This window comes from Zingiber officinale, chromosome 3B (assembly GCF_018446385.1).
Source record: "Zingiber officinale cultivar Zhangliang chromosome 3B, Zo_v1.1, whole genome shotgun sequence".
NCBI lineage: Eukaryota > Viridiplantae > Streptophyta > Magnoliopsida > Zingiberales > Zingiberaceae > Zingiber > Zingiber officinale.
In genome coordinates, this window is record NC_055991.1 from 18,931,877 (window position 1) to 19,003,965 (window position 72,089).

General features: G+C 36.9%; 3 protein-coding genes, 1 long non-coding RNA gene and 1 other non-coding gene across 7 annotated transcripts; 4 read left to right on the forward strand and 1 right to left on the reverse strand.

The window, feature by feature from the left end:
* The first annotated feature begins 14,675 nt into the window (after positions 1-14,675).
* LOC121968113 lies at positions 14,676-16,688 on the forward strand. 2 transcript variants are annotated; one of them, XR_006107940.1, is made up of 3 exons: positions 14,676-15,219; positions 15,914-15,992; positions 16,519-16,688. It is a non-coding gene; the product is annotated as an uncharacterized LOC121968113 (long non-coding RNA). The 2 variants fall into 2 exon arrangements; XR_006107941.1 differs by having other exon boundaries at positions 14,676-15,215.
* A 21,808-nt stretch (positions 16,689-38,496) lies between these two features.
* Positions 38,497-43,361, forward strand: LOC122056057. The gene is made up of 8 exons (XM_042617824.1): positions 38,497-38,821; positions 39,467-39,578; positions 39,692-39,820; positions 39,891-40,697; positions 41,624-41,975; positions 42,490-42,571; positions 42,716-42,920; positions 43,031-43,361. The coding sequence occupies exons 1-8, from the start codon at positions 38,618-38,620 to the stop codon at positions 43,039-43,041; spliced, it is 1,902 nt and encodes a 633-aa protein (XP_042473758.1). The 5' UTR covers positions 38,497-38,617; the 3' UTR covers positions 43,042-43,361.
* A 951-nt stretch (positions 43,362-44,312) lies between these two features.
* Positions 44,313-45,953, forward strand: LOC122056059 (alpha carbonic anhydrase 7-like). The gene is made up of 7 exons (XM_042617827.1): positions 44,313-44,532; positions 44,637-44,854; positions 44,940-45,046; positions 45,119-45,221; positions 45,311-45,478; positions 45,563-45,616; positions 45,768-45,953. The coding sequence occupies exons 1-7, from the start codon at positions 44,448-44,450 to the stop codon at positions 45,852-45,854; spliced, it is 822 nt and encodes a 273-aa protein (XP_042473761.1). The 5' UTR covers positions 44,313-44,447; the 3' UTR covers positions 45,855-45,953.
* A 352-nt stretch (positions 45,954-46,305) lies between these two features.
* TRNAK-CUU lies at positions 46,306-46,378 on the reverse strand. The gene has a single exon. It is a non-coding gene; the product is annotated as a tRNA-Lys (tRNA).
* Positions 46,379-46,413: 35 nt separating this feature from the next.
* Positions 46,414-56,188, forward strand: LOC122056058 (vacuolar protein sorting-associated protein 26A-like). Of its 2 annotated transcripts, none has more exons than XM_042617826.1 (12): positions 46,414-46,551; positions 47,609-47,651; positions 48,879-48,953; positions 49,087-49,177; positions 49,285-49,357; positions 50,150-50,194; positions 51,664-51,775; positions 52,609-52,675; positions 53,544-53,588; positions 54,259-54,314; positions 54,395-54,570; positions 55,718-56,188. In XM_042617826.1, exons 3-12 carry the CDS (start codon positions 48,934-48,936, stop codon positions 55,894-55,896), a joined length of 864 nt encoding a protein of 287 aa, XP_042473760.1. In that variant the 5' UTR covers positions 46,414-46,551; positions 47,609-47,651; positions 48,879-48,933; the 3' UTR covers positions 55,897-56,188. The 2 variants fall into 2 exon arrangements, with proteins under 2 accessions (XP_042473760.1, XP_042473759.1); XM_042617825.1 differs by having other exon boundaries at positions 46,415-46,551; positions 49,103-49,177.
* The last annotated feature ends 15,901 nt before the right edge of the window (positions 56,189-72,089 follow it).

Below are 72,089 nucleotides of genomic sequence, written 5' to 3' on the forward strand. Positions count from 1 at the left end.
TATTGTTGGAGTGTATACTGAAAGCCTAAGCTTTTGTAAACATTTGTTTTGAATAAAGAATCACATTTGGTCAAATTATCTACATTTGTTTGTAGTTGTTCAATTAATTTATATTGTAGATAACATAGCATGTGGTGTCACATGCAGAAGATAATGTTATCAGTACCTTATAAATTATAAATAGTAGCTCACAACCAAAATGGAAAGGAACAAATCATTAGAAGGTCGTAGTGTAATTAGGTATCAGTTTATCTTGACTGTATAATTACACTAGTACACTTAGAGTGTATTGAGTAGGACCATTTGAGGTCGTTTCTTTTATACTGACTTTATAAAGGAACAAAAACCTCAGTTATTATGGAAGTGTGTGCTCTTAATCCTAATATAATAACAAGCATATATATTTGATATTTATTTCTTTAATTTATCAATGGGTGAGATTTAGTTCGATGAATCAATAAGCCCGATAAGTTGGGAAATGATATCACTTATAGTTTGTGTTGTTGATTATAGAAGGAAACTGTGTCCTAGAGATACTAGGTTGATAATGTCCCCAAGAGGAGCTTATAAGGATTGTCATGTTAAACCCTGCAGGTGGACATGACGATAAGGTTGAGTGGTACTACTCTTGGACTTAGATATTAATTAAATGAGTTGTCAGTAACTCACTTAATTAGTGGACATTCGATATCTTAAACACAGGGAGACTAACATGCTCATAATAAGAAGGAGCCCAAAAATGTAATTTGGGATTGGTGCGGTAGTTCAATAATAGTTCTCTAGTGGAATGAATTATTATTGATAAAATTAAGTTGTGTGTTCGGGGCGAACACGGGATGCTTAATTTTATCGGGAGACCAAAACCAATTCCTCCTCTCGGTCCCTATCGTAGCCTCTTATTTATAGAGTTCTATACCCACCTATACCCACCTTCTATACCCACCAATAAGGGGCCGGCCAAGCTAGCTTGGGAACCAAGCTAGGGCCGGCCTAGGTATAAAATTGGGTGGCCGGCCCTAGCTTGAACCCAAGCTAGTGGGGGCCGGCCAAATTAAATTAAAAAGAGATTTTAATTTTAATTTTTATTATGTGGAAGAAATAATTTATTAAAGAGAATTAAAATTAAAATATCTCTCTTGTAAAACATCTACAAAAGATTAAAGAAAGAGATTAAATCTCTTTCCTTATTTGTAGATTGGTGATATATTTTATTTTCTCTTTAAAATTATCCACATGTTGATAAAATTAAAATTATAGAAATTTCCTTTTATCAACCATGAAGAGATTTTTAAAGAGAAATTTTATTTTTAAAATTTCCGGAAACAAATTAGGAAGTTTTAATTTGTTGATTAAAACTTGTCTAATTTATTTCCTCTTGATGTGGCCGGCCATTAGAGATTAATTGGGGAAATATTATTTTATTTTTCTCAATTAAATCATGTCAAGGGAATTAAGGAAATTTTATTGTAATTAAATTTCCTAATTTGCCTAGGCCAAGGAATATAAAAGAAGGGGTGAGGGTGCCTTCACAAGAAAAAACCTCTATTATTTTCTCTCCCTCTTTTGTTCCTTGGTGTGGCCGGCCATCCTTTCCCTCTCTTCCTCTTGTGGTGGCCGAACCCCTCTATTCCCTTGGAGCTCTTGTGGTGGCCGGATACTACTTGGCGAAGAAGAAGAAGAAGGAGAGTAAGCTAGCATCTCTTGGAGCTTGGTTGTGTAGGACCGTTAGATTCGATAGAGGGGGGGGGTGAATATCGATTCGAAAAACAAGAGTATAAATACGCAGCGGAAAAGTAAAATAGACACAGTTGTTTTTTACTTCGTTCGGAGCCTGTGACGACTCCTACTCGAAGGCCCGTGGTCCTTGACCACTTTCGTTGGGCAATCACTAGCAATTCGGAATAATGATTACAAAAGAACCGTACAGGGAATGCTAATGAAACTGAAAAACAAATACCGACAAAAAGGGAAAAGAACGGAGCGTAGTGTCGGAGCTTTGTTGGCGTCGCAGTCGAGCAGCAAGACCAACAGTAGAAGAGTTCTCGGCTTGATTGATCGAAGCTCCTGGGCTTCTTTTATATTATTCGGCGCTGGATTCCTTGGCGCACGGAATGTCTTCTTGAAATCGAGATGCTCGCGTGGCGGCGACTTGGTGGATAGAATTCGCCCGGCGCCGGATCCTTAGGGAGCCGGACTACCTGTTCGAAAACTCCCTTTTCTGCGAAACAAAGTTAGTCCGAGGCAAATGTATATCTGTAAAACAGATTGTCACGGTTAAAGTTCAGCGGATAAATAAAAGAGTATGACTTAGATTCCGTCTTTCCGGGACCGGAATCTAGTCACGATCTCGACTTAGACATCCGAAATGGATCTAAGCCGGATCGGCGCCTAATGTCCCTTCCGGGAAGCGTCCTCACACTCCCCTCCGGTGACTTACCTCACTTACGCCGGGGCGTCCGGTCGGCCGGCACTCGTCTTCCGTCCGGCGTCCGGTCAGCCCGTCGACCGCTTGGACTTCTCGCCACTATCCGGTCAGCCGTTGACCTTGGACTTCTCGCCAAGCGTCCGGTCAGCCCGTTGACCCGCTTGGACTTCTTTCCGGACATCCGGTCGACCTGTCTGGACTTCTCCTGCACACTCGATCAAAGTGTCAGACAACAACAAGACTAACTTAACCTATTTGTCATTCATCAAAACCTGGGTTAAATCGTTAGTGCTAACCGCACCAACAATCTCCCCCTTTTTGATGGAATGACAACCTGGTTAAGTTAGTGAAAACATATGCAAGAAACAACAAGCATTTATGTGGTTTTAAAGTTAGTTTGTGTTTTCAAATTGGTTTAGCTAACTTAACCACCTAACCCTCCTCCCCCTTTGGCATTCATCAAAAATAAGCAAAGGTAAACAATCATAGTGTTGAGTTACTGCAAAAAGTAATCAGATTTTGCAATATACTTTGTTTTAATTTTTAACACCAAAAAATAGTCAAATTGACTTGGGGGAGACAAGTTAAATTTTGAAAAGTATAAAGTTAATCAAGTTTCATAAGTGTGTAAAGATTTTCAAATCAGGTTTTCAAATTTACTTTGCATGTTTAAATAACATTTACGTTTCAACAAGGTAAATTTTCAATTTTTCAAAAAAATTGAGCAAGTAAGAATAATTTTTCAAGAAGTAAAATTTTTGCCAAACTAAAAGTTTTAAGGCTAATTTGATAAAAGCTAAGTTTGAAAGTTGAATTTTCAAGCATATGTTACAAAACTGAATAAGTTTAAATTTGCAATATTCAACTTTTAAAATCAGGTTTAAAAATTAGGTGGGATTTAAACTTAGTTAAATTTAACTTTTTGAAAACTGGTGTTTTAAAATAAGTTAGTTTTAACATAGATGTAAAAAAACATTTTTCAAACATACATTAATTTCTCCCCCTGAACTTGACACTTATCTTTAATTAGCTGTCTAACCAATTAGGTATTAACTAACTATCAGAAGATAGTAGCTTTCACTTGGTTAGTCAGATTAAGTTAATTATAACCAGTCAGTGTTTGACTTGACTGATGAACTTTAATCTGATTAATATCTGACTTGTATTTAACGTCCAGACTTATGCTGATGCACTGAAATAAGCATCTTAAGTCCAGACAGTTGGCCTATGCATTTCACCCCTTTCTATGTTTGTCAAACACAAGCAAAGTAAACCTAAGGTGTTGGTGAGATGCTCAAAAACTAGTCCTATGGGTACATGCTTTCTAAGGATTAAAAAACTAGTCTAAGGTCAAAACTGTTTTTGAAAATCTAAAAATGGAAAGTTTTGAAAACAAACAAGTTTAACCTATAATTTGATAAAACCTATTTTGAAAGTATTTTTGAAAGATCCTAGTCTATTTAGCACATCCCTAATTTTCGTCGTAAGTTGCTAAATTCACTTTCAGGGAGTGGTTTTGTGAAAATGTCAGCTAAATTTGATTTGGACTCAATGTACTTGAGTTCAATATCGCCTTTAGTAACATGATCCCTGATGAAGTGGTGTCTAATTTCAATATGTTTGGTTCTTGAATGATGCACAGGATTCTTGGTTAAGTTAATTGAACTTATATTATCAATTAATACTTTTACATTTATGATATTTAAGTTGAAATCTTTTAGAGTATGCATCATCCATAATAATTGTGCAACACATTCGCCTATAGCTATGTATTCTGACTCAGTTGTAGACAGAGCAACATAATGTTGCTTTCTACTAAACCAGCTAACAAGTGATGAACCTAATAATTGGCATCCACCACCTGTGCTTTTGCGGTCTAGTTTGCATCCAGCATAATCTGAGTCAGAATATCCTATTAGTTCAAAATTATTTGTCCTAGGATACCAGATTCCTACATTTGTTGTTCCTTTAAGATATCTTAAAATTCTTTTAACCTGTGTCAAATGGGATTCCTTAGCACAAGTTTGGTATCTAGCACACATACTAACTGCAAATAAAATATCAGGTCAGCTCGCAGTTAAGTACAGTAGGCTACCTATTGCACTTCTATAATGTTGTAAATCAATTGGTTTTCCATTTGGGTCACTATCTAAGATTGTGTTTACTGCCATCGGGGTTTTTATTTCTTTTGTATTTTCCATTCCGAATTTTTTAAGTAATTCTTTGGTGTATTTATGTTGAGAAATATAGTTTCCTTCATTTGTCTGTTTGATTTGTAATCCTAAGAAATAGGTTAGTTTTCCCACTAAGCTCATTTCAAATTCTTTTTCCATTAGATTAATAAATTCTTCTAAAAATTTTGAATTTGTTGAGCCAAATATTATGTCATCCACGTATATTTGTGCAATAAATATGTTTGTATTTAATGATTTAACAAACAAGGTTGGGTCAATTTGACCTTGTTTGAATCCTTTAGATGTTAGGTAAGATGTTAGTCTCTCATACCACGCCCTGGGTGCTTGTTTAAGTCCATATAGGGCTTTCTTTAATTTAAACACATAATCAGGGTGTTCTAGACTTTCAAACCCAGGAGGCTGACCTACATAAACTTCTTCTTTGATTAGTCCATTAAGAAAGGCAGACTTAACTTCCATTTGGTATAGTTTGAATCCCTTATGGGCTGCATAACTTAGTAACATTCTAATGGATTCTAATCTGGCTACTGGGGCATATGTTTCATCATAGTCAAGTCCTTCAACTTGACTAAATCCTTTGGCAACCAGCCTAGCCTTATTTCTAGTAATTTCCCCAGTTTCACTTAGTTTGTTTCTGAATACCCATTTTGTTTCTATTATTTTCTTATTCTTAGGTGGTGGGACTAGGTCCCAGACCTCATTACGCTCAAATTGGGCTAGTTCTTCTTGCATAGCTATAATCCAATCTGGGTCTAGTAGGGATTCTTCCACAGTTTTGGGTTCAATTTTTGAAATTAATGAAATTTGACTTAGGTTTCTAAAAGATGATCTGGTTTGAACTCTTAAGTCTGGGTCACCAATTATTTGATCAGTTGGATGGTTTGGGTTTACCCTTATTATTTTAGGAGGTTGATTCTCTTGATGTTGTTCCTTGTCTTCATGACTTAGAGTTTGGTTGGTTTCTGGAACAAACTCAGTTGGTTGTGTAGGTTCTATGTCTTGTGTAGTTTCTTTAAATTTTACATTAGTAGTTTCTTCAATTTTTAAGGTAACCTTATTATAAATTCTGTAGCCTCTACTATTTAAGGAATATCCTAAAAAAATTCCATTTTCAATTTTAGAGGTGAATTTTCCTAAGTGTTCTCTTGTATTTAAGATAAAAACTGGGCACCCAAATACCTTAAAGTATTTTATGTTTGGTTGTTTATTATAGAACATTTCGAAGAAGGTTTTGTTATGAGTTTTGTTTATTGTTGTTCTGTTCTGTACATAGCAGGCTGTACTAACGGCTTCTGCCCAAAAGTATTTAGGTAGGTTATACTCATTTAACATTGTCCTAGAAGCTTCAAGTAAGGTTCTATTTTTTCTTTCTACAATTCCATTTTGTTGGGGGGTTTTAGGACATGAGAACTCATGATGGTAACCATTTTCTAGACAAAAACTGTTAAAGTTGTGATTTTTAAACTCTCCCCCATTGTCACTCCTAATTCTTTTAATTTTAATATCTTTTTCGTTTTCAATCTGTTTGCAAAAATTTGTAAAAATTTCAAAAGTTTCATCTTTATGTTTTAAGAATTTTACCCAAGTAAACCTAGAATAATCGTCTATAATTACTAAACAATATAAGTTTCCATTTATGGATTTGACTCCATGGGAGTCAAACAGGTCTAAATGTAGAAGTTCTAAGATTGAGTTAGTTTGTGGTTGATTTGTTTGTTTGTGGGTTGATTTAGTTTGTTTGCCTTGTTGACAAGCATTACATATGGTTGAATCTAAGTTAGGTAACTTTGGTAAACCTTTTACAAGTTCATTTAGTTTACTTATATTTCTAAAGTTGGTGTGAGACATCCTCCTATGCCATAACCAAGTTTCTTCTTTTTGTGTTAAATAACACTTAATGGAAGAAATGGTTAAGTTGATGACATAGATGTTGTCTTTTCTAAAACCTTTTAGGCTTATGGTAGGATTATCTAGATGTTTGATTAAACATTCTGTAGATAGAAATTTGACCTTATACCTAGTATCACACAATTGACTTATACTTAGAAGATTATATTTAAAGTTTTCAACAAGTAAGACATTTGTAATTATAAAGTCTAATTTTAACTCAATATTACCTATACCAATTACCTTGAGTTTGCCGTTGTTTCCAAAGGCAACTGTTCCTAGGCTTTTGTAAGTGAGTTGAGTGAACTTAGTGTGATCTCCAGTCATATGTTTGGAGCAACCACTGTCCAAAATTCACTTGGTTTCCTACAGTAAGAAGGATTTAAAGTTAGTCTTTTGAGCATGCATTATTTAAGTTTAAAATTAGCTTTAAGTTTAAAGTTTTGAAAAATAATTTTTAAGTTTAAAAATCTTGAAAATAATTTTTAAGTTAAAAATTTTGAAATTAATTTTTAAGTTAAAATTAAAATTTTGAAATTAATTTTTAAGTTTAAAATTAAAATTTTGAAATTAATTTTTAAGTTTAAAATTAGAATTTTGAAAATAATTTTTAAGTTTTAAGATTAAAATTTTGAAAATAATTTTTAAGTTTAAAATTGAAATTTTGAAAATATTTTTTAAGTTTAAAATTAAAATTTTGAAAATAATTTTTTTTAAGTTTAAAATTAAAATTTTGAAAATAATTTTTAAGTTTAAAATTAAAATTTTGAAAATAATTTTTAAGTTTAAAATTAAAATTTTGAAATTAATTTTTAAGTTTAAAATTAAAATTTTGAAATTAATTTTTAAGTTTAAAATTAAAATTTTGAAAATAAATTTTTTTTAAGTTTAAAATTAAAATTTTGAAATTAATTTTTAAGTTTAAAATTAAAATTTTGAAATTAATTTTTAAGTTTAAAATTAAAATTTTGAAATTAATTTTTAAGTTTAAAATTAAAATTTTGAAATTAATTTTTTAAGTTTAAAATTAAAATTTTGAAATTAATTTTTAAGTTTAAAATTAAAATTTTGAAATTAATTTTTAAGTTTAAAATTAAAATTTTGAAATTAATTTTTAAGTTTTAAAATTAAAATTTTGAAATTAATTTTTAAGTTTAAAATTAAAATTTTGAAATTAATTTTTAAGTTTTAAAATTAAAATTTTGAAAATAATTTTTAAGTTTAAAATTAAAATTTTGAAATTAATTAATTTTTTTTTTAAGTTTAAAATTAAAATTTTGAAAATAATTTTTAAGTTTAAAATTAAAATTTTGAAATTAATTTTTAAGTTTAAAATTAAAATTTTGAAACCTTATTCATCTCACCCGATTTATATTTTCAATCAGGGAATCCTATGATTTCGTGAGATGAAATTGGAATTTTAATTATGGAGTTTTGGTTTAACGTGTGTTAGATTCAGATTTAGTTTTGGTTTCCACAAATAGGCATTTTTCGGATAAACTTCTAAGCTTGGTGAGTCACATGGACATCATTAGAAGTAACCAACCTTTCGAAGTTTTCCGAATAGTCCTATCCACGGAACTTAGAACTAAGTCTTGGTCTAACTGGTTAGGATTCATTTAAGGGTAGCTTCGGTCAGTTTCACTTGGCCAAATGCACCAGATCGAAGCCATATCTTTCTAGACATGCGATGCCCAAGCTTCCCTAACGTACTATCATCCAAAAATTTCACCAGTACCATGATTCAAGTTAAACTTGGTCTCTTTTTAACTAATCCTAATTACCCTGCCGGGTTAATTTGTTTTGGGTTACCCTGTCGGGTAGGTTAGTTTTGGAGGTGCCAGCTATTCTGGAGCCTCCCCCTGAATTATTGACCATTAATTTAGATTTTGGTTTTAGGCTTGTGTCGATTCTTTTTATAGTTATAGTTAACTTGGTGATAATTTTGTTGATTTTTAAACTGTTTAGATTTTGAATTTGATTTAGGTTTGTATTTTGGATTTTGGTTTGGTTTATACACTTTTATATAATGTATTTTTCCTTTAGGTATATAATATTGATTAAGTCCTACTTGCGTGGTCAAACACGCTTTCGGAACCCAAGCTAAATTGGTTGACTTGTATTGGGTTATTAATGATTTGAAGGTTTTATTTGAATTTGACTTATATCCTAGTCCGGTTTTATTATAACATGCTTTTTGATTATTTAGGATTAGGTCTAAATTTTTTGATCTTGTTGTGAATTTTTCTAACATCTCCTTTAAATTGTTTATTTCATTTTTTAATGATAAATTCTCCTCCTCAAGTGTTAGATCTTGAGTTGGATTCGAATTTTTAATTGTTCCTTGAGGTTCTGATTTTCCTCAAGAAGTAATTTGTTCTCATTTTCTACTTTGGTTAATTTACTATTTAAACAAGAAATGATTCTAAAAATTTTTTTGTTTAAATTAAAATATACCTCATTCGAGCCTTCGGAAACGAGTACGGACTCGTGGCTTGTTTCGGGTTCGGACCCGTCTTCATCTTCCGACTCATTTTCAGTTTCGGCTTCGCGGGCCATCAGTGCGAGGTGGCTCTGATATTTCTGCTCTTCTTCCTCCGATTCGTCCGAGGAGTCGTCCCACGTTGCTTTGAGTGCTTTCTTTTTGGTTGGCTTTGGTTTGTCGAACTTCAGTTTTGGACATTCGTTTGTAATGTCCCTTTTTGTTGCAGCCGTAGCAAGTCACGTTCTTTTGTTCTGAGGGAGAGCTGATCTTTTGAAGGTCCTTTTTGCTGAAGCTCCTCTTTCTCCTGGTGAACATTTTTCTTACCAAGTTCACCAGGTGTTCTTCGTCTTCGGAGTCTTGGTCAGATTCTTCTTCAAATTCAGGCTTGCTTTTCTTTTCTTTGGAGGAACCTGCAAATAGAGCTATACCTTTCTCGACTCCAGCATTAGTTTGTTCGTGTAATTCTAATTCACAGAAAAGCTCATCTAATTTTAAGTTAGAAAGATCCTTAGAAATTTTGTTGGCATCCACTATTGATGCCCACAAACTATTACGTGGAAAGGCGTTTAATGCGCACCTTATTAAGTCTCTGTTCTCCATTTGGTGGCCTATCGCATGAAGCCCGTTGAGGATGTCCTTGATCCTCGCGTGTAGTTGATTCGCTGTTTCTCCTTCCTGCATTTTTATATTAAAAATCTTATTTAGAAGCAGGTCTCGTTTTGTTACCTTAGCGTCGCTCGTTCCCTCGTGCAGTTCGATCAGCTTGTCCCATAGCTCTTTAGCGTTTTTGTGTAGACCGACTCTGTTCAGTTCTTCTCTTGTTAATCTGCACTGTAGAGTGTTGATCGCTTTATTTTCTGTTGATGCTTTTTTCTTGAGATCTGCTGTCCAGTCTTCAGGATCCACTAGATTCCCGGCATTGTCCACTGGAATTTTGTAGGGTCTCGTAATGCTCATCCACTGGTCAAAGTCGGTTTTGAGGTAGACCTCCATGCGCTTCTTCCAGTATGGAAAGTCGTCCCCGTTGAAGAGTGGAGGTCGTACTGTGCTGAATCCTTCTTGTTGAGACATTCTGTGCACAGGTAAATAACCAAAAAAATATCCCAAGACTTGGTCTTGGATTAGTAGTGCGGGAAGAGAAAAATAGGAAAAATAAATCTAGATTCGTGTTGCACTAATATAAATTGATTAAGTTAACGAAACACCAGTTTTAAAATTAGTAAAAAAAATAAAAGAAAATTCACCCCCTGTCTGATTGGTGGTTGCACCAAATCAGAGCGGTACCTGCTCTGATACCACTTGTAGGACCGTTAGATTCGATAGAGGGGGGGGTGAATATCGATTCGAAAAACAAGAGTATAAATACGCAGCGGAAAAGTAAAATAGACACAGTTGTTTTTTACTTCGTTCGGAGCCTGTGACGACTCCTACTCGAAGGCCCGTGGTCCTTGACCACTTTCGTTGGGCAATCACTAGCAATTCGGAATAATGATTACAAAAGAACCGTACAGGGAATGCTAATGAAACTGAAAAACAAATACCGACAAAAAGGGAAAAGAACGGAGCGTAGTGTCGGAGCTTTGTTGGCGTCGCACTGAGCGTCGAGCAGCAAGACCAGCAGTAGAAGAGTTCTGAAGCTCCTGTCTGGGGCTTCTTTTATATGCTGTTCCGGGCGCCTGGATTCCTTCCGGGCGCCTGGAATGTGACGTAACTGCTCAAATCGAGATGCTCCGCGTGGCGACGACTTGGCTGGATAGAATTCGCCTTCCGGGCGCCCGGACCTCCGGGCGCCCGGATCCCCTCCGGGCGCCCGGACTACCTTGTTCCAGAAAACTCCCTTTTCCTGCAAAACAAAGTTAGTCCGAGGCAAATGTATATCCTGTAAAACAGATTGTCAGCACAATTAAAGTTCAACATATAAATAAAAAGAGTATGACTTAGATTCCATCTTTCCGAGACCGGAATCTAGTCACGATCTCGACTTAGACATCCGAAATGGATCTAAGCCGGATCGACGCCTAATGTCCCCTTCCCGGGAACGCGTCCTCACAGTCACTTCCCTCTAGTGACTTACCTCACTTACCTGCCAGACGTCCGGTCAGCCCGTCGACCCGTCTGGACTTCTTGCCAAGCGTCCAGTCAGCCCGTCGACCCGCTTGGACTTCTCGCCAGCTATCCGGTCAGCCCGTCGACCTAGCTGGACTTCTCGCCAAGCGTCCGGTCAGCCTGTCGACCCGCTTGGACTTCTTGCCAGACATCCGGTCAGCCCGTCGACCTGTCTGGACTTCTCCTGCACACTCGATCAAAGTGTCAGACAACAACAAGACTAACTTAACCTATTTGTCATTCATCAAAACCTGGGTTAAATCGTTAGTGCTAACCGCACCAACAGGTTGGTGTTTTGGTTTTCTTCCTTGGTGAAGCTTCTTTCTTTGTGGCCGAACCTAGCTAGGAGGAGAAGAAGGTGGTTGGTGGTTTCTCATCTCGGAAGATCGTTGCCCACACAACGTCCGAGGTTAGAAGAGGAATACGGTAGAAGATCAAGAGGTTTTTCTACAAGGTATAACTAGTAATTTTTCTTTCCGCATCATACTAGTTATTTATGGAAATAATACCAAATACAAGAGGCTTACGTTCTAGAATTTCGAATATGTTTTTCGATGTTGTGTTCTTTTGTTTTTTTCTTTTCCTTGTGATTTGATTGTTCCTTTTGGTTAACCTAAAGTTATTTTAGGAAATTAAATATTAGATTTCTATAAAAGGTTTTGTCTAGTCGGTGGTGGTTGCTCCCATATCCAAGAAGGCCGTGTGCCTCGCCACGTCAGTACTGGGAACCAATTATGGAAATTAATATTTAATAGAATTAATAACTTAAGGTGATTTGGGTCGAACGTGTTAAGTTCCACAGGAGATCCAAGTCAAAACCTAAAAGAACAAATAGATTAAGTTTTGGATCAAATGTGTTAAGTTCCACAGGCGATCCAAAATTTAATTTAAAAGAACACATGGTAGCTAGGAAAAGGTTCAGATCTTTGTACAAAATTTTTGTACAGTGGAACCTATAGGTTTTCCGAGTAGCAACCAACAATTGGTATCAGAGCTAGGGTTTTGCCTCTATGTATTTGGTATTAGTTTAATTATGCACATGTCATACATAATTTAGGCAGGTTAATAGTAGGATATGCTAACTTTGTGGATGCAGGATCCAACTATTATGGCTTTTAGTTATTATGTGTGTGATTGGACCCTTGGAAATGTCAAGGGCATTTATATGTGTGTGCATGATTAAAATACAGCAGGAGTCGTATTTAGTTTTATTAGGATTTTATTTTGATCTAGATACATGTACATTCCTTTTATGGAATATAGGATCAAAATGTAAAATTCTATTTATGTCATGGATCGAATCTTGCAACGCGTGGAACCTTCTAAGGACCAGGGCGCAGTGTAACTAGGAGCAAGATGGATGTGACATAGACCCGTGGCGGTGGCCAAATATGGCGGCAGACTTGGGATGACAACACACGGAGGATAACTAGAGATAAAAGCCATAATAGTTGAAATTAGATTTTCTACTTATTGCTTTTATATTGTCTTGTGCGTGTTAGTTTACATATTTAGTAGGCTAGCATAGTTAAAATTCCTCATTTATAAATAACTAAGTGGGAGAGGATTTTAAGTAAATCCCATGGTCTCCATTCTTGGTTTGTAAGTGATGCAAACAAGCTTGCTGCGTTGGCTCGAGTGCCTTCCTCCATAACGGATGAGCTTGTTTGTGGATCACTAGAAACAGACTTCCATTTTGGATGACTATAGGAAGTTAATTAAGAGCGTGTGATCTTCCCCAACGGAAGGGCATAATCTTATTAATGGACTTAGTGTCAAGTAATGGTATACACTTAGACACATCTAATAGTATCCTCCCATCGGAGTCACTGCTATTATTTGTGTGACCAAATAATACCAACTATTAATTTTATTTGTCAAAGTTAGGTTGACAAGATAATAAAATTAATGGGTTTAAACCCTCCTTTTACAAATGTTGAATTTGTATACGTCCACACTAACGTGGCATACAAAATTCACGGTGTTATGAGGTGTTGGTTAATTTAAAATAGTATTGTTTGAGGAATCAATATTATTCTAAATTTAGAGTTCGACCAAAAGTTATTTGTGATTCTTAGGATGACATTCAACCCGTTCATCATACTTCAACAAAATAGACTTACTGGACCTAATTACATAGATTGGAAAAGGAACACGGATATTGTTACATTCTGAAAGCTATAAATTTATCTTGTTGAACCTTGTCTGATGCACCTTGGTGAATCTACCCAAGAGGAGATTGAATATCATAAGAGATGGGTAAAGCGGATGAGATGGCGCGGTGTTACATTTGGCTTCAATGTCAAATGTATTGCAACATCGACATCAAGATTTACCAATGACTTATGATATTATGAACAATCTCAAGGAACTCTTTGGTCATCAGGATAGGGCTTCTAGACAAGAAGCTATGAGAAAGATAATGACAGCCACCATGCAAGAGGGTACTCCTGTAAGGAATCATATCCTAAAGATGATGGCTTATCTGAACGAGATACAGATCCTTGGAGGAGAAATTGATGGGGAAACCCAGATCGATATGATCCTCCAAACGCTACCTAGAAGTTTTGAGCGGTTTCGCATTCATTAGGGGAACTACTGACAGAACTTCAAGCAGCAGAAGGATTATTTCGTCATAATTCTCAAATTAACTATGCTGAAAATGGTTCTACTTCTAAACCGAAAGGAAAGAAGAAGAAGAAACAAGCTGGCTCAGCAAAGAAAGTGAATAAATCTCAGAGTATGGGATTTAAAGCTGGAGTGAAGAAGCCCAAGGGAAAGTGCACTACTAGAAAATTAGGCTTTTGAGACAAAAATTTTAAGACAATGACAAAATTCGTCTCAAATACTAAGAAATTAAGACAGTAATAATAAATGTCTCAAAATTTTATATTGAGACATTAAATTTAAGACAGTATTTAAGATTTGGTCTCAAATTCAACTAATAAGACACCTAATAAAGACGGTTAAAAATATAATTATATAAGACATTCAAATAAAACGCTAAAAAAAATATTTGTCTTAAATTATCTTGAATATGATTCATCGCAATAACTGTCATAGATTCTACCGTTCCACTTCCAATATTATTTCACAGAACGATCGTGACTATTGATAATTTATAGTAATAAATTTTTTTAATTTATAATTTGTGTTTAGACTATTGATAATTTAAGAATTATAAACATAAAGCATATTAAATATTTAATGATGTACTAACTTTTTAGGATATGCCTAAATCATTAAATAACATAATAATAAAAGTAAATAATAAATTTATTATATATATATATATATATATATATATATATATATATATATATATATATATATATAGGGTGATAATATTAATTAAAACTAATTAAAATTTAATCTAATTATATTTATTTAAGAAAATAATAATAATATAATTAATAGTTAATAAGAAAATAAATTTATACGATTATATAGAATTTTTATTTTTTTAAATTTAAAATGATTATTTATTATATTTTATTATATTATATTTTTAAATGATATATTTTAGAAAATAAATTTTGTTATCAAAACTAATTCCTAAATTTCTATTAACATCATCGTCTTCTCATTTTCTCACGCTTCGAAACCTAAAAGCCGCCGTTATCGCCGCTTCAGCCGTCGCTGCTGCCTCCAGCTTCGTCTTCTTCTTCTTCTTCTCACCCTGTCGTGCCCGACCACTGATACATCCGCCGCTTTAGCCGCCGCGGCCATTTCCATTGCCGCCGCCACTGCTTCCTCCGCCGCCGCCGCCGCTTCCTCCCCTCGCCGCTGCTTCCGCTGCCGCCTTCTTCTTCTTCTTCTTCTTCTTCTTTTCGTCCTGTCATGCCCGCCCGCCGCTGCTGCCATGTTCTTCTTGATGGAGCCATTGATTTTGGACAGGATGAAGAAGTTGCAGAGAATGATGAAACATATTAGGATTATTTTTTGTATTGTTATTCTTTAACGTTTATGAGGATAATGCATTTGAAGAACCTACTTTAGGCTCAGCTTTCTCGAACCTAGTGAGCTTGGAAATCATTCTCTCAAGGCTTTTTTCTTACACATGGAAGTGGAGAGTTGGAAGCAGATAATGTTTTGATTTGAGAACTGATAGTCCCTGGTTGGTATGCACATTTGCTTTTTGTTTCCGACATTGTTCCTTGTCTTCTTTTTTCTTCCTAATTTATCATGCTCTAACTGATCAACAATTCCAGTAACAGTAGTTGGTGGAGTTCTTACATCAGTTGCATCTTTAGCATTGTTGTTTAAGTCGATATGTGAATACACACTACTCTTCACCATTTCCTTCTCTGCGACAAGTCAACTTTTTTTGTTCCATTTGCATTGCTATTTTCTTGGACAAATGTAGTTTCAGAACCAACTTCACCATGCCTCATATCCCTTCTCTTTTGAACTTTACCTGGTTCAATAGGAATACTTCAATACCTTTGTCGATAGGAGCTTCATTACTAACCAAATTGGCTTTCTTAGTCCTCTTCAACATAGAGATTTCTTTGGTTGTGTTACTATCCATGGAGTTCTCCACAAATTGTTCATCCATTCTGCCTAATCCTGGTAATAGAACAACTTTGCATCGTCCAAGCAAAATGAGCTTCTGAACTTTTTAAAGAGGTCACTAATTGCAATGGTCATCAATTTTTATTCTTCTTCATTTATGTTTGATGTATAATCAATTTTTGAGTATTAGTCTGATTTATTTATAATTTAGTAATTGGTCATCATTGTTTTCTTTTTTAAGTTTAGCTTCAAATGTGTAATTGACATCTGGACTAATATGTTGATTTTTTTTCATGATAGGTCATTATGGTTAGACAAAAAAAGAAAGAGACAACCATGCTAGAAAAATTGAATGGTGATCAAGCAAATGTGGTAAGAGGTAATTTATCTCAAATGCATCCTCCCACACGTGTAAAAGAGAAACTACAACAAGAAAAACTAAATAACATATTACGTCCAATAGTTCATCCACAAACAAGATCCAAGCATCAATAACAAGTTCAGCATGCATCAATATTGCAAGCTCAAACTTTAGAGCTCATTGATGAACAACAAAATTCATAATCAATTGATGTTGGTGATGTAGTAGTGTACATATTAACAATTTTGATGATGTAGTAGTGTACATATTTTTAAGTTATAGATAAATTTATTTTACAAGTGCAACAACTTGAAAGTCACAAAGATATTGACAAGCACATGAACCATCATTTCTTATTACGAGATGAAGAGGTTTGTTTAACTTGGGGTTGTTTGTGTTGTATATATACATAGTTGCAAGAAAGAGGATTATGTGTTAAATGATGATATTTCTTATTGAAAAGTTCTATTGATTGATTTTTTTAACAATATATATTATAAATCATCTTTACCTCTAATAAGAGTTTTTTTTTTTAAATGTTCAGGATTCTGACGAAGAAGGATTATAGAAGTTATCTCCAGATCATGAGGAGTTGATCTTCAGAATTTCTATTGTGTAACTTTTATGGGAATAATAGTTGCTTTTCTTATCAAATTAATGATGGATGTATAGATATTTCTATTATTGCATGAATGTTGGATGCACTTCAATTAATGATTGTAGAATTTTATATTATGTATATCATTTTTAATTTATAAAGAGAATTTTTCCTTTTGTTTTGAAATGATAATTCAATAAATCTGATCTAGATTAATTTGTATAGTAAATATTCTTTTAAGATTATTAATTTTAATCACAAATGTTGCATCTAACAAGTTAAAACATTAGGGACAATTATTTATTGTCTTCATTTCTATTTGAGACAGCATATTACCATCTCAATTTAGTGTCTCTAATTTTTTCACAGGATAAGACATAACATTTGAGACAAAACAATAGCTGTCTTAAATACTTTTGAGACAATTGAACAACTGTCTCATCACCGTCTTAAATAACATTTGAGACAGTACAACTGTCTCAATATTTTTTTGAGACGCTTGTATTGGGGACGACTACATTACCGTCTCATCACTGTCTCAAAAACATTTTGAGACACTAAATTTATAATTTAAGACATATTTTGTTGTGTCTCAAAAGCCTAGTTTTCTAGTAGTGGTGCTTCATCTGCAAGCAGGCAGGACATTGGAAGGCGGACTGTCCTCGTAGGAACCAAAACAAAGGTATATCTCATGCTCTAGGTGTTGAAACATGTTTAGCGGTGTTATCTACCAGCACCTGGTGTGTAGATACGGGAGTCACTGATCATGTCTGCAATTCCCTGCAGGGGTTCCAGGAAACCCGACGACTATCTGAAGGAGAGATTACCGTATACATGGGCAATGCTACTAAAGTGAAAGCTGTTGCAGTGGGAGACGTCTACTTATCTTTTAGTAGAAATAGAAATCTGATTTTAAGAAATTGTCATTATGTACCCAGTTTTAGAAAGAATTTAATTTCAGTTTCTAAACTGTTTTTAGATGGATATTCAGTTTCCTTTAGTAACGATGTAGTTATTAAAAGAAATAAAGTGATTATCTGTTCTGGTGCATTAGTTGACAATTTGTATACTTTAAATCCAATTTCTTCCACAAAGCATAACATGGAAATTTATAACTCATCTTCTAATTCTAATAAGAGAAAAGAACCTTCGGAAATGAACCAAGCATATCTTTGGCATCTAAGGCTTGGTCATATTAACTTAAGTAGGATTCAGAGGCTTATAGCCGATGGACTTTTGAGTTCATTAGAGTTGGAAAATTTTTCAACTTGTGAATCCTGCTTAGAAGGAAAAATGACCAAGAGGTCGTTCAAGGCCAAGGGGTATAGAGCCAAAGAAGTGTTAGAATTGGTTCACTCTGATTTGTGTGGTCCTATCTATCCAAGCAAGAGGAGGTTTTGAATATTTTGTCTCTTTCATGTACGATTATTCAAGATATGGATACATTTACCTAATGCGTCATAAGTCCGAGTGCTTTGATAAGTTCAAAGAATATAAGGGTGATGTGGAGAAGCGATTAGGTAAAAGTATCAAGACACTACGATCGATCGTGGTGGCGAATACCTCTTAGGAGAGTTTAGGAATTACTTATCGGAGGATGAGATTCAATCCCAATTATGCACATACACCCCAACAGAATGGTGTAGCGAGCGAAGGAATAGGACTCTTATGGAGATGGTTAGATCGATGATGAGTTATTCGAATTACCAAATTCGTTTTGGGATATGCTCTGGAAACAACAGTATCGTTGAACTTAGTACCTTCTAAATCGGTTTCTTCTACTCCCATAGAATTGTGGAATGGGCGAAAACCCAGTCTAAGACATATTCGGTTTGGGGTAGTCCAGCACATGTGCTGAAACTAGATCTTGATAAGTTAGAATCTCGTACAGAAGTTCGCGTGTTTGTAGGATATCCCAAAGGAACAAAAGGTGGTTTATTTTATAGTCCTAAAGATCGGAAGGTCATTGTTAGCACCAATGCCGGTTTTAGAAGAAGACTATATAATGGATCACAAGCCCGATAAAGTTGTTTTAGAAGAACTTAAAGAGGACACGTCTACTTAGTACCAATAGTACAAGATGAAGTACCACAAGAGACCGCAACACGTGTCACATGATACACAACCAGCGACAATGCCTCGTCGTAGTGGGAGGGTTGTAAGGCAACCTTAGAGATTCATGTTTTGGGAGAGTCTTGAACTTGATCCTGGTAAACATGAACCATCCCTGAACATATGATGAAGCACTCCAAGATATAGATGCGACATCTTGGCAAAAGGCAATGAATTCTGAAATAAAGTCTATGTACTCTAATAAGGTTTGGGAGCTTGTAGAACCACCTGATGGTGTAAAAGCCGTTGGATGCAAGTGGATCTACAAAAGGAAAAGAGGGACAGACGGGAAGGTAGAAACCTTCAAAGCTAGGCTTGTTGCGAAAGGGTACACTCAGAAAGAGGGAATCGATTATGAGGAGACCTTTTCACCAGTGGCCATGCTTAAGTCTATCCGGATACTCTTATCCATTGCTGCTCATATGGATTATGAGATTTGGCAAATGGATGTCAAGACAGCTTTCCTTAATGGAAGTCTTGAAGAGAACATCCATATAAAGCAACCAGAAGGGTTCATTGAAAAAGGCAAAGAGCATCTAGTGTGCAAGCTAAATCGGTCCATTTATGGACTAAAGCAAGCTTCAAGATCTTGGAACATCCGGTTTAATGAAGTAATCCAGTTATATGGATTTATTCAAAGTCCGGATGAGTCTTGTGTATATAAGAAGTGTAACGAAAACGTGGTGGTATTTCTTGTACTATACGTAGATGATATTTTGTTAATTGGCAACAATGTCAAGGTATTATCAGATGTAAGGGTATGGCTGTCCAAACAATTTGATATGAAGGACTTAGGAGATTGTGCACACATTCTTGGGATCAAAGTTATAAGGGATCGTAAGAAAAGAATGTTGTGTCTGTCCCAAGCTTCATATATAGATACAATCCTTGCTCGTTTTAGCATGCAGGATTCCAAGAAAGGTTTCTTACCTTTTAGACATGGAGTAGCTCTATCTAAAGAGATGTCTCCAAAGACATCGAAAGAGATAGAGGACATGAAAGCAGTTCCTTATGCTTCGGCTCTAGGAAGCCTAATGTATGCAATGCTATGTACGAGACCTGATCATCGTCTGTGGGAATGGTCGTTTACCTGTTCTGGAACGTGAGGATGTAAAGCATATATTAAAGTACCTGAGAAGGACTAGAGATTATATGCTGGTTTACCGAGCAGACGATCTGCTCCCTATGGATTTTGATTTCCAATCAGATAGGGATAATAGTAAGTCTACATCGGCTATGTGTTTACTTTAGGAGGTGGAGCCATTTCATGGAGGAGTGTTAATGCGTTTTGGACTCAACCATGGAAGTATGTAGCAGCCTCTGAGGCAGCTAAAGAAGCAGTATGGCTTAGGAACTTTCTAATGGACTTAGATGTGATTCCTGGTTTGCCCAAAATCATCACAATTTATTGTGATAATAGCGGTGCAGTTGCAAACTCGAAGGAACCACGAGCTCATAAGGCAAGTAAACATATAGAGCGCAAGTACCACCTGATACGAGATATCGTGAAGCGAGGAGAAGTTGTCATCGCCAAGATTGCATCAGCGGATAACCTGGCAGATCCTTTCACTAAGGCCCTTCCGGCGAAAGCTTTCGATCGACATGTGGAGGGAATGGGAATCAGATGTATGGTAGAAGATATGACAGCTTAGTCATTAGTATAAGTGGGAGATTGTTGGAGTGTATACTGAAAGCCTAAGCTTTTGTAAACATTTTTTTTGAATAAAGAATCACATTTGGTCAAATTATCTACATTTGTTTGTAGTTGTTCAATTAATTTATATTGTAAAGGTAGATCCGCTACCTTAGCGGCCCCCCTAGTGCCGGCCCCACGGATATGGAGGGAGGTTCATGCAGGTACACAGGCCATAGGCGCATGACAATTAATTTATATTGTAGATAACATAGCATGTGGTGTCACATGCAGAAGATAATGTTATCAGTACCTTATAAATTATAAACAGTAGCTAACGACCAAAATGGAAATGAACAAATCATTAGAAGGTCGTAATGTAATTAGGTATCAGTTTATCTTGACTGTATAATTACACTAGTACACTTAGAGTGTATTGAGTAGGACCATTTGAGGTCGTTTCTTTTATACTGACTTTATAAAGGAACAAAAACCTCAGTTATTATGGAAGTGTGTGCTCTTAATCCTAATATAATAACAAGCATATATATTTGATATTTATTTCTTTAATTTATCAATGGGTGAGATTTAGTTCGATGAATTAATAAGCCCGATAAGTTGGGAAATGATATCACTTATAGTTTGTGTTGTTGATTATAGAAGAAAACTGTGTCCTAGAGATACTAGGTTGATAATGTCTCCAAGAGGAGCTCATAAGGATTGTCATGTTAAACCCTGCAGGTGGACTTAGTCCGACATGACGATAAGGTTGAGTGGTACTACTCTTGGACTTAGATATTAATTAAATGAGTTGTCAGTAACTCACTTAATTAGTGGACATTCGATATCTTAAACACAGGGAGACTAACATGCTCATAATAAGAAGGAACCCAAAAATGTAATTTGGGATTGGTGCGGTAGTTCAATAATAGTTCTCTAGTGGAATGAATTATTATTGATAAAATTAAGTTGTGTGTTCGGGGCGAACACGGGATGCTTAATTTTATCGGGAGAACAAAACCAATTCCTCCTCTCGGTCCCTATCATATCTTCTTATTTATAGAGTTCTATACCCACCTATACCCACCTTCTATACCCACCAATAAGGGGCCGGCCAAGCTAGCTTGGGAACCAAGCTAGGGCCGGCCTAGGTATAAAATTGGGTGGCCGGCCCTAGCTTGAACCCAAGCTAGTGGGGGCCGGCCAAATTAAATTAAAAAGGGATTTTAATTTTAATTTTTATTATGTGGAAGAAATAATTTATTAAAGAGAATTAAAATTAAAATATCTCTCTTGTAAAAGATCTACAAAAGATTAAAGAAAGAGATTAAATCTCTTTCCTTATTTGTAGATTGGTGAGATATTTTATTTTCTCTTTAAAATTATCCACATGTTGATAAGATTAAAATTATAGAAATTTCATTTTATCAACCATGAAGAGATTTTTAAAGAGAAATTTTATTTTTAAAATTTCCGGAAACAAATTAGGAAGTTTTAATTTGTTGATTAAAACTTGTCTAATTTATTTCCTCTTGATGTGGCCGACCATTAGAGATTAATTGGGAAAATATTATTTTATTTTTCTCAATTAAATCATGTCAAGGGAATTAAGGAAATTTTATTGTAATTAAATTTCCTAATTTGCCTAGGCCAAGGAATATAAAAGAAGGGGTGAGGGTGCCTTCACAAGAAAAAACCTCTATTATTTTCTCTCCCTCTTTTGTTCCTTGGTGTGGCCGGCCATCCTTTCCCTCTCTTCCTCTTATGGTGGCCGAACCCCTCTATTCCCTTGGAGCTCTTGTGATGGCCGGATACTACTTGGAGAAGAAGAAGAAGAATGAGAGGAAGCTAGCATCTCTTGGAGCTTGGTTGGTGTTTTGGTTTTCTTCCTTGGCGAAGCTTCTTTCTTTGTGGCCGAACCTAGCTAGGAGGAGAAGAAGGTGGTTGGTGGTTTATCATCTCGGAAGATCGTTGCCCACACAACGTCCGAGGTTAGAAGAGGAATACGGTAGAAGATCAAGAGGTTTTTCTACAAGGTATAACTAGTAATTTTTCTTTCCGCATCATACTAGTTATTTATGGAAATAATATCAAATACAAGAGGCTTACGTTCTAGAATTTCGAATATGTTTTTCGATGTTGTGTTCTTTTGTTTTTTTCTTTTCCTTGTGATTTGATTGTTCCTTTTGGTTAACCTAAAGTTATTTTAGGAAATTAAATATTAGATTTCTATAAAAGGTTTTGTCTAGTCGGTGGTGGTTGCTCCCATATCCAAGAAGGCCGTGTGCCTCGCCATGTCAGTACTGGGAACCAATTATGGAAATTAATATTTAATGGAATTAATAACTTAAGGTGATTTGGGTCGAACGTGTTAAGTTCCGCAGGAGATCCAAGTCAAAACCTAAAAGAATAAATAGATTAAGTTTTGGATCAAACGTGTTAAGTTCCGCAGGCGATCCAAAATTTAATTTAAAAGAACACATGGTAGCTAGGAAAAGGTTCAGATCTTTGTACAAAATTTTTGTACAGTGGAACCTATAGGTTTTCCGAGTAGCAACCAACATTTATCTACCAGAACCTGGAGTGTAGATACAGATGCCATTAATCATGTCCGCAATTCATTGCAGGGTTCCAGGAAACCCGACAACTAAATGAAAATTAAAACACTGTCTATATGGGCACTACTGTAAAAATGGTAGCTGTTGCAGTGGGAGATGTTTATCTTTTGATAAGAATAAAACATGGATTTTTGAGTAATTGTCTTTACGCACCAAGTTTAGAAAGAACTAGTTTTCAGTTTCTAAACTATTCAAAGAACTTGATATTCTGCCTCTTTTAATAACAAAGTTGTTATTAAGAAAAAGAGGGAAGTTATCTGTTCTGGTACGTTGGTTGGCAATTTATAAATCCAATAACTCTCACGATGCAACAAATGAAAATTAGTAACACATCTTCTAACTTTAAGAGAAAGTAACCTTCGAAAATGAACCAATTATATCTTTGGCTTCTAAGGCTAGGTTATATTAACTTGAGTAGGATTCATTGGTAGCTGATGAACTTTTGAGTTCATTAGTAGTGGAAATCTTTCCAACCTACGAGTCTTACTTGGAAGGAAAAATAACCAAGAAGCTTTTAAGTCTAAGGGGTATGGAGTCAAAGATATATTGGAATTAGTTCATTCTGATTTGTGTGATCCTATGAGCATCCAGGCAAGAGGTTGTTTCAAATATTTCATCTATTTTATAGACAACTATTTGAGATACGGATATATTTACTTGATGTGCCGCAAGTCTAAGTGTTTTGATTAGTTCAAAGAGTACGAGGCTGATGTGGAGAAACGACAAAGTAAAAGTATCAAGACACTACGGTAAGATCGTAGTGGCAAGTACCTCTTGGGAGAATTTAGGAGTCATTTATCAGAAGTAGGGATTCAATCTAAACTAACTGCACCTGGTACACTCCAACAGAATGGTGTAGGAAAAGGAAGGTATATGACTCTTATGGAAATAAGTAGATTGATGAGTTATTAAGAATATTATCAAAATCATTTTAAGGATATACTCTGGAAACGGGAGTGAATATAGTACCTTCTAAAGTCAGAACTCTCTACTCATATAGAATTGCTGAATAGGCGTAAGCCTATTTCGAAGCATATTCGGATTCGGGTAGTCCAACACATATGCAGAAGAGAGACAATGATAAGTTGGACAGGAATTCACTTGTTTGTGGGTTATCCTAGTAAAATGAAAGTAGGTTTATAGTCTTAAAAATCAGAAGGTCATTGTTAGCATCAATGACCGATTTTTAGAAAAGGACTATGTAATAAACCATGTGCCCATAAGAAAATTTGTTCTTAAGGAAATAATAAAAGGCATGTCTAATCTAGTACCAACTGTACAAGATGAGATACCACAAGGAAACTGCAACACGTATCACAAATGATACACAATTGCAGAAAGTGCCTTGTCGTAGTGGGAGGGTTGTTAGGCAACATAAAAGATTCATGTTTTGGGAGAGATTTTGGACTCGATCCCTGAAGGACATGAACCTGATCTCCGGACATATGATGAAACACTCCAAGATAAAGATGCAACATCTTGGCAAAGAGTAATGAATAACAGAATTAGAATATATGTATTCTAATAAAATCTGGAAGCTTGTAGAACCACCAAATGGTGTAAAAGCCTTTGGGTGTAAAAAGGTCTATAATAGGAAAAGAGGGATAGAAAGGAAGGTAGTAACTTTCAAAGCAAGGCTTGATGAAAAAGGAAACTTTTTCACTGGTAGTCATGCTTAAGTCTATCCGGATTCTTTTATCTATTTGGCAAGTGGATGTCAAGACAGCATTCCTTAATGGAAGTCTTGATGAAAGCATCCATATAAAGCAACCAGAAGGGTTCATTGCAAAGGGCTAAGAGCATCTTGTGTGCAAGCTCAATCAATCTATGGACTGAGGCAAAGCTTCAAGGTCTTGGAACATCCGGTTTATCAAAGTAATCCATACCTATGGATTTATTGAGTAAACGGATAAGTCTTGTGTATACAAAAGGTGTGATGGAAACGTGGTGGTATTTCTTGTACTATACGTAGATAACATTTTTGGTAGTTGGAAACAATATCAAAATGTTATCAGAAGTAAGGGTATGGTTGTCCAAATAATTCGATATAAAGGACTTGGGAGAATGTATATATTTTTGAGATCAAAGTAATAAGGGATCGAAAGAAAAAATATATTTTACTTATCCCAAGCTTGATACATCGGAAAATCCTTGCTCGTTTTAAGCATGCAAAACTCCTCGAAAGGTTTCTTACCTTTTAAGCATGGAGTGTCTTTATCTAAAGAGATGTCTTCGATGACATCAAAGGAGATTGAGGACATGTAGGCAGTTCTTTATGCTTCGGCAGTTAGACAACCTAATGTATGCTATGCACGAGATCAGAAATCTGTTTTGCCAAGGGCATAGTTAGCAGATATCAAAGTAACCCTAGACAAGGACATTGGACTGCAGTAAAGCATATATTAAAGTACCTTAGAGGCGCTAGAGATTATATGCTAGCTTACAAGGCAGTTAATTTGGTCCCTGTGGGTTACACGGATTTTGACTTCCAATCGGATAGGGACAATAATAAGTCGACCTCGGGGTTTTGTGTTTACTTTAGGAGGAAAAGTCATAACTATGGAAGAGTGATAAGCATAGGTGTTTTTCTGGACTCCACCATAGAAGCCGAGTATATGGCAAGCCTCTGAGGTAGCCATAAAAGCTGAATGACTTAATTACCTCGAGATAGACTTAGATATGATTTCTAGTTTGTCCAAAGATTATTACAATTTATTGTAATAATAATGGTGCAGTAACAAATTCGAAGAAACCATGAGTCTATAAGGCAAGTAAACACAATAGAGCGCAAGTACTACCCAATACGAGAAATTGTATAACGAGGAGAAGTTGTTGCTGCCTAGATTGCATCAGATGATAACCTAAGGTCCTTAAGGCAAGAGCTTTTTGAAAGGCATGGGAATCAGATGTATGGCAGCAGATATGACAGCTTAGTCTTTTAGTATAAGTGGGAGATTGTTAGAGTGTATACTAAAAGCCTAGCTTTTGGTATAAATATTTATCTAGAAATAAGAATCACATTGGTCAAATGTCTACATTTATGATAAATATAGTTGTTCAATTAATTTATATTGTAGATAACATGGTGTGTGGTGTCACACACAGAAGATCATGTTATCGGTTCCTTATAAATTATAAACAGTAGCTCACGACCAAGATGGAAAGGAACAAACCATTGGAAGGTCGTAGTGTAATTAGGTATTAGTTTATCTTAACTATATAATTACACTAGTACACTTAGAGTGTATTGAGTAGGACCATTTGAGGTCGTTCCTTTTATACTGACTTAATGAAGGAACAAAGACCTCAGTTATTATGGAAGTGTGTGCTCTTAATCCTAATATAATAACAAGCACATATATTTGATATTTATTTCTTTAATTTATCAATGGGTGAGATTTAGTTCGATGAATCAATAAGCCCGATAAGTTGGGAAATGATATCACTTATAGTGTGTGTTGTTGATTATAGAAGGAAACTGTGTCCTAGTGATCTAGGTTGAGAATGTCCCCAAGAGGAGCTCATAAGGATTGTCATGTTAAACCCTGCAAGTGGACTTAGTCCGACATGATGATGAAGTTGAGTGGTACTACTCTTGGAGCTAGATATTAATTAAGTGAGTTGTCAGTAACTTACTTAATTAGTGGACATTTGTTATCTTAAACACAGGGAGACTAACACACTCATAATAAGAAGGAGCCCAAAATGTAATTTGGGATTGGTGCGGTAGTTCAATAATAGTTCTTTAGTGGAATGAATTATTATTGATGAAATTAAGTTGTGTGTTCGGGGCGAACATGGGATGCTTAATTTCATCGGGAGACCAAAACCAATTCCTCCTCTCGGTCTCTATCGTAGCCTCTTGTATATATAGAGATTTATACCCACAACATACCCACCTTCTTACCCATCCAATGGGGCCGGCCAAGCTAGCTTGGAACCCAAGCTAGGGCCGGCCAAGACCAAGTGGATGAGCCAAGTTGGTGGCCGGCCAAAGCTTGGGTCCCAAGCTTAGGTGGCCGGCCACTAGAATATTAAAAAGGTTTTTTATTAAAATTATTTCTTATGTGGATATCATGATTTTAAAAGAAAGTTTAAAAAATTAAAAAATTCCTTTTATAGCTTTCTACAAAAGATTAAGAGAAGAGATTAATCTCTTTCCTTATTTGTAGATTAAAAGGATGGTTTTAATTTTTGGTAAAAACTTTCCTTATTTGTAAATCATCTACATGTTTAAAAGAGAGTTTAAAATTTGAAATCTTTCCTTATTTGTTAATTAAAAGATGGATTTTAAATTTTAAGAAAACTTTCCTTTTAACCATGTTCATGATTTAAAAGAGAGTTTAAAAATTAAATATTCTCTTTTATAAGTTTCTACAAGAGATTAAGAAAAGATTTGATATCTTTCCTTATTTGTAGATTAAAAGAGATTTTAATTTTTAGAGATAACTTTCTTTTTATCCACATGATTAAAAGAAAGATTTTAATTTATAAAATTTCCTTTTTATTAACCAATCATGAAGGGATGAAAATTATTGGAGAAATTTTTTATAAATTTCTAGAGACAAATTAGGAAGTTTTAATTAATTAAAACTCTCCTTGTTTGTAGCTTTAATATGACTGGCCATATGAATTGATGAGAAGAAAATTATTTTTAATTAAATAAATTTTCTTTTTCAATGGCAAAAGAATTAAGGAAGTTTTTATTAAATTTTCCTTATTTGCCAAGACCAAGGATTATAAAAGAGGGGGGTAGAGGAGGCTTCATGGTAAAGAACTCTATTCTATTTTTCCTCTCTTTTCTCCTTGGGTGTGGCCGGCCCTTTCTTTCCTCTCCTCTCCTTTGTGTGGCCGAAACCTTCTCATGGTGGAGATAGCTTTGGTGGCTGGATCTAAGAAGGAGAAGAAGGAGAGAAAAGAAGCCTCTTTTCTAGCATCCCTTGGAGCATGGTGGTGGTGGCCGAACCTCTTCATCCTAGGAGAAGTTTTGATGGCCGAAACTTGTAAGGAAGAAGAAGGTGCTTGGTGGTTCTCATCTCGGAAGATCGTTACCCACACAACGTCCGAGGTTAGAAGAGGAATACGGTAGAAGATCAAGAGGTTTTCTAAAAGGTATAACTAGTAATTTTTCTTTCCGCATCATACTAGTTATTTTTGGAAATAATACTAAATACAAGAGGCATACGATTCTAGTGTTTCGAATTTATTTTCGATATAATGTTCTTTTGTTTTTCTTTTCCTTATGATTTGATTATTTTTTTCGGTTGACCTAAAGTTATTTTAGGAAATTAAATATTAGCTTTCCTTAAAAGGTTTTGTCTAGTCGGTGGTGGTTGCTCCCATATCCAAGAAGGCCATGTGCCTCGCCACATCAGTACTGGGAACCAATTTTGGAAATTAATATTTAATGAAATTAATAACTTAGGTGATTTGGATCAAACGTGTTAAGTTCCGCAGGAGATCCAAGTCAAAACCTAAAAGAACAAATAGATTAAGTTTTGGATCAAACGTGTTAAGTTCCGCAGGCGATCCAAAATTTAATTTAAAAGAACACATGGTAGCTAGGAAAAGGTTCAGAACTTTGTACAAAATTTTTGTACAGTGGAACCTCTAGGTTTTTCGAGTAGCAACCAACAATTGGTATCAGAGCTAGGGTTTTGCCTCTGTGTATTTGGTATTAGTTTAATTATGCACATGTCATACATAATTTAGGCAGGTTAATAGTAGGATGTGCTAACTTTGTGGATGCAGGATCCAACTATTATGGCTTATAGTTATTATGTGTGTGATTGGACTCTTGGACATGTCAAGGGTATTTTATTGTGTGTGCATGATTGTATTATAAAATACAGCAGGAGCTGTATTTAGTTTTATTAGGATTTTATTTTTGATCTAGTTACATGTACATTCCTTTTATGAAATATAGGATCGATGGATGTAAATTTTATTTTATGTTCGATCTAGTTTACATGTACATTCCTTCGAGGAATATAGGATCAAAATGTAAAATTCTATTTATGTCGCGGATCGAATCTTGCAAAGCGTGGAACCTTTTGAGGATCAGAGGCGCAGCGGAACAAGGAGCAAGATGGATGCGACAACTAGACCCGGTGGCGGTGGCCAAAGATGGCAACAGCTAGGGTTGACAACACACGGAGGACAACAAGAGATAAAAGTCATAATAGTTGAAAATTAGATTTTCTATTTATTGTTTTTATATTGTGTTGTGTGTGCATGTTAGTTTACATATTTAGTAGGCTAGCATAGTTAAAATTCCTCATTTATAAATAACTAAGTAGGAGAGGGATTTTTAAGTAAATCCCATGGTCTCCATTACTGGTTTGTAAGTGATGCAAACAAGCTTGCGCGTTGGCTCTGAGTGCCTTCCTCCATAACGGATGAGCTTGTTTGTGGATCACTAGAACAGACTTCCATTTTTGGATGACTATAGGAAGTTAATTAAGAGCGTGTGATCTTCCCCAACGGAAGGGGCATAATCTTATTAATGGACTTAGTGTCAAGTAATGGTATACACTTAGACACATCTAATAGTATCCTCCCCATCGGAATCACTGCTATTATTTGTGTGACCAAATGATACCAACTATTAATTTTATTTATCAAAAAGTTAGGTTGACAAGATAATAAAATTAATGGGTTAAAACCCTCCTTTTACAAATGTTGAATTTGTATACGTCCACACTAACGTGGCATGCAAAATTCACGGTGTTTGAGGTGTTGTATCAATATGACATACAGGTTTAGCTAATTATATACAAATTAATTAGCTAAATCGAATCCCTGAAACCTAACTTAAATACAAACCCAATTTATAAACCTCAATTGGATCATCAATTAACTTATCCAAATGGAATACAACAAATACATTTATCAATCTAATATCAATTAATCAACTGGTACTATCCATTACTATTAATGAAATTCAATGTAGAATGGAATCACCTCTAAACTCACCTAAATATGGATGTATCACTTTTAAATCCAAGGTCGAAGAATTTCCAATTGACACAGCTGAAAACCTTGCTGCCGGAAACCAAAAACAATTAGCACATGATCCAACTACAAGAGATGGTTGCTACTGGAATTAGAACAAGTGACTTCATTGCTAGGGCACGGGTTAGAAGCTTCAGCAGTAGGGAACTAGGGCCCAGGTGAGCAAGCAACGATCTAGGGTTCGGCTGGCCGGCAATAGGGCGAACGACGGCGGCACTGTGCAGAGGAGCAGCGACAGCAGTACACCCAACTAGGGCACGAAAGTAGGCTGTGAGAGTCGGCTCGGCAGAACAGAGGGAAGGAGGATGGCGCTAGAGAAATGTGAAGGCTTTGCTCGGTTGTGCTCGCACGTCACCGGCGCTTGGACAGGAAGAAGAGGAAAGGCGTCGTCCCTGCTCCCTGTGGCGGCTGCGGTAGAAGGAAGGCTAGGGCACAGAGGAGAGACCGGCGTCGCGAGCAGAAGGTCGGCGCTAGGGCTCCTATGGCCGGCGGTATCTCGGGAAGAAGAAGAAGAGAGCAGCGTCGGCTCTGTGAGTTGCAACCGTCGGTGGATCTAGGGCACAAACGGCGTCACTCGGCTGCGGAGAGGGAGAAAGGAAGTGCCGACTTCCCTTGGTCCGGAAGCCTAAATCGCGAGGTAGGGGAAGCAACCGCCGCGTGCATCGCCGGTTAGGGCTTCGGCGTTGGGTGCGCGGAGAAGAAAAAGGAACGGGCACGAGTTCAGCGGATGAGGAAAATAAAAGGAAAAGGAAAAAAAAGAATTAAATATATAAACTTCTCCTCACTTAAATGGGGTAGCCTAAATAGGCTTTCCCGGGTCCCATTTTTTTTATCCCCGTTAACTCGTCCGTACGAACTCCGAAAAATTCCCAAAAATTTTGGAAAATTCCCTTATTAATATTCGCCTATTTCCGGTATTTTACAGCTTATGCACTGTTATTGGATAGTTTGAGCCATTTTATGTTGTGAGCGAGCTATTGATATGTATCTCTATTATTTTTCTTGCATGCAAATTGGTCACGGACTCATTAAGCAATGCGAATCCAGTAGTAGGCAAAATGCTACTGCATAATGAAATGCAGCTCATAATTTAGTCAATGGCCAACTGATTTTATTTGATTAAATTTAAGACCAACGCCATGTTTTCATTGGTTGTTTTTGAAAATATTTGAACATTCGGGATACCATCTCCCTACCCGACGGGATCCCGAACATTCGGGTCCCGACACATGTCGGGTATGAGATCGGGAGAAAAAAAGATTCTCAATTTTTATTGAGACGGGGATTGGGTAAGATGGTTACAGGACGGGTCCCTACCCGATTCCACCCATACATGTTGGTGCTTACAAAACATGGACTACAATCATAAAATAAAAACAACCATTACACCATATGAAATAATTATCCCCAACCAAATCGTGCCAGGCCAAGTGAGGAGCATTATGTTGGCTTGATATCCACAAACCGGTGCCCATGAATCTTGACTTTGCGAAAAATCCAATCAATATTTGGAGCAAACCCTTGGTACTGACTTCTATTGTGAGCTTCTCATATGAAATAGATCATGTTTCAGATGCCTAAGTATCGAGCATTCATTTTCTGACTACTATCTTTGTAGTTCCGCCCAAGAACCTGTTGTAATATATCAAAGGAGTGAAAAACCTGATTGATGTCCAGCCAATGCTTCACTTTACTCCACAATCCACAAGTCATAAAGCATTCAAAGAACAAATGATGATTAGACTCTTCTTTATGCTGACACAATATACCTTCTTTATTTGACTCATATTCCATTTTATCTTTGGTTCTTAGGTTACCATTTGCTAGCATCCATAAAGTGAACTAATGTTTGGCATGATTTTCAGCCTCCACACCGTCAAATTCCAAGCCACTTCCGAGCCCCTTGGCATGAATAAATGATAAGAATTTGTAACTCCTTTTACTTTCCCAATAAATCAATTCATCATCGTTATATTTGCTCTATCAACTTCATTTTAGGCTCTTAAGATCTTGTTCTGGATTTCTATAAGTCTCTTGATCAAGGGTGAATCCGAAGCATTAATTTCCCATGCCTAAAAATCATCCCCTTTCATATAGTATTGGTGCACCCACTTAACCCATAATGAATCTGTTTTGGCTTTGATATCCCATAATATTTTGCTCAACAAAGTCTCATTCCATACAAGAAGGTCTCTTAAGGCCATAACCCTCATCTTGCTTTGATTGACAAATCTTTGACCAAGACATAGGTGGATGTTTTGAAGACCAAACAAACATGAGACAAATAACTTTAATCTTATCAATTACTCCACTAGGAATTGAAAACATTGAAAGCCAAAAATATTCCATACCTTGAAAAATCGTACCCACTAATTCCAAACGTTCGACATATAATAAGGTGTGCTTAGGCTAAGCATTTATCCTTCTTGTAATAGCATCTAGGAGCGGCCTATAGTTAGTAATCCTTAATATTTTTCCACTGCCAATGGAATTCCCAAGTACCGGAAAGGAAAAGAACTTTCTTAGAATCCCATGAGCCGAAGAAGCTGAACCTTTAATCTTGCATTCACACTAGCTATATAAACTTGCATTTTTTTAGGGTTTACCCGAAAGCCCTCCAAAACTGTCCAAACATTCTACTATATGTTGTGTAGATGATACATCTGCTCAGCAAAACAACATTAAATCATCCCCATAAATAAGATGTGTAATACCCACCTCCTTGCACATTGGATGAAAATGGAAGGATGGCAAAGTTGCAATAGTCTTGAGTTTTTTTTATAGAACTTCAATGCATAGGCCGAATAGCAAAGGAGAAAGGGGATCCCCTTACCTAAGTCCTCTTTTCCCACTAAAAAAATCATATATGCCACCATTTAGTGAAATTGAATAAGAAACCGTAGTGACACATTTCTTGATCCAATTACAATATCGTTAGGGAAAATCAAAATTAATGAGTGTCGTCATAAGAAAGTTCCAATCAACCATATCAAAAGTTGTCTTCGAGTCTACTTTGATCATGCATCTAGGAGAAATCTTTTTGCGTGCATACTTTTGAAGCAATTTTTTAGTTAAATATATATTATATCCTATAGAATGCCCCTTGATGAATGTTACTTGAGCTAGATCTAATAAAAAATCCAAGACTTTAGATAACCGGCCAACAAAGATTTTTGCAATAACTTTACAGGACATGGTGAAACAAGAAATTGACCTATAATCTGAAACATCCATAGCATAATCTCCTTTCGGCACAAGAGAGATCAATGAGTGATTTCATTGCTTGAGTAGCTTGCCATTTTGAAAAAAAAATCCTGTATAGCTGTAATAAAATCGTTACTAACAATATCCCAAGAGGAGGTAAAGAATTTCGAACTATAGCCATCTGGTCTTGGAGCTTTCCCACATCTAATGTCATGTAAAGCAGTCCTTATTTCTTCTTGGTCAACCAACTTGTATAAGTTTTCAGATTACCCTATGGTTAACTTCCATCCCTTGATCTTATTGCTGCCCAAGGTGTTGCATATCTCCTTTTGGCCAAGCAATGCATGAAAATAATCTACAAACTCTTCGGCTACTTCATCTATGCTTGTGGTTTGATCTTTATTCCTTTTCTCGAGTGTTATGATTGCATTTCTTTTGTTGTTCATTTTTACCAAATCATGAAAAAAATTTATACATTTGTCTGCACTTTTCAAGTAGACATTCTTTGCTCTTTGTTGATAAAATTATATTTCTACTTCTGCTAGTAGATTGACTTTCTTTTTTATTTGTATATACTCCATAAGAGTTGGACCTCCATCTAGAATGCTTTTTTGCACCTCTTCTAGTTCTACTTTTGCTCTTCTTTCTTTCTCCGAGATATACCCAAAGTGCTTCTTGTTTAGCTCCCTCAAACGACCTTTCAATCAAAATAACTTTTTTTAAGTATAAATTGGGCATTTCCCATTGCTGGGGCTGCCCAAGAGTCTTCTATAACATTCTTGAAATCTTCATGCAATGACCACATGTTGAAGAATTTAAAAGCCTTATTTGGTGGTCAATCCTTAGCTAGCTATAGTGTGTGCACAATGATGCATGAATGATTCGAGAGTTATTTGGGCATCATAAATTCCGCATAAGCATCAAAATCCATCATCAACCGATAGGAGTTTACTAAAGCTCTATCTAACTTATAAGAAACATTACCATTAAACCATGTAAAGAAACATTCAAGAAATTGGAGATCCACTGGACCATAAGCTTGTGCAAAAATTTACAAGTCCCTCATTTCATGATTTGTAATTGGAGATCCCTCTTGCTTTTCATGAATAGATAGAAAAGAATTAAAATATCTCATAATCATCTATGGATCAGAAATAGTGCCTCCTCTATCTGTGAGTACATCCTATAATGATCTCCTTGTAATAATTGAATGTAGCCCATATATGTAAGTCACCAAGAATCCATTGCTAGAAATACGACATCGAATATGACAATGTATATATTGATTGGTGGTCATAATAATATCCATATCAATCTTCTGTAAGTCCTAAAGAAGTAGTATCCACCATGGTTAGAGAAATCAAAATTATATGCATAACCCATATGTGAAAACCTTTTTTGCAATGTTGGACCTAAAAATTTTTCGTTGAGCTTTGTCTCCATTAATGTCATAACTTGAATATCTTTTTGTTGGAGAAGGTGTTGTACTCCTCTATGTTTTAGGGACTTATGGAAGCCCCTCACATTTCAAGAATCAACATTCATTTACGACCATTGCGGACAGCTCACACCCGTGGTTGTCTTATGCTCCTAGGCATAGGAGTTGTTGCTTCTGTCAGTTCCTTTGCACTCGAAGAAGTTGCTGTAGTAAGGGAGGATGTTGAGGCCTCTGATGTGAAGCATAAGGTTATACTTGTTGTTGTGTCTGAGGAAGAAGATGAGCTTCCTAACTTAGACGGTGCAGGTTGGCCTATGACATCCTTCGACTGGCTTGGTATGTTTCCATTTGCTTTCTGATTTGGCTCAACCTGTTGAGGTATATTTTGATTTGATGCTTCATCACCTCTTTGTGTCACTTCTTCACATTCAAGGGGAGGTACCACAACTATCAGAATAAGGCTATTGACAACCACAATTGCCAGATTATTTGTTGCCGCCGAAACCTTCACATTTGTCCTCTATTGGGCCGGTCTCCATTGCTGCCTCGAGCGAGTTCTATACCTCGTTCTTGTTCTCCCCTTGCCCCTCAATTATTGAGACCTTGGTCTACTAGGTTGCTGCCCATTTGGAGCTTCTGAAGGCCCCTGTTCTGGCCGGTTGGGCTGCTATCCAACAAGGATTGCACCTTTGCGACAATTCTCTTTGCGATGGCCAATTTTCGACAATCTTCACGGAAATCATGCACCATTTTATAGAATATTTTGAGCTTTAATTGCACTCCTATGGCCAGCATGATTGGCACCTCATGAATCCTTTATTCGACAACCGAAACTTCCACCATGAGATGGGCATATTCCAATCTTTCCCTTATCATTGTCAAATTGTTCGTGGACAATGGTTTTCCAACCTCTGATCCAATCATGCTCAATATCTTTTGCGACGAACAATTCGGTGGCAAGCCATGGATTTGGATCTAGGTAGGGACAAGCCTTTCATCCTCATTGAATAAAAAGCAACACGACATGATCTTCAAGAAGATTGGGATCCCAAATGCAAAGTATCGTCCTCCTTGTAAGGTGATGTCCATATCTTGCTTCGTATCAAATTGGAACACAACCCACCCACTTATATGCATGAAAAACTTGTAGAGAACTTTCCATCGAGACGTTATTGCAACTATTCCATTTTTGCCCGGGTGGCAGCCCATGAAACAATTGACAAGGCAGAAACCCATTACATCTTCCATAGTGTCAATATCATCAAAATCAAAAGCTAACCTTCCCCCCTTGGCCTCATACTGATCCAAGTTCATGGCATTCTTTGTCTTCCGATTGTCCTTAAAGAGGTTGGCCTAAGATTTCTTTTGTTGAGGTTGCTTGTCCCTTTCATTCCCAGCAGTAACATTGCCTTCATCCGGCAAATTGTTCCCAGCCGGAGGTTGATGTTCTTTTGGCAATGCCTCCTCCTCCACGACCGGTGGTGGGTTTGGTATTCCTTGGGCTGAATCTTGGAGGCACATTTGAGTTGTTCCAGGTGACAAGTTAGCCACATCAGCCTCATTGTCCACCTCATCCTGCTATTCCAAGTCAACGTGATTTTGTTGGTCCATTTGTTCCACCGTTTCTACCACATATGAAACCTAATCTACAACATCATCATAATTTACCACATCCTTAGGAGCCTTTTGACCTGATTTGTCCTTCTCTTTTCTTTTCTTCGTTGTCATGTTGGATGAGAAAAGCCAGTTGGACCTAGGGAATTAGTTCACCTCTCAACTTACCCAATGAATGCACTTGACATTCAATGTTTTGAATCAGCACCAAGGGAGTGGATTACCGCCCAGGATCCTTTTGCCATTTGTCATTGAGTTGATGGGCAGTGTGGGCGGTGTTTGGCTGGTGAAGATCACCAGAGAAGGTCAAAAGTCGCTGGACAACACCTCCAACAGTCGACAATCTACCGGAACCTCCGCCTGATTGCAAAAAACCAAAGCTAGAAACACTTACCTCAATGCTTAGACCTCTAAAACCCTCCGGGAGTGACCCTCACGGTAGGTGAAAGCCTCTCAAACACAACACCTAGCCTCCTACTACTGGTGAGGTGGAAGAAAACCACTTTCTGCCATGGTTGATGGTTGTCCACAGCAAGTTCTTCACTGGAGCACCAAGAAATCATAGAGAGAAGTTTTAACTTTCACCATTTAATTCTAGGTGTCATATATATTTTCCTTCTAGTGATATTATGATTAAGACGTATATATAAAACTACTAACCTATATTGGTTAATTATGTTTTTTTTCAGGGATGACCTTGTAATCTTTACAAATCTTTTCATCCCTTCTCCTAACTGTAAGAAAGTAAATTTATAATTTATTATTTCTCACTTTGGAACGTGATTAAATATTTTTTTCTTTTCTTAAAAAATATATTAATATAATTTTTCCTTCTTTATTTCTTGTTCCAAACTCATAATCCTCATGTACCCTCTAATATTACTCGTATTTCATATGTCCATTTAGATCTTCTCCTATTAAAATTATTTCATTTGACAGAATATTTTATAATACTTCATCTAGTTCATCCCAAAACTTAGATTTGATATATTCATTTAATTTTACTTGAGATGCATATATACTTATTACATTCATAGTTTCTTTCACTATTATTATCTTGAGAGCTAAATTTTATTATCCTTTCTAACTACTCTTAAATTTTATTTTTAACGAACTATTTATAATAATACTGCTCAATTTCTTATTTTACTCTTTTCTATGTGTTATAACTTAAAACTTGAGTTCTCTATCATCTTTACTTTCTCACCTAATCTTTACTTTCTCACCTACTCCTTTTATCTCTGCACACACCAAATACTTTCTTTCATAATCATTATATCTTACTACCTCCATTGCTTTACTAGTGAGTGAGAGTTTCTATATTCCATGTTCAAAATTCTAGACTATTAATTTTCCTATAATATTTATTTTTATTCAACTTATAATGTAAGAGTTTTTGCCTATTTAACACTACACCCAAATTTTCGTGGAGATATAGCGGTCCTTGCTGATACGTTATAGTCGGACCATACAACGCGAACTCTTGTATATTTAACACTATACCTGAGTTTTGAAGAGATAACCGTTCTTATCGAGATGTTACAATCAAACCTTGTAATATATTTTTTCAGAAGAAACAACCTAGTATTAACATAATGTGTTAATAAATTCATTTATTAAATATTTACCTAATGAATCCTCCTTCTTTATATGGATTTGAGATTCATCATGATAGAGTAATTAGGACGGGCTCAAAATAATACTTTATGATAATTTTATTAAATAAATATTCTATTTTTGCGAACGGCTAATGCAAGATAAACTCTATACTTTATCACAAAGCTCTAATATTGAGCTTGTAAATATATTTTACATCTTTTCTATGGTTAAAGATTTATCACAATAAATCTTAATTATTGTCTCTTAAAGACGACATGGTTTGCGGGCCCAACCACATGCAGCCCAATTAAATCCACCTCGTGAACAGTCGCCACCCGCCCCTGCAGTGCCCATAACAGCAACGCTTCTGCTACTCCGCGGACCATCCCAATGCGGCTCCTCAATTAAGCCTGGTCCAACGTCCACTTCGTCACACTCTCACACCCTTCCGTCCTAATCATGGATCGGAAGACCTCGTATCTCTAACTCGGATCCGCTATAATGTGCTCGCGCTTCCTCACCACTAGGAGCTCGTAAAGTGATCAATGGATCAGTTGGACAGGAGCACTTACGTGTATGCTGTCGGGAAGAATGTGTTCGATCCGAATCCAGAAGCGTCCGCCACCGAAAACAAAGGAGATTCCATTCGGACTAAAATACCCTTTACTTCGGGACTAATCTCGCTTGCTCTCGTCGTTACACGCAGTGTTATTCTTGGCATTTCATTTTAATAGTAGTGACGCGGACTGGCAGCGTTGCCTTCGAGGTCCAGCTCCGGCGTTGGAAACCGAGGGGAATGCGGAGGAGCCGAGGATGCCATCATTAGGGTTGGGATCGGATGGCGCGGCGGTCGGGAGGAAACCGAAGCGGAGATCGAGGTTGGGGCGACGGCGGAGCGGAGACGGTAGGCGTGACTCCCCGATCTACTACTCCTCCGATCGCCGCTCTTCCAGCGGAAACGCATACAACGGAGAAGCCGGCGGTAGTGTTACTGATGGCGGCGACCACAATGACTTGGTTTCTACCTGCAATCCCTTTTCTGTGATTTTTCTCCTTATTTAATCTATTTTTGGGGCCATTTTCGCGTTATTATAGTCTTTGTCGTGGCGATCCAGCAGCGTTCTTGAGACAAAAAAAAAAAGGTGGCACTTTAGATAGGAACTCAAAGTGTGGCGAGTTCGTTTTCTAGGACTAATAAAATGGCAAGCGGACATCGATCGAGGAAGGTCCCCACGATGTGTCTTGCGAGAGAAATCGCTAGGGCACTTAAAGTAAGAGCTAAGATCGAGAGCTTTACAGGGACCTCCTCGGAAAAAATGTTAGTTTTTTCTTGAACGGAGTTGCATCTTTGTTCCATGCGACTAGAGAGGCAGAGCTATGTACCAAAACAATGCAAAGAAATTGGAAGGCGAGGAGAAGAACATTATATAGGTAAACGAAGCAAGAACAAGAAGAAAGAAAAATGGCAAGACAAAAACATAGAAGAGAAAAAAAGAAATAAAACAGGGATTTTATTTTTGGTCCAGATATTGATATTGATATTGTTTTTTTTTACTTCTCTTCGAATATCGATCTATCTGTTTCTGTAGTTTCTTGTAGGGACATGGGTTGGATTCCTCTGTGTTTAACAAAGACGCTTTCGACTTTTTGTGATTGATACAGCCTTTGACGGTACTTGGGCACGCCGGTGGTGGCCCTCCTGCGGATCCAGATCCTGAGACCAGACCCTCCCCTTGTCCTGTTGGCTTTCCACCGCCGAAGAATCGCTCCAAAGGTCCGTACTGTTCTTTCTGGGGCTGGCACTTCCACTAGCTGAGCTGGTGTTCGTGCCATCCCCACTAGTCTGCTTCTTTAAAATGGAAATCGATCGATTTCTCTGTCTTGCAGTGACTGCTGAGGACTTTGTGCAAAGAGAAGTAAGAGTTGATGAAGAAGGGAACGATGAGGTAAAGGAGGAAGGAGAAGTAGTATCATCTTTGGCCTCGTCAAAGCATTCTTTTCCCCACCCTCCCAGAGGTATGTGGCACTCCCTCCATTCATAACCCATAGCCACATTTGCAAGGTTGTGAATTTCTGGTTCTAGCAGAATGCCAGAGCCAACAATGCAGATCCGAAGAGGCTGCTTTGACCAACAGGAGGAAGCTGCAGCGGCGGCGGCCTGTATCGCTTGACTTCAATGGCCAAGGTGCTGATGCATCTGTTATTTCCCCGAGGTTCTTCATCGGCTTAGCAGCAGGGATGAAGAAAAGCTCTGCTGATTCATCTCGGAGCAGATCCGGCATATTACAAAGCCCAGGGACTCCTAACTACAGGCATGGAGTTGGGGTGGCTGTGTACCAGAAGGGGTGGAGCTCTGAGAGAGTGCCTTTGCCAGCACACAGCAGCTGTAGGCGCGATGGCAGCAGAGTTATCCTGCCTTTTGCCAATGGGAGGACTCTGCCCTCTAAGTGGGAGGACGCCGAGAGATGGATCTTCAGCCCGGTCTCAATTGATGGAGCTGGGAGGTCGCCGTCATCCCTCTCACACTATAGGCGTCCCAAGTCAAAGAGTGGACCACTTGGACCTCAGGCTGGCCTAGGGCTCGGCAGCAGCTACTCGCTGGCTTCACCGGTGGTCCCTTGCTTTGATAGTGGCAGGGCAGGAAACATTACAGCAAATTCACCTTTCCTGGCTGGAGTTTTGATTCCTGAACAGGATTTTTATCACAATGGTAATAGAGGAAGAAGGGGTGGTGGGGGTGTTTGCAGTGGAGGAATAGGAGTAGCTGGTGTTGGTGCCATGTGTGGAAAAGCTCATTCCACAACAGGGGATCCTTACATATTCCGATCTGCTAGCATCCATGGATGGTCTGAAAATGCCATCGAGTCATCTTCCTCCATTCCTAGCTCTCGGGGTACTATGTCGTGTTAAACTATTATATTAATGGCCATCTCTGAAGAGATTTCTGTTATCACAACCATCAACTCTAAATATCATTGACAAGAAAACTAAGCTACATGCAGTAGAAGTTTGTATTCTCTTAATACAACAGAAAGCATTGTGTTCTAGTTGGTTCTTGCTAGAAGCACAGTAATCCTAGACTTCAATCTAGCAATATGACATTAGCATGTAATTAAATACATTTTATAGGATATTATTCAAATACAGCTATTCAACATACCTCAGTATTGTAGTAGATCATTATGTACATGAAGCAAGTCCATGGTTTATCCCTGTCAGTCACAGCTTGCTTGGTAAGTATAATTGCAAGTCATACTTGATCACTATTTTGTTTCTGTGCTTAATTCCTCATAAAAAAAACAGTTATTCAGACTTGCAAGTTATGTGGAAAATATGTAGCTGATAACTGGGGATAAATTGCAAGTTTTGGTTTCCTTCTGTAACCTAGTTTGTCTCTAAACTGTCTATCACTGTATCTTTGTATTAGCTTCATCATGTTATTCTGTGTGCTATTGCCATGTTATTCTAATCTTCCACCAAAAGAGATATTAAAAAATCATTATTAAGATGAGAGTGATGGGTTGAAATGGATAAGGCCTTTTGGAGTCTTGTGTAATTGAATGATCCTGATGTGCTCCCTGAGAATGGGTGGCATCATTGCTTTTTCAAACTATAAGCTAGGGATACTCATAAATGCATTCTTACATATGTATATTCAACCTGCGTTGATTGCAATCCTAGGGTAATTTTGTTTCCTCGTTGACCATTTTAGATTTCTTTTACTACTTTTAGCAAAACTATGTTGCTCCTTTTTGGTGGAATGAGAACCAACCCTACCATCCAAGTTCCTTCAACTCTTATTGTTGGATCATTTTACAGATGAGAAGTCGGATGGCAGCAAAGAAGCAGCATCCGTGGTTTCCATCTCAACTTCAAGGAAGGATGTGGCAACACAAATGGGTCCAGATGGAAGCACTTTCTCCTCTCCTAATGAGGGGCCTTCTTCCCCCTCCCCAGTCTCAGCCCCTGCAATTGTGGAGCTAGAGAGCCACTTCTCAAAGATTGAGGTTAGGGATGTGCAGGTAGACAATCATGTGACCCTAACCAGGTGGTCCAGGAAACACATAGCGCAAGGCTCTGATAGGCAGTCAGCAAGCATCGCAGAATGGAAGAAGACTATTGAGGGAAACACTACTTGGGAAGTTACTGAGACAGCAAAATGTATATCAAGGTGCCCTGATACTTTCTATGGGTTATTAACATTTTACACATGGAAATTGTTTTGAATCAAACTCTACCAGTAATAGTGTTGAACGGGGATTGGGTTTAGGTTTTTGGCACCTAAGTTTCTGATGAAAGGACTAATACCAGACTGACCCTTTACCAGGTCACATAGATGAGTAATGGTAATTGAGTCCATGCTCTAGTTGATCTACCTAGCTGAGAATGACACCATTTCTGCAAAATTGGGCTTGTGTAACTTAAATGTCGATGCTGATAATCTTTACACCACAAATCTGCGAATTGATTGCTTTTCTGAAAAATTTACATTACAGTGGTTAATTTGGGAAACGTGTCTTCTTAAGCTAACCTTAATTGTTTGAATTTGTACCTATGAAGATGGCCACTCTCTTTTGCACTGTTACCTGCTTGGTGATTTTCTGAAGATGGCTTTGGAATAGTGTGTTGGTTTTTTTTTTGTGATGTGCACATTCAAATCTTCTACTTTGCAATGCATTTGATAGGTATAAGAGAGAGGAGGCCAAGATCACAGCATGGGAGAACTTGCAGAAGGCAAAAGCTGAGGCAGAGATCAGAAAACTAGAGGTGCATTAGAACTCGGTCAATTATCTTATTTCCGCAAAATTTCTTTGTTTTAACCATTTTTGTCTATGAATTTTCTGAAATTTAAATGCACTTAACTTTGTTCGGAGTTCATTGCTCATTTAGAAATAACTAATCGCATAGCAGATGAAACTAGAGAAGAAAAGGTCATCCTCTATGGAGAAAATTCTGAGCAAACTTCAATTCGCACAGAAGAAAGCCCAGGAGATGAGAAGTGCCTTGACTACCAGTCGAGGCAACCAAGCAACAAGGACAATGAAAAAGGTTTCATACCTTGGCAAAACTGGCCAGATCAGTTCTCTGAGTGGGTGCTTCACCTGCCATGCTTTTGGTTAGTCCATCATCCTCCTTGCATAATCACACTATTTGTTTTCATCGAATCTTCCTTTTATGAAACTTCTTGATTTCTTGTGTTGCTAACTCATTGCTTCCTTCCTCTAGGTGAACACTAGTATTGCTATTCGACCTTAGGCAGCTTATCGTATCCTTTCAGTTACACGAGGTTCATCAATAAATCCATGAAGACAGCATCATGCTGAGGTTGAACATGGTGATGTGCAAAAATAAAAGATCACTGCAGTTTTCTGCAACTTCAAAATAATGTGCTTCCAGCAGCAGTTTGCAAGGATGAGTATTGAGAAGAGAACGGCCACCCCTTTTATTTACACACGCAAGAACACGACCTTCAAAATGAATCCGCATGTAGTTGAACCGGTCGATATGATCTATTTTACAGAATGCTTCTTTTAATTATGGCAGATTCTAAAGCAAATGATTTTCCTTTTTTTTTCCTACTGTTAATCGTGGTACTTTTGCAGTCGGACTGACGTTTGAATGGTCTTGTTGACTGAACCGAACCAGTTTAGCTTCTGCGGCTCGCTTTGGTTCAATTTTGAAACTTTTGGTTATTTGTTTGGAAAAATAATAAAACTGGGGGTTTTGTTGAGATATTGGCATTTGAAAACTACATGCTCGTCTTCTGGCACGACGAGAATGTGTACAAACAACGTAGCCGTTGGCTCATATAAAACAATTATTCTTAGGGACCACGTAGTGGTGGGCCGCCTCGGATTATGATGCAACGATAAGGTGATTAACCTGGGTCATGGTGCAACACTAATGTGGTTAAGTAGTTTTTTTAAATATTCAGGATTTAATTTTAATTACGGTATTTTTTCAGGGATAAAAAATCTGAAACGTTAGAAGTTACTCATGTTTCTGAATTTGTGATGACCGATTTATAGGGTGGGGCCGGCCTTTTGAATTTGTCTGCGGTCGATGTACGAGGTCGGACCGTCTAATTGAACCGAAGGTACAGACACGGGATTATAATTTTTTTTTTAATTATTGTATAATTTGCAAGGCAGTTTTAAATTCGCCCTTCCTTTTAAAAACTCTGAAATGTTTAAACTATTAAAATTCCATTTTGTTGATCTTTTAAATCCTAAAAGAGTCAGAAAAAATAAATGAAATATCTTAAATTAAACTTTTTAACAGTTAATATATATAATATGAATAAAAATAGTTATGACAAATTATTATTTTTAAAAATAAATTTATTCATTACCGTACCTGATGTGAATGGGGGTAAAGAAATGAAGGTGTTAGCTTATACCAACCGACACCAAATTATTTATCACTGTACATAAACAGTGTGCGACTGTCCTTCGATGTTAAAGTTAATAAAACTAAAGGGGGAAAAAAAATCTCCAGTCTTTTCTTTCATTCATACTTTTCTTCCTCGATAGGAAACACGGCAAATCTCCTTCAAATACCTTCTTTCTGGCTCTTAATTCTCCAATTCCATATTCGTCTTCTTCTTCGTCGTCGTCGTCTTCAGTTCCTGGATCGCAGATCAATGGCGACTCATCGCATCGAGTTCTTCGCCGTTTCTGCCCTACTGCTCTTCTTGCAATCTCCCCTTGCTTCATCTCAAGAAGTCGGTAAGCAACGCTGCTTTTCCTTTCTGGATCGCCAGTTCCTCCATCTTGTTACAGCTTTTAAAAGAGAGAACAAAGCTTCGCCATTGATGGCTGCGAGTTCGCAGATCACGAGGATGAGTTCAGCTACGAGCGAGGCAGCGAGATCGGGCCGAATCACTGGGGCGAGATCCACGAGGAGTGGGCCGCCTGCGGCCATGGCCGGTTGCAGTCGCCCATCGATCTCACCGACAGTCGGGTACGGATCCTCCCCCATCTCGGCCGCCTCCGCCGCTCCTACCGCCCCGCCGCCGCCGTCCTCAAAAACCGCGGACACGACATCATGGTAAGCGAAACGATCGGCCGAAGGATTCGTCTTCGATTGATTCGCGAGATCGATGATTATTTTTCTTGTTTCGCTGGATGATTAGCTCCAATGGGAAGAGGACGCCGGGAATCTGCGGATCGACGGAAAGGACTACGATCTGAAGCAGCTGCATTGGCACTCGCCGTCCGAGCACACCATCAACGGACGCAGGTGGTCCTTGCTTCTTCTCTCAATCCTTCGATTTTTTTTAATTTTTTTTTTAAATCACATCTTTTTGTGAAGATTCTCTCTGGAACTCCATATGGTTCATCAGAGCGCCGACAACAGCACCGCCGTGGTCGGCATTCTCTACACCATCGGCCGCCATGATCCCTTCCTTTCCAACGTCCTACTCTCCACTCCCAATTGATTTTTCTTACACTAAAATTCAACGAAACCACAATAAAATTGGAGAAAACAATCAACGGCTTGCAGATAGAGAGACAGATCCAGATGATTGCAGACAAGCATGAAGCAGAGGAAGCAGTGGGCATGGTGGATCCGAGGCACATCAGGAGGGGAAGCCGGAAGTATTACAGGTACATGGGGTCTTTGACTACTCCCCCTTGCACGGAAGGTGTGGTCTGGAGCATCGTCAAGAAGGTTTGCTGGATCTAATTTCTGCTTGATTAATTGCTGTTTATTTGAATCCAGTAGATGCAATGATACGATTAATTGCTTGCTCAGGTGAGGACAGTGACAAGGGAACAAGTGGACCTTCTCAGACAAGCTGTTCATGATGTAAGTAACACTCGGAATAATTCATTTTGTTAGAGATTTTATCTAAATCATATAATTTCTCATTTTTTTATTAAAATAAAAGAAACAAAAGTCTATCCGAATTTTAAAATCGGCAAGATTTTAAAAATTATAGTTATCTGATCTTTTGCAGGATTCCGAGATGAATGCGAGGCCGATTCAGCAGATCAACGATAGGATGATCGGTTTCTATCGTCCCCTTCCAAATAATTATGCATGAGAATGTTCTCCAAATCTTTTGTTTCCGTTGATTTCTCAATTAATGGTTTGTTATTAACTGTACTCATTTCTTCATGTTTTTTTCCTTCTTTCTGCCTAACGTTCTGAGTCCTAGGCAAAGGATTAACGATCTCATTCATTTTAAAATTGTCAAAAAAATTATTTTTTTTTCAAATAAAAAGCTATACAGACTGCAGTTATCATGAAATAATTAAGCATAACTTACAGGAGAACTTTTTCTTTTTTCAAACTGGATCTTCAAGTTCACTGAACATTTGAACAATTTTTTTTTCGAAAATAACTGAGAATCAAACTTTAAATTTTTTTTTCTATTATCGAAGTGATTGAGATGGACATTTATAAGCATTTGCATTACCTATTTTCTTTTATTATTTAATAAAGAAGTTGTTTTATTCATTAATTTTATTTTTTTTCAAAAAAGAAATGGTGAACGCCCACCGTGGGGCTCGAACCCACGACCACAAGGTTAAGAGCCTTGCGCTCTACCAACTGAGCTAGACGGGCTTGTTATTTCATTGGTACCTTAAAATATGATAATCTGTAAAAAACTTTCCTTTTTTTTTCTTCCTTCGCTTAGCTAGTTCGCTTCCTTGCAAACGACTCGATTGACAAAACAAGTAGCCCCTCGCCCCCTCCCTGGTTTCCTCCTCCCAACCGATCCTGCCGTCGCCTGCGAGGTAACTTCTCGCCTCCCCTTGCTACTTCCCCTGTTTCGTCGCTCCTAATTACGGGATACATCTCCTGATTTGCTACGATCCCCCGCGTTGGAGCGGAAATCCTCCCTTTTCCTCTTGTCTGAATGATCTGCTTGGATCCATTCCCATTAGAATTTTTTCGTATTGTTCCAGACTAAAATATTAACTGAAAGTGATACAAAATGATGTTACCCACTGCTGCCCGTTCTCGGCGATGCGGTCGATTGGTTTCCTGTTACCTGTGAATTCGTTATTTTCAACAATCAATTTATTAAATTAAACTAAGTTATTGGATGAGCGTTGCATGGAGAATGTGTGCATGATTTTATTGCAGCAGATCTATTTGATGAGAGGATTGCAATGGCTATGAAGTTTCTGTAATGCCAGCATGTTCTCAATAAGTGCGTTTTTCATATAGTTTTCTGGTTATCACTTATCAGATCATAGAAACTTAGGTCCTATTTGCACATCGTTACTGACCAAGTATTATGTTGGAAATGTAAACTATTAATGTTTTAAGTAAAGACCACCTATCTAGATCTTTGTTATGAAAATTTGTTATTGATCAATGGTCTGTTTCCTGTGAAGAATAGAGACTGCCAGTGAAAGAAATATGGCAGAAGAAAGCTATGAAGAGGGAGAAAAACATGAACTTAATCTCTTGGGCTGTTTCCTTTGAGGGGATGAAGTGAGGGATCAAATAAATTCTACAGTTTCCTATGATAGATGCAAATTAGTAGGGAAATTTTTTGATGAAGACTATCTTCAAAGCATTGACTAGTAATTAAATTAATTCCTAACTATTAAAATATTAAATGTCTAATATAATCAATGTTACTATTATTGTATTGCCTTTGCTCTGTACAATTAGTTGACTATACTTCCATGTTATTTTTTGTGACCTTGCAAATTGGAAGATTACCTAACCTTTGATGTTTTTATGCTAATATATCTCCAGCTCTATTGGTGACTCGAGTTCTGAGTTGCTTATGTTTCTACTTTAAATTAAGGTTCATTTTATTGCATTTTCTCGGTGCAGATACTTTTCCAAAGGAGTTAACCTATAGTCAGTCTTGAGAATGGTATGTTTTTGCTATTTATATCTTGGAAATTATGAGACTTGAATGTGCTAACATCATTTAGATGAGAATCTGGTTTGATTGTAATACATAAATGCTAGAGAAATTTTTTCTTATCAATATATGAGTGAAAATAGATGCTATCATCACAAGTATGTTATGCTTAATTATGCAAGAATGAACTCAAGCTGATAACAAGAGGCACATTATCTTGCGTGAGGATATATGTAAGTAAAATTGAGTAACTTGGATCATCAAAAAAGTTACAACCATCTCATAGGTGACCATGAAAGTAGTTAAATAGCCCCAGGGCGTAGCACAGACGGTGGGCGCATGACATCTTTGGCATAATGGCCAAGGGTCGATTTTCAGGAACTGATAACCTGGGTTTTACCCCATCATGTACTTAACACTTGTGTACCTAAATTTACCTCCCTCCATATCCATGGAGCTGGCATTAGAAGGCGTTAAGGTAGTTGATCTACCTTTTATGAAAGAAGTTAAATAACCAAACATGGATTTCTTGTGCTCTGTGGAATGTCTTTCATATTGTAAGACTCATAATTCAAATTTAGTGCTCCTGTTGACCTTTTATATCATAGCTTCATTATTATTAGGGATATGCTAAGTACCTATTGCTAATTATTAGAAGTTGTCTTAGTCTACATATCAATTATAATTACTATGTGATTCATGACTAGTTCAAAGATGGGGTCTGCACCAAAGTATGATTATCTGTTTGCAAGATTTAACTTTTTCTGGAATCTGGAATCTTTTTTATTTGTCTCAATCTTCACTATCAATATCAGTTGTTTGCTTGGTGATTTCTTATACATTATCATTATATGGTAACCATGGTAGCAGAGGGATGTTTTCCAGTGTTATGTTTATGAAAAATCAACTTGTCTGTATTGGTGCATGCACATTCAGTCAGTAAGAATTAGTGTATTGACTGGCATATCTCAGCATGGATCCAATTCACTTACCAGGAAAGTATTGCCACTTTCTATGCAAACCCAACCCAAGTGGTTAACATATAGTTAAACTCAATTATGACTTGTTGGCTGATACAGTGTCATGCCTATTTACTCACAATTTGATGAAACATGATCATCTATATCTGGCATATCCAATTTTTTATACATCAATTTTGTTTTTCATTCTTACTGAATTCAGTATGGTGGATTAAACTTGAATTCCTGACATTGTTATCTCTGTTTTATTTTTCAGAATTATATTATTGGAGCTTTCAAGCCACCATGTCACATAACAATTTCATTTATTGATGGCAAAACCAGAAAGAAGGTGAATGGCATATTCGTTTTCATATTTATGCTCTCTTATGTCTTCTTTCATTCAAGTGGTATGAATTTGAGACTGATTTGCAATATGTTATGGAAGGGCTTTGGCATGTTTGTTATTTTAATTTCCTATTTAGTAATGTATTTGCGCAGGCTTCTGTAAAGAAAGAAAATGGACAGACTGCAATGGTTCCACTTTTTCAAAGCCTAGAAAATATTGTTGGCGAGGTTTGTTGCGTGGATTTGGAATTTTACTATTTATTTAACATAGTGAATACAATGAAATATCACATGTAACTATTATATGAACAAATCATAGAGAAATGGCATTGCAGGTGTCTATAGATCCACTTCAAGGGAAAAAACTGGAACATACTGGTGTGAAAATTGAGCTCCTTGGTCAGATTGGTATGCTTCACTTTATCTAATGATTTTTTGGTTGTTTCATGGCAAACTGAAAATTGTTAGATTTTCAGGACTTGCTTAATTCTAGCATAACTGTTCCCTTCATCTTTTTTTTATACAAAATAACAAATCTAAAAAATTATAAATGACAATGTTTTGTACTTCTTATAGTTAGAACTTAGAAGCTTGACCATCTAATCTCCCAATTTAGTTTGACTATCCCAAAAAAATATTATTTTTTTCATAAGTCAATTATTGCAATTATCAACAACCTGTTTTTTAAGTTATAATGTATAGTGATTTAACTGTGATAATTAGAAACATCGAGAGTTCATTGCTTGTTTTAGCCTTCATGTACAAGAGACGGAGAATGAGCTGGTACTTGTTTCTCTAATCTAGGGCTTTTTGTGGCCAAATGCTATTAATTCTTGAAGTAATGGCTGATGATCCGTCCAATTTCAAATCAATGTGGATTATGTAGCATGGTTGGCTTAATTTTTAGTGTAGCTTATATTGATTTATCCTAATTCTCTAGGTAAACAATGGTGCAGGGATTTTACTTCTATTATTTCATTTTTTTCTGCCTAAAGCAGCGCATTCTTCTTTGCAGTTTCAGATTGACATTCCTTTGAACATATATAACTTCAAATGATTAATAATCTATACATTAAAAAAAACCTTTTAATTGTTGTAAAATATTAAGCCTAAGAATTTAGAAATTTTGACTGTACTTTTCCTATATTTCCTTGATTTCACTGTCCCTTTTGCTTTCTTATTTTTCTTGTATTCTTGCAGAGCTATATTTTGACAGAGGAAACTTTTATGACTTCACCTCTCTAGGTTTGTGGGCATTCCATCTTTCTTGTATCAGTTCTATTTCAAAATACTCAAATGGATTTCACCATTTCAGATCAGTTATATTGCAAACTCAGCAAGCAGATTCTTGGGCATTAGAATTGTTTCCATGGCTTTGGCTCACGCACATCATAGGCATCTTATTTAAACTAAGCTTTGGGCCCACAAAACATAATTGAAGTGTTGGGATTGAGTGTGAATTATTAGACTTGCTATGTGTCTACAAGAAAAGGACATAATGGACCATACATTTATGGCTTCTTAGCAAATATGTTGATGTCCTGTGATCACAAGCTGTTCCTGAAATTTGTTATGGTGATATGTTTAGCGTTTGTTTGTGGTTTTAGGTTTTAAAGAGATCCTACTGAGTTATAACTTTGAAGGATAAGAATTTGATTCTGTCTACACAACATTTCATTGGCCTATTAGTTCCTATTAAACTCAGACGTAATTGTTTAACTTCTGATGAGGATTAGATTGTATAGGCACATAAAAAAGATTAGTGATATTGTGATATTACATTCATTTAAGTCTTTAATTGACTAGAAAAATAAATAATGATATGTAATTAGCAGAGTTTGTCTAACCTATGATATTTACTTGACCGATCTAATATCACACTTGCATGTGATGAATTTGATCAGGATAATTTATGCCTTTTTGTTAATATAACCATATTCTAAGTGCCATCAATGCATAGGGAGAAAGGCAACGTGCAAAAGAAAAAATAATGGGAAAAAAGACCAGTATTTGTGAATATCATAGTGAAGATAGATGGAAAGAGTTTGCCATATCTCCAATTTATTAACACAATAAATTCTACGACTCCTAGAAATGATAGAGAAAGTTGATAATTTATCTGTTTTTGTTCGCACTTTTGTTCTTCCATATACTAATTGAAAGGCCAGTTGAGGCTGAAACTATGGCTGAGTGCTCAAGCCTATTAGTTCTGTCAGGCTTAGAATTATCTTCAATATCTTGAAGTCAACGAAGATATATATAAACTACACATTTTGTTCTTTCAATAGGAACTAGTAAACATAAATTTTAATGGAAATGTCTGTCACCAAGGGACAGGAGAGAAAATTATATATATATCCCTTGTGCTTGCCTCTCTCTACATGAACTTTGAGCATCATTCACCACACCTTTGTATTAAAGTGTAGGTCTTCAATCTTGCAAAGAAACTAAATGATAGGACAAGTACCAATAAGGATGATATTTGGAGGGGGAGAAGAGGCAAACCTGAAGGTCTGATGCAGGCAGAGATTGCTAGCTTGGTAGAAATGGCATATATTTTTAATAGTCTGGGATGTTTTTCGTTGATGTATACATGTGTAGAATGAGCTTGGCTTTAATTTGCTTAGAATACTGATATACCTACATATTTCAGGTCATTTGGTCTTCTTTTCTAAATTGTGTAGTAGAAGTCTAATAATTTCTTATGTTTGCAGTGCGTGAGCTTGATGTTCCTGGTGAAATTTATGAAAAAAAAACTTTTCCATTTGAGTTCTCATCTGTTGAGATGCCCTATGAGTCATATAATGGTATCAATGTCCGATTAAGGTACATATGCTATTTTGTTTTAGATTCCTTGATTTTTCTTTTTTGGTTCAAGTGCATTTAGCTTTTGTCATTTACTTATGCTATCCTTGTATCAAAGTATATTAAGTCTTAGCTGACTAATGTCTCATCAAACTGAACAAACATGTACTGAGTGTTGGAACCAGTTGGTGATTTTGTTTGTAAAACCCATTGTAGGATTCCCTAGATAATTAGGAAAATCATTATACAGTACAGACAAGACTTTGACATTCATAATTTTAGTAGACACCTTTTGTTGTTAACAAGAAACAACCTTACAATTTTTTATCTCTATTGTGATTGACATTGTCTTCTGTTCATTCTGTATTATCACGTTTTTGTCCTAGAATATGAGACCTGTAGAAAGGCTTATGTTTAACACAACCTGTATTCATATTTTGATAATATTCCTATTGGCTTAGACAGTTAGGTTTTTGTCATTTTTCATCTGTTACTTTTTCTCAAGTGAAATTTTGACTCTAGCCACTTACAACTGGATTTTGAAAATAATAAAAGGAGAGACAAACAGCCAAAGATGTCCATGATTGAAGCTTGATAAATCCCTGGGCACATGTACTTCAAGGAATTTATTTTGCTTGTTTGAATTCTGCGTGCCCTTTTATCTTTATCTTATTCCACATGAGAGAAGATTCAATGAAAATTTTCATTGTAGAACCTGTGCACTTTTTGAGTTATTGGTCTGAACTGCATGATGAACTTATCCTTTTACACGTTGGTCTCTATTGTGGTGAGAAGTATATAAGATAAACGATTTATTAATCGATGATCAAAATTGATTTGCATTTGTCTCACAGGTATGTTTTGAAAGTGACAATCAGTCGTCATTATGTCAGCAACATTGTGGAGCACCAAGATTTCTGGGTAAAGGCTTTTGATCACAATTTTAGCATCTGGTTGTTTGTAGACACACCTTGTTTAATTGGAACTTCATGCAATTCCTTGTTAAAATTGAGAGGCATATTGAAAGTGAACTGATATTTAAACCATGAGATGCATGATGTGGACTGATTAACATCAAGTACATTTCAGTATATGTTATGTAACTGCTTGTTTTACCATGCTGTCTGGTGTCCCAAAAAATTATGATCAAGATGACAAGTAGAATTTTATTTTAGAATTTTTTTAGCAAGATGCTGTGCCCTCATTCCAAAGTACCTGCATTATAGAGCTATGATTATTGTCATCGTGTCTAGGTTTGCTTCTTATGTTATGATTAAATTTTCTTCAAAATTCTGCTGCATTAAGTCTTCCATCTAAATAACTTTCTAGATACTGTAAACTCCTCTTGTACTATACAGAGAGCTATGCTTGTCGTCATGGTTTCTAAGTTTGCTTCTTATTTAATGGTTATGTTTTCTTCAAAATTCTACTGCATCAAGTTTTCCATCTAAATAACTTTCTAGATACTGTAAACTTCCCTTCCAAGCTCACAGGCGTGAGTATTGACAGCATCAATCATAAATTTTCTCATGTCTTATTACAGCTTTTGTTATTATTCAGGCTTATTTTTCTTTGAATCGATAAAATTGTCCAATTTTTGTGCACCTACAATTCTCATTTCTGTTATGACGATGGTTTTTTACATCAGTTTGTTTCATGCAAGTTAGTGCTATCGATATCAAGATATTGTTAAGATATGCCTACTTTTTCTTGCAAGTACTCTTTGGTAAACTTAATACTCCTCATGTTTTATTCTGATTCATTCACTTCAATTTGTCTTTTGTTTCAGGTTCGCAATTATACCCCAGCCCCAACAATTAACAATAGTATCAAGGTCTGTTTCCCTTATGGATGGTTAAATAACCTTCGCTGTTATATACAGCTCGTGAGCATATCCTGTGTTTTTTTTTTCTCAAGCTATGATAATATATACATATCTAATACTTTAAAACAATATTTTTCACATATTAACATGACATGAGACAGGTTGCAACTATTTAAGTTATGTGTAAATGCATGCATACAATACTCTGCCTTTTTATGTTCCTTTCCTGACAAGCAATAATGCTCCAAAGAATCTATATGGTAGAAGAATTGATAAAACATTTTACATTCAGGTCTGAAGATGGTTCCTTAATGCTTGTTAGTCATCATAACCTTAACCCATATAAGGAGATCAGAACCACAAGCTCCAAGATTTTACATTCTATAATGCCTAATTGTCATGGATCCTTGAAATGGATGAATCATTGCATTGGTAACACATTCTGAAGAAACACAAAAATCCTCAATTTTAGTATGTTTACTCAAATATCAGTGCCAGGTCCACACACCAATTTTATCAGGGCAACTTCACATGATTTATGATGCAAGTTTAGTCATCATTGCTGTCTTTAATCTTCACCTCATTGTTTTTATAACACATAAGGTGTCTTTCTAGTAACTGGGCAGTGTAGTAGTTTGTGAGCATGCCTTAATTTTTAAGTTGTGATGTATTATTGCAGATGGAAGTTGGAATTGAAGACTGTTTACACATAGAGTTCGAATACAACAAAAGCAAGTAAGTCCATATATATCAAATAACATTTTGCATCACTTGTTCTTGTAATATCTCATTTTCCTATGCCAACTTTGCTGCAGGTATCATCTCAAGGATGTTATAGTTGGGAAAATCTACTTTCTTCTTGTGAGAATAAAATTAAAAAACATGGAATTGGAGATTAGACGTAGAGAATCAACTGGTTCAGGGCCCAACACTTATGTTGAGACAGAAACACTTGCAAAATTTGAATTAATGGATGGTGCTCCAGTTAGAGGTATATATGACTGTCAAAACATTTGTGCTATACTGTTTTTTTTACTTTCTGAAACTTTTCGTTTATGATTAGGTTTGTCATCATCTCAGAAATTTCTAAACTTAAAGATAAATTGTGTTTGTATTTCTTGAATCTTCAAATGTTGAGGGGATTTAGCAATTAGAGTACATTATAATATCTGTTATCCTGGTTCAACGCATGCCACTTCTAGTGAAGTCTTGTGTTCATAGATCGTTCCCTTTTCTTACAACCAGAACCAGTTCTTTGATTCATATTTTCACATCTTGTTCTATTTTTCCACCTAGTAAATTAATGAAAAACAGCAAATGGAAGTTTTGTAACATATACAAGAAAGCTTTAATTAAAGATTCACAATGTAAATCCAACACACCTGATAGCCAACTTAAGTTGAAAGATTATATATGGTACTAGAATTTGCCTACTTACAAAGTTTTCTTGACATCCTTGGGTAGTGACACGTGGACTTGCAGCGGAATACAAAAGGGTTTATAGGCTTAATTGAGTTTTTTTTTTTTTAATTGTAGTTAAAACATTTGAGATAGTTATTCTGCCTAATAAATTAATGAATCAATTCTCACATTTGAAACAAGAGGATTGTATTGTGATAGTTTTAGCAGACTTCCTATCTGATCTCACCTATCCAATCACGTCTAAACAAGTCTCTTCCCAGTTCTGAGTTTTGTAGCATTGTTTTGGTATTGACTTGATCTACGGTCGAACTCTTTAGCTGACCTTAAATTTCATTTCGAATTGTATTTTGCCACACTAGTTTCGACCAACCATGGCTCATTACTGGTTATGGATCCAGTCTGTTACCTAATTTCTTCTCTAAGCGCAGTCAGTCTGTTACCTATTTCTTCTCTAAGTGTTCCTAATTTTGGTTCTTTTATGGAATGCTTTTTTTTCTTCTGATGTTATTCAACCAATGTGGCAGATATATCAGTCTAATTGTGAACCTAGGGTTGATCATGATTTGATAACCAAAGATTAGTGTTTTGTAGTTACCTTCTTGGTCAATCGATCAATTGTATATTCTGAAAAGTTATTTCTAGTTTTGTAGTAAAAGATGTTACTTTCTAGATTCATTACTGATGTCTGCTTAATTCATCCTTTTGTTCTTTCCCAGGAGAATCAATCCCTATAAGATTGTTTCTGAGTCCCTATGAGCTGACACCTACCTATCGGAACATCAACAACAAATTCAGTGTTAAATACTTTTTGAATCTCGTCCTCGTGGACGAGGAAGATCGGCGGTATTTCAAGCAGCAAGAGATCACCATATACCGTCTCCAGGAAACTCCTTGAGGTTTATCATCGCGAGACAAGCATCTAGATGAAATTTCCTCAAGGACATAACAGCTTTCTCTTGAACAAAAAACAAAACACAAGTTTGTAAGAGGGCGGTTGAACTGCCTTGCTTGTTTGTGAATTCTAAGATTTCTTTCACTTTCGTCGCTGTATTCTTTAGTCTAATCCCGTGGTTTCATATCCTATTTGTGCCAAGGCTTGTAGAAAACCTAGGAAATATTGGTTTCATTGAATGCTTGCGAATTGTCTAGGATAATAAAATGACTGGAGAACTGTTGCTTTTTCTTTACCTAATTGCTGTAATTTATTGATCACTTTTATATCGAAATATATTGTTGAGTGATAACTGATAAAGAGAAGGAAACGAGACTTTGATTTTAGAGTGGTTTGATGCAAGAATAATTAAAATCCTAGAAAATCATTAGTAAACTTGCCATCCACTATGTTGAAAAACGATCTTGCGATCAAAAGGGTGGAAGGATTCATGTCGAAAAAAGGCAAGTGAAGCTGCTAAGCACACGAGTTGTCTCAGCTGAAAATCTTGAGTATTACGTTTGCTGTTAGCACCATCAACTCCATCTACATCTTCAATGTAATTCGCTCGAACTATGGTATGTAACATCAACACTCCTCCGAACTCCAAAGTAGTGTTGACGAAAAGTACAAAAATGTGAAACTGCCCTATTAGCGGGCTCCCACGCGACGGTTTCACATCAATGGAAGGAGATTCATTAGGAGCATAAGTGCTAAGTGCATGGCGGAGCGAACATAGACGATGCATTTTTTGGGATTTGAACCCTGGACACCATTTGTGTGCCAAGGCCTAGGCAAAGCACAAGATTTACATAAGAGTCAAGATGTACTATTTAGGATTGTAAATGAATTAAATGCTCGCGAACAAGTTTTGTGTTCAGTTTGGTAAGAATTTATTTATGTTCGTTCAATATACACAAGATCAATTAAATGAACAAGTTTGAACAACTCGTTAAACTAAACAAGTAAATTTGAACACATATGTATTCAGCTTGTTAATGTTCGTGAACAACGTTCGTGAATAATGTTTACAAACTATGTTCATTAATAAAACTTTTATTAATATACTAAATAAATAAATAGTTTGAATTATCAAGCTCAATAGTCAATCAAATAATAAAAATTTTAAACAATCAGAGAAACTTAAATTGAAAGTTTAATAACATCTAAATTAACTAAGCTTGTACTAAACTCAAACCAAGCTCAAGCTAATCTTGAATTGAGAGATCGAACATCTAAATTAACCAAGCTCAAGCTCAAACTCATAAAAATAAACCAAGACAAGTTTGAACAACATTTCAAAGACTTAGTTTATTTTAAACTCGGTTCGACTTAACTTGGTTAGTTTATCAAATAAACTTGAACACCTCTAAACTCGGCTCGACTTGTTTACTGTCCACTAATATTATAAACTACGAGGGAAAATATAGTAGTTTGCACGGTAAGAAGCAAAACAAGAAATAAATAAAATGTGGGGGCAAAATGAAATTTTCATATGTAATTTTCTTCAAAAATCAACCTCTATCAAAAGGACGGTTTGGGGATAAGGCATCGAAATATTTTGAAATAATATATTGACATTTAAAAATAAGAATTAGTGGAAATAAATATAAAACCTTTATTATACCCAAAAACACGAATAGATGTCATGATTCCAAGGAACATATTTTTTCAGCCAAAAATAATAGAATCACAATTTTCAAATGATATTGAAATTCAAAGGATATTTTTACAATTATATGGGTGGAAATGAAATTCTCAGTGGAGATTTACACATACCACGTGTGACGAGCTCACCGATTTGGGAGACAGTTGGGATCTTCTTGAAATTATAGATAGGGATGATCCATTACATAGAAATTCTTGATTTAGATAAATCTTATCTTTAAATAAATAGGGTCCATTCAAATCAACAGTATAAAAAAATAGATTATCCTTTGATCCACAAATTACGGATTAGATGATCCGTGCTCTTTGGGAGATGCGTCTTATATTTAAACGAGCCCTTTTCCCGCTCAAATCATCTCAAAAAATTCACATTCCTGCCGACATGGCGCAGCGTTAAGGTGTAGCGGAGCCAAAGCAAGTATTACGATTCAATCCTCTGTTAGAAGATACGTTGATACAGAATTTAATAACAAAACTTAGGTTGAAGGTTCGTGGGCCAAAGTATCATGGATGAAAAAGGTCCATGAGTTCACAAAAAGTGTTGAGCATCCAGATGATGCAGAGAAGAGTGATGAGCAGTTTGTGGATGAGGTAATAGATATTTGTGGATTTGCTATACGAGCCTTATCACGCTTTGCAAATGACGGAGAAGACTGTGACATTGTTGTTCTTTTCCTCGAAACTCTTCCTGGAGAACCAAATTATGTATGTCCTTTTAAAAAGAAATAAAAAATATTGCATACACTTTGCGGTTTGCTTAATCCCATTGTCCTCTTTAGTTCTCATCATTAATTTTTAAAATTCAATAGGAGGTGCGCAAGCCTATTGTCTTATCTCTTCCACCCTCAGACATGGCACCTGAGGCCATCATCACATCAACCCTTAATGTTAGTGTACAGTCAATATTCAAGATAAAGAGATATTTGATTAGTGATCCTATCAGAAATTTAAAAAGACGGAACTGTCGATGTGGTGTAGCTGGAATGTTGACTAAATCGTCATACTCCAGAGGTGGAGGATATGATGAACTGTCTTCTATGTTGACTAAGTCGTTATAAGGCCTCTGGTCAACAATACTTGCAAACAGTGATCGGGTTGCCCTGGTTGCTGGCACCCCGATGCTCGCGGTGAGTCCTACGAATATATAAGGAACATGTTAATAGTAGAATTATGAAATAAATAAACAATGAGTACAGTAACGTATCTTGGCCTTCTGGTAGATTGATGAACTGGTCGTAACGCTTGATCCGTAGGAGCAGACGGAGATGATGAGCTGTCTCTGGTTAACCTCCTCTAATATAAAAATATAATGACGAATATAAATGTCATATATGAAAAGGGAAGCAGTAGCTTCCCTACACCTTGGCCCGCAAGAGCGCGGGACTTTATATAGCATGAAGGGTCGGACTAGATAGAGAACTGAGTCGACACGGAGCCCGGGGAAATGTAGGGCCGAAGGCCACGTGGAGGCAAGGAGCTGGAACATACCAACGGCTCAAAGATCGGAACCACATCGGCTCACCGGCCGGCCGGACACCACCTCGGCTCACAGGCCAGTCACCACATCGACTTGAAGGCTGGAGCAAATAAACAACACGGAGTCGGAACAAGCGGTACAAAGCCGAAGCATGGAATAGGGACAGTAGGCAAGTCTAAGAACCCAGGCTACGACTGCCTGAAGGGTGGCAGCTATAGAGGAGGTGGAGGCAGCGGTTGCTGGAGGCTTCATTCGTTGGGGGAGAAAGCCGCTGGAGACGACATCGCTAGAGAGGGCCCTAGGTGGCCGACAAAAGCTATTGGAGGTGTACCAGAGGCGGCGGTGCATGAGCTGCATGGTCTGATCGATGGAGAAGACGACGCCAGGGGTAGACGACGAAGGAGGCGAGGCGGGGGAGCAGTGCTTGGCCGCTGGATGTGATGGCTGCCGCTAGGGAGAGAGGAAGAGAGGAGAGGGGCGGTCTGGTCACGGAGGTGGCAGACATCGACGTCGGACGACATCGAAGGCGGCGCTCGGGAGAGTGAGGTAGTCTTCTTCAGCGTGAGGCGACGACGCTGGAAAAATGCGAAGAAGTGAGAGAGAGAGAGACGTATGAGGTTTCCGGCGAGGTGGCAGCGAGAGCCTCCGGGGAGGCGACACTGAATGGGGGCAGCGACGTGCGTGCCTCATGGCTGTGGCAGTGGTAGAAAATACGAAGCCTTCCCTTCTGTCATCCATGCCAAAGACCTAAAGGGAGGATGCACAGTAAAATGATAAAAATACCCCTCCACTTAATTCCTTATTCCTTCTAACCCTACACAATATATTTATATCACAAGCCTCCCCTTCAAGTCTAGTCGAAGGAGGCGTAAGTCCGACTAACTAGATAATCTATCATAAAGGCTAAATCACTCCCAAGTATAGAGTTAGATCGCTGAGTTCATTGTGAAATGTCGTGCCTATATCTATGATGATGTCGATCGAGCAACAAAAGCGATGTCAAGCAAGTGACAGTAGTGATGCCAATCGAACGGCGATAGCAATGATGAGCGAGCGATAAAAAAGAGTGATGAATGAGTGTTGAATGAAACAAGTACAGACTAAGCGACGAATGAGGCAAGTGCTGACTGAACAGCGCGCACCTGGCAAAGTGGTGAGAGAAACAAGTGTCGACCGAGCGACGAAAAACAATGCCGAGAGGATGCCAAGCAGACGATCGAGCGAATGTCGAGCGATGTCGATCAAGCGAATACCGAGCAGGCGATCGAGCACATGCCAAGCAGGCGACCGAACGGGTACAGAGAGGATGTAGAGCAAATGACTGACCTGATGCCGAGCAGGCAGCCGGGAGAGTGCCACACGGTGTCAAGCGGGCAAAACTAAGCGGTGCCTAGATAAGGCAGAGCAAATGGCTGACCCAATGCTAAGCAAATGTGGATCCCATGAATCGAGTGACCACGAAGCCCGTGAGATCGAAGGCAAACGAGAACGAAAATCATGAGCTGAGCGAGCACAAAGTCAGTGAACTGAACGAGAGTGTAACCCGTGAAATAGAAGGCGAATGAGGACGAAAATCGTGAGCTAAGCCAGCACAAAGTCAATGAACTTAACAAGAGTGTAGCCCATGAAATCGAAGGCGAACGAGGACGAAAATCATGAGCTAAGCAAGCACAGGACCAATGAACTGAATGAGAGCGTAGCTCATGAAATCGAAGGCGAATAGAAGCGAAAGTCGTGAGTCAAGCTGGCGTAGAGCTCGAGAACTGAATGGGAATGTAGCTTGTGAAATTGAAGGTGCATGGAAGCAAAAGTCGTGAGCTGAGCAGACGTAGAGTGTTGGAATGTATACTAAAAGCCTAGTTTTTGTATAAACATTTATTTAGAAATAAAGAATCACATTGGTCAAATGTCTACATTTATATGCTAAGTGTAGTTGTTCAATTATTTTATATTGTAGATAACATTGTGTGTGGTGTCACACATAGAAGATCATGTTATCAATTCTTTATAAATTATAAACAGTTGCTCAAGACTAGGATGGATAGGAGCAAACCATTAGAATAGTCGTAGTGTAATTTGGTATTAGTTTATCTTGACTATAAAATTACACTAATACACTCAGAGTGTATTGAGCTGAATCATTTAAGGTAAGTTCTTTTTAATACTGACTTAATAAAAGAACTAGACCTTTGTTATTATGGAAGTGTGTGCTCTTAATCCCGATATAGTAACAAGCACGTGTACTTAGTATTTATTTCTTTGACTTATCAAAAGGTGAGATTTAGCTCGATAAATCAAGATGCCCGATAAGTTGAGAAATGATATTATTTATAGTGTGTGTTGTTGATTATAGAAGGAAACTGTGTACTAGTAATCTAGGTTGATGATGTTCCCAAGAGGAGCTCATAAGGATTGTCATATAAACCCTGTAGGTGGACTTAGTCTGACATGACGATAAGGTTGAGTGGTACTACTTTTGGAGCTAGATATTAATTAAGTGAGTTGTCAGTAACTCATTTAATTAGTGGATATTCTATATCTTAAACACAGGGAGACTAACACACTCATAATAAGGAGTCCAAAATATAATTTGGGATTGATATAGTAGTTTAATAATAATTCTTTAGTGGTATGAATTATTATTGATGAAATTAAGTTGGGTGTTCGGGGCGAACACGGGAAGCTTAATTTCATCGGGAGACCAAAACTAATTCCTCCTCTCGGTCCCTATCGTAGTCTCTTATTTATAAAGTATTATACCCATCCATACCCACCTTCTTACCCACCTTAAGGTGGCCGACCAAGCCTAGCTTGGAGCCCAAGCTAGGGTCGGCCAAACCAAGGTGGAATGGTTACATTAGGTGGTCGGCCCTAGCTTGAACCCAAGCTTGGTGTGGCCGACCACAATGAATTAAAAGGTTTTTATTTTTTTTTTAAAAATCTTTCTTATGTGGAAGCCATTGTTTTAAAAGAGAGTTTAAAATTTAAATCTTTCTTTTTATAGTTTTCTACAAAAGATTTGATATCTTTCCTTATTTGTAATTAAAAGGAAGATTTTAATTTTTTGATAAAACTTTCCCTTTTTATAACTATCCTCATGATTTTAAAAGAGAGTTTTAAAATTAAATCTTTCCTTTTATAGTTTCTACAAAAGATTAAGAAAAGATTTGATATCTTTCCTTATTTGTAGATTGAAAGGAAGATTTTAATTTTAGAGAAAACTTTCCTTTTTTGTAAATCATTCACATGTTTTAATAGAGAGATTTTAATTTATAAATGTTTCCTTTTATGACCAACCATGAAGGGAATTTTCAAAAGAGAAATTTTTATTTAAAAATTTCCGAAAACAATTTAGGAAGTTTTAATTTTGTGTTTAAAACTTTCCTTGTTTGGAGAGATTAAGGTGACCGGCCATATATAGTTTGAAAGGAAAATTTTATTAAACTTTCCTTTCATTGGCAAAGAGAATAAGGAAGTTTTAATAAAACTTTCCTTATTTGTCAAGACCAAGGAATATAAAAGAGAGGATAGAGGTGTCTCACCTCATAACAATATCTCTTCTATTAGTTCCTCTCTTCCTTGGTTGGTGGCTGGTCCCTCTCTTCCTCTCCCTCTCCTATTCTTCTTCCTTGGCCGGCGGCATCTTCATCTCAAGGAGCTTGGTTGGTGGCCGGATTTTGTTAGAGGAAGAAGGAGAGATAGGATACTTTGTTTCTAGCATCCCTTGGAGCTTGGTGGTGGTGGCCGAACCTCATCTTCTCTTAGAGTTCTTGTGGTGGGCGAAACTTGCTAGGAGAAGAAGGAAGCTTGGGTGGTTCTCGTCTCGGTAGATCGTCGCTCACACAACGTCCGAGATAAGAAGAGGAATACGATAGAAGATCAAGAGGTTATTGCTTACAAAGAAAGGTATAACTAGTAATTCTATTCCGCATCATACTAGTTTTCTTTGTATATATTTTGAAATACCAAACACAAAAGGTATATGATTCTAGGTTTCAAATTTGTGATTCGAGTTTTGTGTTTCTTTTATTTTTCGAACTTGTGATTCGATTGTTCCTTTTGGTTAAACCTAGGGTTACTATAAGAAAATTAAATATTAAATTTCGTTGAAAGGCTTTTGTCTAGGAAGTGGTGGATACTCCCATATCCAAGAAGGCCTAGTGCCTCACCATGTTTAACTTGGAAGCTAATATCTGAAATTAATATTTAATTGAATTTGTAATATGGGTGGATTTGGATCAATAATGTTAAGTATCGTTTGCGATCCAAGTCTAAACCTCTAAGAGTAGATAAGTTAAATTTGGAATCAATAATGTTAAGTTCCGTTTACGATTCTTAATTTAATTTCTAAAGAACACAATATGTTGTTAGGAATGGTTCAGGACTTGTACAAATTTTTTTGTACAGGGGAACCGGTACGATATTCCGAGTATCAACCAACATAGAGCCTGAGAACTGAACGAGAGCATAGCCCATGAAATCGAAGGTGCATGGAAGTGAAATTCATGAGTCGAGCAGGCGTAGAGCCCGTGAGATACTCTGGTCCTAAACTCGTGGAGATACTCTTGTCCGAAATCTGTGGAGATGGAGATAGCTCGACCCTGAATGGAGGAGATAGATACTTCAATAAGCTAGCCTGATACCAGTGGAGATTACTCGACCCCGAATGAGGGAGATAATGTTGGAGTGTATACTGAAAGCCTAAGTTTTGTAAACATTCATTATGAATAAAGAATCACATTTGGTCTAATTATCTACATTTGTTTTGTAGTTGTTCATTTAATTTATATTGTAGATAACATAGTATGTGGTGTCACATACAGAAGATGATGTTATCAGTACCTTATAAATTATAAACAGTAGCTCACGACCAGAATGGAAAGGAACAAACCATTAGAAGGTCGTAGTGTAATTAGGTATTAGTTTATCTTGACTATATAATTACACTAGTACACTCAGAGTGTATTGAGTAGGACCATTTGAGGTCGTTCCTTTTATACTGACTTTATAAAGGAACAAAGACCTCAGTTATTATGGAAGTGTGTGCTCTTAATCCTAATATAATAACAAGCACATATGTTTGATATTTATTTCTTTAATTTATCAATGGGTGAGATTTAGTTCGATGAATCAATAAACCCGATAAATTGGGAAATGGTATCACTCATAGTGTGTGTTGTTGATTATAGAAGGAAACTGTGTCCTAGTGATACTAGGTTGATAATGTCCTCAAGAAGAGCTCATAAAGATTGTCATGTTAAACCCTGCAGGTGGACTTAGTCCGACATGATAATAAGGTTGAGTGGTACTACTCTTGGACTTAGATATTAATTAAATGAGTTGTCAGTAACTCACTTAATTAGTGGACATTCGATATCTTAAACACAGGGAGACTAACACACTCATAATAAGAAGGAGCCCAAAAATGTAATTTGGGATTGGTGCGGTAGTTCAATGATAGTTCTCTAGTGGAATGAATTATCATTGATAAAATTAAGTTATGTGTTCGGGGCGAACATGGGATGCTTAATTTTATCGGGAGACCAAAACCAATTCCTCCTCTCGGTCCCTATCGTAGCCTCTTATTTATAGAGTACTATACCCACATATACCCACCTTCTATACCCACCTAAAGGGGGGCGGCCAAGCTAGCTTGGGAACCAAGCTAGGGCCGGCCTAAGCTAAGGTGGCCGGCCCTAGCTTGAACCCAAGCTAGTAGGGCCGGCCATAATTAAATAAAAAGAAATTTAATTTTAGATTTTATTATTATGTGGAAGATATAATTTAAAGAGAATTAAAATTAAAATATCTCTCTTGTAAAAGATTTACAAAGATTAAAGAAAGAGATTAGATCTCTTTCCTTATTTGTAGATTGAGAGTTTTTATTTTCTCTTTAAAATTATTCACATGTTAATAAAATTAAAATTATAGATATTTCCTTTTATTAACCATGAAGAGATTTTTAAAGAGAAATTTTATTTTTTAAAATTTCCGAAAACAAATAAGGAAAATTTTAATTGTTGATTGAAACTTGTCCAATTTGCTTCCTCTTGATGTGGCCGGCCATTAGAGTTTATTTGGGAAATTTTATTTTATTTTTCTCAAATAAATCATGTCAAGGAAATTAAGGAAATTTTATTGTAATTAAATTTCCTAATTTGCCTAGGCCAAGGAATATAAAAGAAGGGGTGAGGGTGCCTTCACAAGACACAACCTCTATTGTTTTCTCTCCCTTTCTCCTTGGTGTTGTGGCCGGCCATTACCCTCCCTCTCTTCCTCTTGTGGTGGCCGAATACTTCATCTCTCTTGGAGTTCTTGTGGTGGCCGGATACTACTTGGAGAAGAAGAAGAAGAAGGAGAGAAAGCTAGCATCTCTTGGAGCTTGGTTAGTATTTTGATTTTCTTCTTTGGTAAAGTTCTTCCTTTGTGGCCGAACCTTGCTTGGAGAAGAAGAAGGTGGTTGGTGGTTTCTCATCTTGGTAGATCGTTGCCCACACAACGTCCGAGGTTAGAAGAGGAATACGGTAGAAGATCAAGAGGTTTTTCTACAAGGTATAACTAGTAATTTCTATTTCCGCATCATGCTAGTTATTTATGGAAATAATACCAAATACAAGAGGCTTACGTTCTAGTATTTCGAATATGTTTTTTCGAAGTTGTGTTCTTTTGTTTCTTTCTTTTCCTTGTGATTTGATTGTTCTCTTTGGTTAACCTAAAGTTATTTTAGGAAATTAAATATTAGCTTTCTATTAAAGGTTTTGTCTAGTCGGTGGTGGTTGCTCCCATATCCAAGAAGGCCATGTGCCTCGCCACGTCAGTACTGGGAACCTTTTATGGAAATTAATATTTAATGGAATTAATAACTTAAGGAGACTTGGGTCGAACGTGTTAAGTTCCGCAGGAGATCCAAGTCAAAACCTAAAAGAACAAATAGATTAAGTTTTGGATCAAACGTGTTAAGTTCCGCAGGAGATCCAAAATTTAATTTAAAAGAACACATGGTAGCTAGGAAAAGGTTCAGATCTTTGTACAAAATTTTGTAAAGTGGAACCTATAGGCTTTCCGAGTAGCAACCAACACACTCATGTGCTTATATACGCTAGGTTAGGCAAATCCCATTTGAGTATAAAGGCACTTAGTCATATATAATGAGCTTAATAGTAGGATGTGCTAACTCAGTGGATGCAGGATCCAACTATTATGGCTTTTAGTTAATTATGTGTGATTGGACCCTTGGACATGTCAAGGGCAATTTATATGTGTGTGCATGATTGTATTAAAATACAGCAGGAGCCGTATTTAGTTTTATTAGGATTTTATTTTGATCTAGATACATGTACATTCCTTTTATGGAATATAGGATCAAAATGTAAAATTCTATTTATGTCATGGATCGAATCTTGCAAAGCGTGGAACCTTCTAAGGACCAGAGGCGCAGTGTCGGAGCAAGATGGATGCGACAGTTAGACCCGATGGCGGTGGCCAAATATGGCAGCAGCTTTGGATGACAACACACGGAGGACAATTAAAGATAAAAGCCATAATAGTTGAAAATTAGATTTTCTATTTATTGCTTTTATATTGTGTGAATGTTAGTTTACAAGTTTAGTAGGCTAGCATAGTTAAAATTCCTCATTTATAAATAACTAAGTGGGAGAGGGATTTTAAGTAAATCTCATGGTCTCCATTATCGGTTTGTAAGTGATGCAAACAAGCTTGCGCTGGCTCGAGTGCCTTCCTCCATAACGGATGAGCTTGTTCGCGGATCACTAGAACAGACTTCCATTTTGGATGACTATAGGAAGTTAATTAAGAGCGTGTGATCTTCCCAACCAAGGGGCATAATCTTATTAATGGACTTAGTGTCAAGTAATGGTGTACACTTAGACACATCTAATAGTATCCTCCCAAACGGAGTCACCGCTATTATTTGTGTGACCAAATAATACCAACTATTAATTTTATTTGTCAAAAGTTAGGTTGACAAGATAATAAAATTAATGGGTTAAAACCCTCCTTTACAAATGTTGAATTTGTATACGTCCACACTAACGTGGCATACAAAATTCACGGTGTTTTAAGGTGTTGGTTAATTTAAAATAGTATTGTTTGAGGAATCAATATTATTCTAAATTTAGAGTTCACCAAAAGTTATTTGTGATTCTTAGGATGACTTTCAACCCACTGTCCATCATACTTCAACAAAATAGACTTATTGGACCAAATTACATAGATTGGAAAAGAAACCTGGATATTGTTCTCACTCTGAAAGCTATAAATTTGTCTTGACCGAGCATTGCCCTGACCATGGTGAATCTACCCAAGAGGAGATTGAATATCATAGGAAATGGGTAAAAGCGATGAGATGGCGCGGTGTTACATTTTGGCTTCAATGTCAAATGTATTGCAACATCAACATAAAGATTTACCAACAACTTATGATATTATGAACAATCTCAAGGAACTCTTTGGTCATCGGGATAGGGCTTCTAGACAAGAAGCTATGAGAAAGATAATGACGACCACCATGCAAGAGGGTACTCGTAAGGGATCATATCCTAAACATGATGGCTTATCCGAACGAACTACTGATCCTTGGAGGAGAAATTGATGGGAAACCCAGATCGATATGATCCTCCAAACCCTACCTAAAGTTTTGAGCATCCACTGAACTATAATATGAATAAAAGGATTTATTCATTAGGGAAACTACTGTAGCAGAAGGGTTATTTCGTCACAATGCTCAAATTCACTATGTCGAAAATGGTTCTACTTCTAAACCAAAAGGTAAGAAGAAGAAGAAACAAACCGGTTCAAGCAAAGAAAGTGAATAAATCTGAGTACGGATTTAAAGTCGGAATGAAGAAGTCAAGGGCAAGTGCTTCATCTGCAAGGTGACATCGAAGGCGGATCGTCTCGTAAGAACCAAAACAAAGGTATATCTCATATTCTAGTTGTTGAAACATGTTTAGCGGTGTTATCTACCAGCACCGGTGTGTAGATACGGAGCATGTCTGCAATTCCTTGCAGGGTTCCAGGAAACCCGACGACTATCTGAAGGGGAGATTACTGTCTACATGGGCAATGCTACTAAGGTGGCAGCTATTGTAGTGGGAGACGTCTACTTATCTTTTAGTAGAAATAGAAATTTGGTTTTAAGAAATTGTCTTTATGTACCCTTTAGAAAGAATTTAATTTCGTTTCTAAACTGCTTTAGATGGATATTCGTTTCTTAAGAATAACGATGTAGTTATTAAAAGAAATAAAGTGATTATCTGTTCTGGTGCATTAGTTGGCAATTTGTATATTTTAAATCCAAATTCTTCCACAAAGCAAAACATGGAAATTTATAATTCATCTTCTAATTCTAATAAGAGAAAAGAACCTTCAGAAATGAATCAAGCATATCTTTGGCATCTAAGGCTTGGTCATATTAACTTAAGTAGGATTCAGAGGCTTATAGCCGATGGACTTTTAAGTTCATTAGAGTTGGAAAATTTTCCAACTTGTGAATCTTGCTTAGAAGGTAAAATGACCAAGAGGCCGTTCAAGGCCAAGGGGTATAGAGCCAAAGAAGTGTTAGAGTTGGTTCACTCTGATTTGTGTGGTCCTATGTCCGTCCAGGCAAGAGGAGGTTTTGAATATTTTGTCTCTTTCATAGACGATTATTCAAGATATGGATACATTTACCTAATGCACCGCAAGTCCGAGTGCTTTGATAAGTTCAAAGAATACAAGGCTGATGTGGAGAAACGACTAGGTAAAAGTATCAAGACACTACGGTCAGATCGTGGTGGCGAATACCTCTTAGGAGAGTTTAGGAATTACTTATCAGAGGCCGGGATTCAATCCCAATTGTCTGCACCTGGAACACCCCAACAGAATGGTGTAGCAGAACGAAGGAATAGGACTCTTATGGAGATGGTTAGATCAATGATGAGTTATTCAGAATTACCAAATTCGTTTTGGGGATATGCTCTGGAAACAGCAGTATACGTTCTGAACTTAGTACCTTCTAAATCAGTTTCTTCTACTCCCATAGAATTGTGGAATGGGCGAAAACCCAGTCTAAGACATATTCGGATATGGGGTAGTCCAGCACATGTGCTGAAACCAGATGCTGATAAGTTAGAATCTCGTACAGAAGTTCGCGTGTTTGTAGGATATCCCAAAGGAACGAAAGGTGGTTTATTTTATAGTCCTAAAGACCAGAAGGTCATTGTTAGCACCAATGCCCAGTTTTTAGAAGAAGACTATATAATGGATCACAAGCCCAATAGTAAAGATGTTTTAGAAGAACTTAGAGAGGACATGTCTACTTCAGCAACAGGACAAGATGAAGTACCACAAGAGACGCAACACGTGTCACACATGATACACAACCACGGATGCCTCGTCGTAGTGGGAGGGTTGTAATGCACTGAAAGATTCATGTTTTGGGAGAGTCTTGGACTTGATCCCGGTAAACATGATGATCCCGACACATAATGAAGCACTCCAAGATATAGATGTAGCATCTTGGCAAAAGGCAATGAATTCAAATAGAGTCCATGTACTCTAATAAGGTCCGAGCTTGTAGAACCACCGATGGTGTAAAAGCCGTTGGATGCAAGTGGATCTACAAAGGAAAAGAGGGATGACGGAAGGTAGAAACCTTCAAAGCTAGGCTTGTTGCGAAGGGTACACTCGAAAGAGGGAATCGATTATGAGGAAACCTTTTCACCGGTAGCCATGCTTAAGTCTATCCGGATACTCTTATCCATTGCTGCTCATATGGATTATGAGATTTGGCAAATGGATGTCAAGACAGCTTTCCTTAATGGAAGTCTTGAAGAGAACATCCATATGAAGCAACCAGAAGGATTTATTGAAAAAGGCAAAGAGCATCTAGTATGCAAGCTCAATCGGTCCATTTATGGACTAAAGCAAGCTTCAAGGTCTTGGAACATCCGGTTTAATGAAGTAATCCAGTCATATGGATTTATTCAAAGTCCGGATGAGTCTTGTGTATATAAGAAGTGTAACGGAAACGTTGTGGTATTTCTTGTACTATACGTAGATGATATTTTGTTAATTGGCAACAATGTCAAGGTATTATCAGACGTAAGGGTATGGTTGTCCAAACAATTTGATATGAAGGACTTAGGAGAATGTGCACACATTCTTGGGATCAAAGTTATAAGGGATCTCAAGAAAAGAATGTTGTGTCTATCCCAAGCTTCATATATAGATACAATCCTTGCTCGTTTTAGCATGCAAGACTCCAAGAAAGGTTTCTTACCTTTTAGACATGGAGTAGCTCTATCTAAAGAGATGTCTCCAAAGACATCAAAAGAGATAGAGGACATGAAAGCAGTTCCTTATGCTTTATAGGAAGCCTAATGTATGCAATGTTATATACGAGACCGATATCCTGTTTTAGTAGGCATGGTCAGATATCGAGTAACCTGACAAGGACATTGAATGCGGTAAAGCATATATTAAAGTACCGAGAAGGACTAGGGATTATATGCTAGTTTACCAAGCGGATGATTTGCTCCCTGGTTACACGGATTCATATTTTCAATCGATAGGGACAATAGTAAGTCTACATCGGCTATGTGTTTACTTTAGGAGGTGGAGCCATTTCATGGAGTAGTGTTAAGCAGAGCGTTTTGGACTCAACCATGGAAGTCGAGTATGTAGCAACCTCGAGGCTAAAGAAGCGTATGGCTCAGAACTTTCTAATGGACTTAGATGTGATTCTGGTTTGCCCAAGATCATCACAATTTATTGTGATAATAGCGATTGCAAACTCGAAGGAACCACGAGCTCATAAGGCGAGTAAACATATAGAGCGCAAGTACCACCTGATACGAGATATTGTGAAGCGAGGAGAAGTTGTCATCGCCAAGATTGCATCAGCGGATAACCTGGCGGATCCTTTCACTAAGGCCCTTCCGGCGAAAGCTTTCGATCGGCATGTGGAGGGAATGGGAATCAGATGTATGGTAGAAGATATGGCAGCTTAGTCATTAGTATAAGTGGGAGATTGTTGGAGTGTATACTGAAAGCCTAAGTTTTGTAAACATTCATTATGAATAAAGAATCACATTTGGTCTAATTATCTACATTTGTTTTGTAGTTGTTCATTTAATTTATATTGTAGATAACATAGTATGTGGTGTCACATACAGAAGATGATGTTATCAGTACCTTATAAATTATAAACAGTAGCTCACGACCAGAATGGAAAGGAACAAACCATTAGAAGGTCGTAGTGTAATTAGGTATTAGTTTATCTTGACTATATAATTACACTAGTACACTCAGAGTGTATTGAGTAGGACCATTTGAGGTCGTTCCTTTTATACTGACTTTATAAAGGAACAAAGACCTCAGTTATTATGGAAGTGTGTGCTCTTAATCCTAATATAATAACAAGCACATATGTTTGATATTTATTTCTTTAATTTATCAATGGGTGAGATTTAGTTCGATGAATCAATAAACCCGATAAATTGGGAAATGGTATCACTCATAGTGTGTGTTGTTGATTATAGAAGGAAACTGTGTCCTAGTGATACTAGGTTGATAATGTCCTCAAGAGGAGCTCATAAAGATTGTCATGTTAAACCCTGCAGTGGACTTAGTCCGACATGATAATAAGGTTGAGTGGTACTACTATTGGACTTAGATATTAATTAAATGAGTTGTCGAACTCACTTAATTAGTGGACATTCGATATCTTAAACACAGGAGACTAACACACTCATAATAAGAAGGAGCCCAAAATGTAATTTGGGATTGGTGCGGTAGTTCAATGATAGTTCTCTAGTGGAATGAATTATCATTGATAAAATTAAGTTATGTGTTCGGGGCGAACATGGGATGCTTAATTTTATCGGAGACCAAAACCAATTCCTCCTCTCGGTCCCTATCGTAGCCTCTTATTTATAGAGTACTATACCCACATATACCCACCTTCTATACCCACCTAAAGGGGGGCGCCAAGCTAGCTTGGGAACCAAGC

Bases quoted from the DNA above. Each gene is read 5' to 3' on its own strand.
- LOC122056059 (XM_042617827.1), top strand. From the start codon at position 44,448: ATGGCGACTCATCGCATCGAGTTCTTCGCCGTTTCTGCCCTACTGCTC. The intron at 44,855-44,939 runs GTAAGCGAAACG...CTGGATGATTAG, and splicing joins ACCGCGGACACGACATCATG to CTCCAATGGGAAGAGGACGC. The intron at 45,617-45,767 runs GTAAGTAACACT...GATCTTTTGCAG, and splicing joins TCAGACAAGCTGTTCATGAT to GATTCCGAGATGAATGCGAG.
- LOC122056058 (XM_042617825.1), top strand. The intron at 49,178-49,284 runs GTTTGTTGCGTG...ATGGCATTGCAG, and splicing joins TAGAAAATATTGTTGGCGAG to GTGTCTATAGATCCACTTCA. The intron at 53,589-54,258 runs GTCTGTTTCCCT...GTATTATTGCAG, and splicing joins CAATTAACAATAGTATCAAG to ATGGAAGTTGGAATTGAAGA.
- LOC122056057 (XM_042617824.1), top strand. From the start codon at position 38,618: ATGCCATCATTAGGGTTGGGATCGGATGGCGCGGCGGTCGGGAGGAAA. The intron at 39,821-39,890 runs GTATGTGGCACT...TGGTTCTAGCAG, and splicing joins TTTTCCCCACCCTCCCAGAG to AATGCCAGAGCCAACAATGC. The intron at 40,698-41,623 runs GTACTATGTCGT...ATCATTTTACAG, and splicing joins CTCCATTCCTAGCTCTCGGG to ATGAGAAGTCGGATGGCAGC.